This window comes from Nuphar pumila, chromosome 6 (assembly GCF_984573655.1).
Source record: "Nuphar pumila chromosome 6, dmNupPumi1.hap1.1, whole genome shotgun sequence".
Taxonomy (NCBI): Eukaryota; Viridiplantae; Streptophyta; class Magnoliopsida; order Nymphaeales; family Nymphaeaceae; genus Nuphar; species Nuphar pumila.
Genome location: NC_143254.1, coordinates 13,658,909 through 13,730,997, shown reverse-complemented (window position 1 = coordinate 13,730,997; position 72,089 = coordinate 13,658,909). Strand labels below are relative to the sequence as shown.

The following is a 72,089-nucleotide window of genomic DNA, read 5'->3' as shown; positions in this document are numbered from 1 at the left end:
GTACAATATACTTAATGTCTTCCAATCCTATAAATTCTATTAGGTTTTATGATGAAACCTAATAGATCTTATTTTAAACAAATGACAGATTAAGAATTTCAACTAAATTCATCAACTTGAGCGTAAAATGATAATTTTAGATCACATTTAACGACAAACTTAACGGAAGTAAACTTTAGCCCTTCTTAACCACAAAATTTTGTAAGTACGTTTTGTAAAATATCCAAAGCTTAGGTGCTTTTTTTTATTAATGTTAATACTTTAGGTGTGTAATTTCTTTTTTTATTAATGTTAATACTTTATGTCTGTATTTAAAAATTCTCCTAATAAAAAACATCAATTTTAACACAAAACTTAATCCAACCGTTAGATTTGCTTTTGAAACATAGACCATATAAATCAAGTCTGTGTCACCTAAGCTTTGGTGGTAAGTGCTATCATAAAAGTACCCTTATTTAATACTTAGAACTTATTTGGTTCAGCGAATTTTTCTCCACGGTACCTACAGTCAAGCTGGGATATTTTATACTTTATACAACTTGGTTCTCATATATATATATATATATATATATATATATATATATATATATATATATATATATATATATATATATATATATATATATATATATGGGAATGAAAACTTCCCCAATGGAAACCCTTCCAATCCTCCCCCAATAAAAATGTTTTTTTTTTCAAATTTGGAGCTTAAAAAATTTATGAAAATTGTATACGGTTGATTTTGGAACTTATAAAAACTTATCTAGGAATCAAATGCTCCAAGAGCTGATTCCTATAAAAACAAGCATATAGATCATATCCATGCTATCAGAATTTTGAAAAAAATACCATGTAGACACCTAAATTCAAAAGCCCTAGGTCAGGGCACACTGCGTGTCATCCTCCCATCCTTGCCATCGTCCCCAAGTCTTACCCCTGTTTGGGGTCCCGGATGGTGGGTACCCCCTCCCCCCCCCCCCCCCCGAAACAGGGGAGTTAGCTACATCTCATGTTCGGGGGTCCCAAAGAGCACCATGTATGTAAGCATGTGCGTCTCGTATCCCCATGTTTGTCAGCATTAATTAGTGTTGTAGTTTGATGTGATTGCAAAGACTTAAGTACCCTCTCTTCCATTGGTGCAAAAAAAAATGACGATTCTTGAAAAGGAGTGGTTGTAAAGACTTAAGTGCCCCGAAGATGATTATTTAAGACCCAGTCTCTACACTGCAGGATTATCTGAGAAAGAAATCCCCCCTGGAGGAGGCCATGAACATCAACCCTCTCACTCTCACTTCTATTTCTGCTTCTGTGCACATCCAGCAGAAGATCCTACATTGCTCCATCAAGCACCGACTGACCTGCACATTGACTGTTGTGGAGCCTGATTCAGAGTTTTTACCCTTACAGGAGGAGGGTTTGGGGGCTCATCCTAGGGTGGGTAACATCATTCAACTAAATGGGTTGTAGATCCTGATTTAGAGTTTTTACCCTTACAGGAGAGGGGTCTGGGGGCTCCTCCCAGCGTGGGTAGCATCATTCAACTTGAAGAGTTATGGAGTCTGATTCAGAGTTTTTACTCTTACAGAAAGGGGGGTCTGAGGGCTCCTCCCAGCATGGGTAGCATCATTCAACTTGAAGAGTTGTGAAGTCTGATTCAGAGTTTTTACCCTTACAGAAGGGGGGTCTGAGGGATCCTCCCAGCATGGGTAGCATCATTCAACTTGATGAGTTGTGGAACTTGATTTAGAGTTTTTGCCCGTATAGGAGGAGGGTTTGGGGGCTCCTCCCAACGTGGATAGCATCGTTCAACTTGATTCGTTATGGAGCCTGATTCAAAGTTTTTGCCCTTACAGGAGAAGGGTTTGGGGGCTCCTCCCAGCGTGAGTAGCATCGTTCAACTTGATTCGTTGTGGAGCCTGATTTAGAGTTTTTGCCCTTACAGGAGGGGGGTCCGGGGGCTCCCCCCCGGCACGGGTCCCGGGTGTCGTGGTAAAAAAATGCATAATTTTTTCGTTGGAAAATCCAACAAGGCGCATGCCAGAATCAAGATGTGCATTATTCAACTTGATTCGTTGTGGAGCCTGATTCAGAGTTTTTGCCCTTACAGAAGAAAGGTTTGGGGTCTCCTCCCAGCGTGGGTAGCATCGTTCAACTTGATTCGTTGTGGAGCCTGATTTAGAGTTTTTGCCCTTACTGGAGGGAGGCCCGGGGGCTCCCTCCGGCACAGGTCCCGGGTATCATGATCAAAAAATACACAGGGTGTCATGGTGAGAAAGACATATGTTTATTCCAAGCAAGGTTGGAAGAAATCAATGGAAAATCCAACATGGAGCATGCCAGAATCAAGATGTGGATGTCAAGCAAGAATGATGTTGTGCGACTCAAATAGAATAAAATAATAAGGGTATGGTTTTTACTTAAAACAGGGAATGAAATGACAATAAAAATTGCTTAAAATTTACAGGAATAAACTAGACTCAATAACGAAGACACCACTTTTTACGGATTTGGAATATGACCTCCAGTTAGAGAGATATGACCCTGACAAGTTGGTCATAATTCGGGTAGCGATTTACAACAATTTGCTTACTGAATAACACTACAAATCGTTATAGTGATTTGCGGAAGACACTACAAATCGCTATAGTGAAATTCAAAAACACTATAAATTGCTATAGCGATTTGCGGAAGACACTACAAATCGCTATAGCGATTTGCGGAGAACACTACAAATCACTATAGTGAGATCCAAAAACACTATAAATCGCTATAGCGATTTGCGAAAGATACTACAAATCGCTATAGTGAGATCCAAAAACATTATAAATCGCTATAGCGATTTGCGGAAGACACTACAAATCGCTGTTGAAAAGCCGAATAACACTATAAATCGTTGTGGGGCTCGTTGGAGACCTGAAAATACTACAAAATCGTTGTAGGAAAGCTCGATAATACTACAAATCGCTGTTGAAAGATCCCATAGATTTCTACAGAAGTTGGATGCATTCTTTGCTATGAATGCATTTGGCGAATTCTCTCTCGGTCACTGGTCGTCCCTTTAGGAGTGAACTCAGCTAGCTACTCGGGGTATCAAAAATACATGGCATAATAAACCCTCAAATTAGTCTCAGTTGTTTCTATGTGTCGTGCTTTGTGTGTACCAGCAGGCCAACTAATATCAAAACAAAGTTATATTGTTCACTTTACTAGATTTGTTCACATTACTTGTTGGATCTCGATTAGTTCATATTACTTGTCGAATCTAGATTTGTTCAGATGAGTTGTTGAATCTAGATTTGTTCACATTACTTGTTGAATCTCGATTAGTTCATAGTACTTGTCGAATCTCGATTAGTTTATATTACTTGTCAAATATAGATTTGTTCACATTACTTGTTGAATCAGGATTTGTTTATATTACTTGTCAAATCTAGCTCCATTCATATTACTTGTTGAATTGCGTATCGTATATAACTTTAAATGCATATGCTAGAATTGTCTACGTTACTTGTTGAATTGCAGATCATATATTAATTAATTGCTCACGCTAGCCTTGTTGTATTACTTGTTTAATTGCGTATCATATATGAATTAAATGCTTATGCTAGATTTGATCTTTATTGTCTTATTTGTGCACCTACCAGTTTTTCATGAAACTGACCCGTCTTATGGTACAGATGATGTTTAGGTCAGTACGACAAGCGATGACACGACGACGTGATGGCATCAAGATGAGACTCTTTCGCTGACGTTTCGCTTCTGAGGACATTTCTGTTTTATATAAGGGTTTCCTTAAAAAATCATCTTTTGTATAAACTCTAAATTACTAAAACTTCATTTCAGAATCTATTTGGTTTCAACAAATGTACGAAGTTTCAAATCCATTGTGTAAAGGAAAAGGTTTCGCAAGTAATGCGCCCAAAGTCCTTTGACTTGTTGTTTCAAAAAACAATTTACGCTAAATTACTATTTAAAACTCTGATAAATGATCGATTTCAAAGCTTTCAAAATTTTCAAAAAAAGTTAAAGTCCTGGATTTTGGGGTGTTACACTTAGGCTGCAGTCTCTTTCTTCTCCAAAGGCTTCTTTGTTGTGCAAGAATCTCAAGGTACAAAATGTAATCACTAGTTAATCATTGAAAAGGAGAGGACAACTCACTTTAGCAGACGGCATACCATTTCGAAGGTACCACCAATTTTAGGCTGTCATAGAGACTCTCCAACTAGGTGCCACACCCGCGTCGCACCCGCACCCGGGATTCGCGCCGAGGAGGAGCCCCCGGACCCCCTCCTGTAAGGGCAAAAACTCTAAATCAGGCTCCACAACTCATCAAGTTGAACGATGCTACAGTCAGTGTGCAGGTCAGTCGGTGTTTGATGGAGCAATGTAGGATCGTCTGTTGAATGTGCACAAAAGTAGAGAGAGAGTGAGAGGGTTGATGTTCATGGCCTTCTCCAGGGAGAACTCTTTGCCTCCCTTGATTTCTTCTCTAGAGAGAGAGACAGTTTTACACTGTTTTACGGAGAAAGAAGAAGAAGACTTTGAAGAGTCAACATCATCCTCAACTTTCTAGATGGAGGACATGTTTGTCCTTTTTTTGAACTGTTTGTTTTTTCTTTTTTGAATGAAGGGCATTTTTGTCATTTTCTCAAACCATCACTTTATGAGAAGAATAGTAAGAAAGGGTACTGAAGTCTTTGCAACCAAACCAGACTCCAATGCTTACTAATGTCAACATACACGGGAATACGAGCCCCATGTGCTGGTATATGTGGTGCTCATTCAAAGCCCTGAACACAGACGTGAGATTCAGTGAATCATCGGGGGAGGGGGGCATACACCACCCTCCCGTTGCGGACGATAGGAAACCCACCGTCTGACCATCTATGCGGTCCGGGAGAGTAGGTACTCCATGCCATCCAGCCCTCTCTCTCGTTTTGTCGAGCCTTTAATGATGAGTTCCCTGTTGTCTCACCTCGTCTTTTCATTTGGGATTCAGATGGCAGCCCATCCCATCGTTTGGCTCCTTCTCTCTCCTCATTTGTGACACGAATGATGATAGTTCTGCCATCCGGCTTCCTCTCAATCCTGACTTGGGTTCAGACGGCGAGCTTGTCACTGTCTGACCCATCTTCCTTGTTCAGTTAGGCCATGAACGACAACACCACCATTGTTCGATCCTTATTCTCTCTATCTTATCCCGTACTTAGGGACGACGACACCTAATGCCATCCTATCTTGGGATGATAGATTGTTTGATCATCCCACCTATGAGAGACAGTTTGTTTGGTCATCCTTGCTTGGGACAACCAAATAGCTCGACCGTCCTATGCCTCGATTAAAGGATAAGTTATTTAATCTTATCATATTCCAACTTCTCTCTTTTTCCTGCATGATTTTCATAAAGGGAGGACTCTTTTGGATGAGTTTTATCTTTATTTGCGATTGTGATTAGATCTGAAGTTAAAAGAATCTAGTGATTCGTATCTCACTCAAGAAACTATAAATAAGGCCCTTCTCTTAGAGCTTGGTTATCTGGAAATTTCTTGTCCGAGTGTTGAACCTAGAGAGAATGAGTCATGTCATACCTTTCTCTCTCAAGTTGTCATACTTACATAGATGAAAAACCCTCATACCTGTGTGAAGGTACTATCAAACCAGAAAGTTGCCTAAAAGCTTAACGAACCAACAAGTCTGAAAAAAGTAATTTTCTAAATCATTTACTCATATTCATCCTTTTTATTTTGATTGTTATTATTTTAGAACAAATGCTAATACACTTTGATCTTTATTGTAATTCGTGCTAGGAAGATCATAAAACTTGTCTAGGTCTTACCTTTCTGTTAGGTAAAGGATAATCGAGGCTGGTATACGGTGTCCCCACAATTTTGAAAAGCATTTTATCGAATCCGAGTAAGTCTAGTCTTTCCCACATTCAAATTTTTTTGTAAACACATCAAAAATCTAATAAAACGGCGGTTTGGGAGGGTTTTCCATTGACAAGATTTTCCTATTCGTGACTCTTCATTCTTATGAAGTTTTCAGCTGAACCAAATTATACAGAAAATAGTAGATATTCCCATGTTGTTTCTTAAATCTACAGCCTGCCCATTGACAAGATTTCTATTTTTTTTTTCGCTTACACGCCAAGTAGATACTGTGGAGCAGCGACTCGCTGTTATTAAGTATTCTCCAAAATGCCAACTATTTTCATTTTTATCCCTATTAGCATAAAAAAAATTCATAGTCTCGTTATTTTCATAATAATAATTATAATATAGGGTTTCTGTTCTGGCAATGATGCTTCCCACTTGCCCTACAAGTTTTTTCTTATAAGATCCACTTACCTTGTCTGCAAGATTGAAAAAGGAGGGCGTATGGTGAAGTTGGTGGCCCACAAGAAGTTCCCAAGTGTGAAGAGTTGTGAGAATATATTCTATCACCACCCTCAAGGAGATACCACTCCCAAATAATTTTGCATTAAAAACACTTGTTTTTTAGCACTCGCATTTTTTTTAAATTCAACTTTAGTTTTCATTTATGTGTCACGCTAGTTGGTCCACTCCTGCTCCCTTTTCGTTCTTATTGATCTACTTCATCTCTTTAAAATATGGACAGCTGTGGATTTTGACTATTTTGAACAACTTAGATTATACATCAAAAAATAAATTCAACGCTTTGAAAATTATTATATAAGCTGAAATATCTAATTTTAATGAGGTTTGGATCTTAAGCATGTGGTAATGATAAGACCATTAAAATAGGCTGCAGGGTTCCATTGCATGGTGGTATAATCATGGATTCAATTTTTTTTTTTTTTAACAATGAGTTATAAATAATTCAAAAGTTTGAGTCAATATGAGTTTCCTATAGGGATGGAAAATGAAATGAGTTGCTTGACTCATGTTTGGCTTGTAAAAAGCTCGTTAGAATGCATGAAATAGGCTTCATAAGCCTAACATGAACAGTGAGTGTTAGACTCGGCTTAGCTCATATAAGCTCATTAACTAGTAATAAATATATTTCATGTATATTTTATATCATAAAGTATAAATGGTTAAAGCATTTGGCTTACAAGCAATAAGTTTAGAGTTCAAATCCCATTGTTTAGAGTATTGAAACAAAGTATTTATATTGTAAATGATATATTTTGAATCATAGTTACCAAAAGCGCTTCCTTAAAGAGGAGAAGCACGCTTTTGGGAAACATCACGCTTCACCTAAAAGGAAAAAGCATGAGAAAGACTCGCTTCTCATTTATGAGAAGCATGCTTCCCAAATCATTTCTCCCACACATCCTTTTTGTTTTTTCACACGTTTTCCTTTCACTTCCCACTCCTAGTTTGTTTCCTCCTCATTTTTTTGTGTTTTTTATGTTATTGTTATTATTTTTTATTTTCCACTAGCTTTCCTATGGCATCTTCCTTGTTTCTTTCACATTTTCTGTTTTTGCTTCTTATACACTTACATAATCACTTTCAAAACGAATCTCGCTTCACATTTCATGCTAATTTTTAACACTCGCTTCCCCACTTTCACTTCACGCATTACTTTGTGTATCCATTTCACTTCAAGAACTATGGTTTGAGCTTCACTTAGGTTTAGAGTCTAAATTCCATTATTTTACTTTTAAAAGTATATATCCTTTTATAACAAGCCAGCTCAAGAGCAGCTCATTTAACTTGGCTCACCATAAGCTCAAACTCGACTCAGCTGACCATACGAATGAGCCGAGCTTCAACATCCTTTATTCGATCCATTCAGTTCGTTTACCAGCCCTATTTTTTTAGCAGTATCTTGTATATCTGCATCTTGCTACCTTTTGTCCTCAACCTTTTTTGTTTTTGAAGGGGGGGGGGCTTAATGAGAATGAAGTGTTATGTGTTAATGTCTAGTTAATGCTGCTAAAAGTTCAAGTCAAACACATTAGAGTCAAGACTAGATAAAGGGTAAATTAAAGAGGTATGGTCATCTTTGTACTTGACCTGGACTGAATTAGGTTAAACTTAATTATTTTTGCTCATGTACAAAGGCTGCCATGGATGCTTTTATTTTAAAGGGTTACTAATTTATATATTAAATATACTAACACCCCCTGCTAAGGAAAAGGCATGATTCCTCAAAAAGTAGGGATGACAGTGGACTGGGGTGGGGGACAAGGTCTCCACCCCACCTTGTCTCAAAATCCTGCTCTCCATCCTCGTATGGGTTTTGATTTTAACCTCCATCCCCGTTTCATGTCCTCCATCCCTGTTATAAATGGAGCGAAGCGGGACGGGCCCCCATTTCTCCTCGGTCCACTGTCATCCCTAAAGAAAGAGAGGAAGGTTTACTAATGAGGATCGAGAACGGGATGGGGTGGGGCGGGGGCGGGGCAGGGCAGGGAAAAGCGTAAGTCCATCTATGCTTCCATCCCCACAGGGGTTTTGATTTTAACCTTCATCCCCGTCATATCCTCCATCCCCAGTCCAAACGGGGTGAGTCTGCGCCCCCCCCACCCACTGCCATCCCTATCAAAAAGTGCAAACCATACCATTTAAGCGTGTAGTCACATTGTGGCATGCTTGTAGCATAATCACAAATATCGTCAACTTTTTATTTAAATCTCATTAGAAGAACACCATATTTTATAAAAATTAGAAACACCATAAAATTGAGTTGTTTCATATTTTGTAAATATCATGACTTATAGTGAAAATGAAAATTTAGACTTTTGATCCTAACTCGTAATTAAGTTGTTATCAGCAAACAATATAACAAATATCATGATTTATCATTTAAATGAAAATATTATGATTTTATCCAAACACGCAAGTTCTTATCAGAAAGAAACTGTTTTTTTATTTTTTATGAGTTCACATATTCCCTTCTTTTTGTTTGTATTTTTAAACTGTTAAATTTGTTTAATTTTGTAAAGGTTGTCTTCAAAGAAAAAAAAATAAGAATAAACATGACATGCTTGTGGGTGTATGGCTTGCTCAACGCACGTGTGCACACTCACGTGAGAAGGGGTGGGAGCAGGATGGCCCAGCCTGACCTAAACAATTTAGCTTCGTCTCATTTGGTTTTGGATCCTTTTGGAGGAGGCCCAGTTTGAGACGACCCAGCCCTTTTATTAATGGTGTGGGGTTTAGCCTCGTCTTTGACGGGTCTGAATCTCATGAAAAGCCCATGATACGACCCATTGACCCAGCGTGGTAACGCGTCATTCAGGTCAGGTTGAGACTTAACAAGCCCATGTCTTTGTGTGGTTAGCTGTTCCATAGGAACAATGGTCAAGCAAATCCACGTCGTCCAATCAAGCAAATAGATGGTGCACATTCACTTGATGGTTTGTGGATACCACCACGATATATGATTTGCAAGAAAGAGTGTTCTTCAAATAAGCCCCAAAGGATTGGGATAGCAGGCCATTGTCCAAATCCGATCCATCATTAAATGGGCTACGTTTTGTAGACACCACAATTTTTTAACCAAATCATTTTTTGTCAGTCATATGCCAAAATACAGTGTTTTCAGCATCATTTTTTAAGTTATTATAATTTCAACTTCAGTGTTGACCTTCTATCCTTAGAGTTTGTCTAAAAGATTAAACAAACTAAATTCTTTTAATTTTGAAATAGAAAAAAATCAAGTAAGTTGTGATCACCTTATTTAATAAAAATCTTACTTTTCAGGTAGAGCTTATTTTGAGTATAGTTTTTACTATCAAAAAAATTGAAAATGGTTTACACTTAAAAGATGAATTAAAGTAGAAAATGTTAGCTTTTCAACGTATCAAACCGTCCATGGACATCCGAATAAGAAGTTATGATCGAAACAAGTTAAGTTTTCAGGCCTATCTCAGCGCCTAATGACAATCTTTAATTAATGTTATGAACTATTAACAACAACTGAATTGTCCTTAGTAGGTTTTGGTTAGCAATTCTTTAATATATAATTAAGAGTTAAAACATCATGAATTATCGTTAGAAAAGCCTAAAATGTTAGCATTTTATGTATCATTAACACTTTCAATGTGTTGTTAGTAATATGTGTCATTAGAACAATGTATTATTAGTGGTCCATTTGACTCATTTGGTCTAGATTCACGCGTAGGATGTAGATAAACTTCTAGAAACCTCTCATCATTGTCCAAAAAAGTCTAAAAATTGAACTCATTGAACCTAACTCCTATTCTGAGAAACCTCTAGCCAATAAAAAAGAGACATGGTAATCAGCCAATAGGATTTCTCCACATCATCCATAGGTAGATCTAGATTTTTGGATCTTAAATTCATAGGATTGTAATCCATATCTACCTAAAACACTATAAATAAGGATCACCTCTCCCTAATCCAACATCTAAAAGTAGAGTAAAGGAGACCTGTAGCATTGAGAGCCTAGCTTAGCCTAACACCCAACGTGAGTCCATCCTAATTGAGATAACTCGAGACTAATCTAGGTTTAGATTCATTGTCTTACTCAATCCTAAGATTCATTTTGTTGAATCCAAGCCCTCCTAAGCCCATTCCCTATAGAGGTGTTGTCAAAATTGTTGCTCATCAATATCATAAGAAATAACTACCTAAGTGCAACGTGAAATTCAGTTTCTTTATATTTTTTATTTGTATTATTTTATTATTTATTAGTTGTTTTAGATAACTCAATAATGAGTTATCACCTGCATATAAGGATTAATTGGCAAATCCTTACATTTGATAACTCTATACCTAAATAAGTGATAATGGTTAAGCTTTTGTGTTATTCGTTATCTATTGATAACGATAGTTGAGATATTCCCTATTTTTGTGTAACTCGGATAACGAGTTATCAATTCTTGTTACCAGCTCAATAGATAGCATTGCCTACATCCAAGGGATGAGAATCGATCTGGCCGATGGCCTATATATATAAGTTGTACCTTATAACCTGCAGATGAAATATACAAAAAAGGGAACTCCAATAAAGTTATTGTCTTCTTCTTCTTTTCTCGGTTTCCTGCTACACTTCGTTCTTTTATCATGGTATCAAAGCAGAGACTTTGATCCTGTGCCCTTCATCGTGCCAGACTAGAAGTTTGATCATCACACGTTTTCAAGCTACTATCGATGATTTTCATTCCTCCATCATGCATCTTTGTTTTTTTTATGGCATTGGATAGCATCAACAACGGTGTCGATTCATCTGAGAACACTCAAGAATCGACGGTCAATCCTTTTTTTTATCACTCAAATAACCCAAGGATATCCGCAGTGTCGCAATAGCTCATTGGAGACAAGTACCCGATATGGAGTAGAGCTATGGTTATGGCACTAAGTGCCAAGAATAAATTGAGTTTCGTAGACGGATCGATCACGAAACCCAAATCATCATCACCAAATATTGTCATATAGGAGTGATGCAACAATATAGTGTTATCCTGGCTTCTCAACTCCATTAATAAAGATTTATTAGCTAGCGTCATTTATACTCAAATCGCAGTTGAGGTTTGGGCAGAGCTCCGTGAAAGGTTTTTCCAATTGAACGCTCTTAGAATATATCAAATCCAATAGGAGATAATCAATCTCAAGCAAGAACAATATTCAATAACGGTGTATTTTACCAAGCTTAAGGGATTATGGAGCGAAATGTCCACATATATTGAGATTCCACCTTACTCGTGTGGGGCCATGAAGGTCATTCAAGAACCCCAACTACAAGAAAAGCTCATTCAATTTCTGATGAACCTTAATGACCGTTTTAGTGACATCCAAAGTCAATTACTCCTCATGACACCCTTACCAAATATATCCAAGGCCTATTCATTGATCATTCAAGAAGAACGATAATGTGACCTTTGCCTCATGCCATCTCATGAACCAGTTGTTGCGGCAATCGATCGAGGCAATCTACCTATCAAGGTTGACACATCGAAAATAGGCCAAACACGTCCAAGACCAAAACGCGAATATTGTGGGCATTTTGGTCACATCAAGCCAAAATACTATTGTCTTCATGGTTTTCCTAATTGATCAAGGGGTTCTTCTAATGCTCGCTTTACCAGTCAGGCTAATGCATGTTCCTCCACTACCAAACCTGAAAAACCAACTTTCAGTTCTCCTATTCCAAAAACTTACCCAAGAACAATATGATAAGATTATGACGATTGTCAATCTGGGTAACCAAAACACTCCATCTATGGCCAACCTTGCAGGTAATATACCCAAACCATCAGTTTGTCTGTTTGCATCTCAAGGTTGGATTATAGATTCAGGGGTCACAGATGACATCACAAATTCTATATTCAACCTTTCCTCCTCAGTGCCAACCTCCTTTCCAGCCATTGGCCTTTCTGATGGGACATCCGCCCCTGTCACTCATATTGACAATGTCATATTGACTTCCACAATTACTTTACATAATGTCTTATATGTTCCTTATTTCAAATTCAATCTCATTTTTGTTAGTAAATTAATTCATGATTTAAAATATGACGTGTTTAAAGAAAATCATTGTATTTTTCAGGACCCGCACTCGAAGATGATATATGGAATGGGTAGGATACAAGGAAACCTTTACATTATTGAGGGTGGTGGTAACCATGCCTTGAATGCTTCATCTCCTTCTATTTGACACCTTAAACTTGGACATTTACCAAATTCTTGTCTTCAAATTCTTATTAATTCTAATAAAGTTAATGACAAGATCTGTCATGAACATTGTTCCATTTGTTATAAAGCTAAACCAACCAAGCTACCATTTTCTCATGGGACCATATCCACTTTTAAACTATTTGAGTTACTACATTGCGATATATGGGGTGCATATCAAACTCTCTCTATGTCAGGGGCTCACTTTTTCTTGCCCATAGTAGATGACTACAACAGATGCACATGGGTCTATCTCATGAGGTATAAGTCCAAGACATTCAATGTTATCAAAGATTTTATTGTATTAATTTGCAATCAATTTCAAACCAATGTTTTAAGCATTAGATTCGATAATGGAACCGAGTTTTTTTCAAATGACATACAAAATTTTCTTAGAAAAAATGGAATCAACCATCGGCATAGTTGCGTAATAACACCACAATAAAACAATTTTGTTGAATACAAACATATAAATTTATTGAATGTGGCTCAAAATCTCTGATTTCAATCAAATTTACCACTCAAATTTTGGGGGAAATATGTTCTTACTGTCACATACCTTATTAATCGCCTCCCCTCAAAACCCTTGGTGGGTAAAACCCCCTATGAGATGTTATATAACTAAGCGCCTAATTATGCTCATTTACGCATATTTGGATGCTTATATTATGCTTTTAACATCAACTGTACCCACAAATTTGACACACATGTCAAACAATACATCTTTGTAGGATATCCATATAGTCAAGTTTGTGATCTTGAATCTCAAAAGATTTGTGTCAGTCAAGATGTTAAATTTTATGAAAACATTTTTCATTTCAAGATAAAAAAGCCCCTTCTATTTATGCCAATAATGTCATACCCATACTCATTTTTGAATCCCAAGAATTATCACCTTCTTATCTCAAGGATTTCAAGTGTTACTCTGCAGCTCTTGTACTCCCATCAGATGCTTCATATGATGTAACTCTAAGTACTCACCATCCTCTCCACCATTACCTTACATATCAGTGCTTCTCTCCTTCCCATCAAACCTTCTTAGCTGCCATCACTCAAGCTTTTGAGCTAAAGACTTTATCTCAAGTCATGAAACACCAACATTAGTGTGATGTCATGGCTGCTGAAATCCGAGCACTTGAGGCAAACTATACCTAGACGGTGACGACATTACCTGAAGGTAGGCATCATGTTAATTACAAATGAGTCTATAAAGTTAAATTTCGGTCTGATGGTTCCAGTTAACATTATAAAGCTCGCTTGGTTGCCAAAGGGTACACTCAAATCAAAAGTCTCGATTACAATGAGACATTTGCTCTAGTGGCCAAGATGGTCACCGTTCATTGCCTTCTTGCCATTGCTTCTATCTGTCATTGGCATCTTTTTCACATTGATGTCAACAACGCATCCCTTCATGGTGATCTCGATAAAGAGGTATACATGCAACCTTAAAGATCTCAGTGCTCTCAAATATTTTCTGGGCATTGAAGTGACTCGATCCAAATAAGAGATTTTTCTTTCTCAATGCAAGTATACATTAGATATATTAGAAGACATGGGATATCTAGGCTCGAAGCCATGCTTCTTTCTAATGGAGCAACATTCCTAGTTCAATAATGTAGATGGTTTGCTTTTGGAAGACCCGAGTTTTTTTTTTATGGTTGATTGATCTATTAATATAACTCACCATTACGAGCCCAGACATATCATATGTCATCCATATTTTAAGCCAATTCTTCAGCCAACCATGCACTCCTCACATGGACGTGACCCTTCGCATATTGCGCTATCTCAAAGGCACCCTGAGCCAAGGGATTTTAATGAATTCATCTAGTAAGTTAACTGTTCACAACTATTCTGATTCATATTGGGCTTCTTGTGGAATAACTCGCAGGTCTACCTTTGGACGTTGCATTATGATCGGCCTGAGTCTAATTTACTGAAAATAAAAAAAACAGTCCACTGTATCTCGATCGTCTGCATTGATCGAGTATTGTTCTATGGCATTAGCAACTTGTGAGTTTATTTGGGTCAAATATTTATTGACTGACTTTAGGATCTCTCATCCTCAACCCATGACTCTATTTTGTTACAATCAAGAAGCCCTGCATATTGCTGCTAACCTTGTCTACCATGAACGCACCAAACACATCGAAGTTGATTGTCAACTTATTCAGGAGAAAATTTAAAATAGGCTAATCTGTACTCAGTTTATTCGTACCTATTCACAGTGCGTCAACATTTTCACAAAAGCCTTGGGCAGTGCACAACTATCACATATGAAGACCAAGTTAAGCATGCTCGTGTTTTAGATAACTCGATAATGAGTTATCACCTACATATGAGGATTAATTGACAAATCGTTACATTTGATAACGGTATACCTACATATGTGGTAATGGTTAAGCTTTTGTGTTATCCGTTATCTATTGATAATGATAGTTGAAATATTTCCTATTTTCATGTAACTCAAATAACGAGTTATCAATTCTTATTACCAACACAATAGATAACATTACCTACATCCAAAGGATGAGAGTCAATCTGGCGGATGGCCTATGTATATAATTAGTTGTACTTTGTAACCTGAAATATAAGAAAAAGGGAACTCCAATAAAGTTATCGTCTTCTTTTTTCTTCTTGGTTTCTTGCTACACTTTGTTTGTTTATCATTATTCATTAACAAAAATATGGATTTTTCTAACGTAACTCATATTTGTCATGATTTTTTATTTTTTTGAGCTTTGATGGTGGCTCACACGATCAAGCCCACCTTCTTTTAGGACCCACATATATATGAGGCATGAGTCCCTTGCAAGATAAAGCTTGGATAGTAGAGATTTTGAGTTCACATTGTGGTTGATCTCTTCTCAACATAAGAGGAAAGACATGCAATTTGAACAATAAACTCCACATCTTTCACTAATCTCAAATTCGAATTCAACTTTCAAATCCAAGTCTTTTTCGAAGCACCCTCATTTTGATTTTCGAAATTTGGGGATCCATAGGTTTCAACCAAATATTTAATGGGTCAGGCCCTAAGACCTTGACTAAAACCTTGTACGAAACGAAAGACATGCAATTTGAACAGCAAACTTTACAACTTTCACTAATCTCAAATTCGGATTCAACTTTCAAATCCAAGTCTTTTTTCGAAGTACCCTCATTTTGATTTTCAAAATTTGGGGATCCATAGGTTTTAACCAAATATTTAATGAGTCAGGTCCTAAGACCTTGCCTAAAACCTAGTCCGAGAGGCAAATAATTGGCTTGGCCCCCCAACCTGCCCAACTCATTGCTCACCTCTGCTCTGTGCGTGTGCACAAGGGACTCATGCATTCATTCGCAGAGGGTAGGTTAGTCAGGGTGTAAGATCAGGCCAACAAGTGTATTCTTGTACTACCCTTGCTGGTCCTAAGGGGGCAAAAGAGGCTAGGTTAACCAAAAAAATAGTTATTAGTTTATAGGCAAGATGATCTTGTTTTTGTTTTTCAAGGTGAGAAAGGGTAGAGAAAATGCCTCAAGTCAATGTCAGAGTACCAGAAGCAACACATACATGAGGATGTTCGTTTTGGTCATAAGTGGGACGAGTTATCACAATTGAGAAAGTTGGTCACACGGTCTTGCGACCAACTTTAGCAAAGTTTCAAAGGAAGAATATTCTCAAGGGAAAATCATAATCATGACTCACTTTTCCCTGTTGGTAAAAACTTGAGAAAGTACTGTAATTGTGATTTGCATGCGCAGGATCTTGAGAAAAATCTAATTTTCACATAGCATTGTGTGCATTTTTCTGATGCATGCATGTCAAAGTATGTTCGAACTAAGAATGACCTACAAGTGCAAGAATAACGTAAGTTCGTGTCATCTTTTTTTTTTTTTTTGACAGAAAAAGCTGGGGTTAGGCAGACTCCTACCAGTTATACAACCATACCATTGGGGTTCGAACTTGCAACGTTCCAACACAAGGTGACTTGCACTGACTGCTCTTGCCAGACACCCTTTTTTTTGTTTTCTTTTCTTTTGGGCGTGCTTGGTGGCCACCAAACAAATTCAGAAATTCTCTTTTCTTTTTGATTTTTTTCATTTCGTAGCTAAAAATTTAGGAAGACTTGAAATTTTCAACGTCAAGTGTGTCTTAGTAGATGATGAAAAGAACAAGCTTGAGTATTGAATTTCTTAGTGCAATGCAATACCTTAGCTTATCCCATTTTATCCAGATAATCGTTTTCATATTGAAAACAGAGTAAGAGCTTCAAAGTTCTTGTTATAAACATAGTCCGTAATACGTGATATGGAAGAATATAATTAAAAAGATTTTGCATATAAAAAGCAGATGAAGAAAACAACATACAAAAACAAGCTAGTTAAAAAAACAAAAAAAAAATGGCAAATAGTATATGAGGGTTTAATTTGGTTTACTTTTATAAGAGGAGGTCCAAAAAAGAAGGGACACGTATATGACATTTACGTTAAAAAATCAGGGTAAGGTATAGTAACTATTATTCAAATTCGAGGTCCTATGAATTGGGTATATACTTGAGGTTTTTTAAAAGGATGTTTCTAAATATAATTTTGGATGCTCTATTTTCTCTCAAGAGAACGAGCTATTTTTCCGATAATTTTGAAAAAGAAAGGAGAAATTTCATTTATCCTCTTGGTTTTCAAAGTTCTACTAGAAAAGGTGTGTTCTAAATGGAGTTTTTCTAATATGGTAATAAATTGCTTGAATTTAAAGCATTTCCAAAATTCCTTAAATTTTTTAGAAGTATCCTTTTTTTTATGACGAGGAACCCTGGCCCAAGCACGGAAAATCCCGGGTGCGGTCCCACGACCACCCTGCCTTAAGTGGCCCACCTCTATTTTTTTTTATAAGTATCAATAAAACAAAAAAGAATACTGAAATTGATATGCTGTGAATTTTGGTAGAAAAAGGACTTTTCCTAATTCAAGGGTATTAAATTGTTTAATCAAGGGAAAATTTTGGCTACCCTCGACTGCACCGTTCTTTCTAATAGAAATATCCTATCTCATCAATTTTTCTTTATCTTTTTGTGGATCAAGCCCTATGGATATGATCTTATATTGTTTGTTTAGTTAGGAACATATCCAATCGCATGGTATAAGCATGGCTTTATAATGGCTTCAAATTCAATGGTGTAAAATGTGTCAAATTTTCATGACCGAGAAAATCATGCTTTTACGTTGCAACCACTTCATCAAAAGTGTGTTCGTTAGTAAATGGACCTTGCAGAATGCATCTGATGGACACATTTATCAAATAAAACTTTCATCTATGAATTTTAGCAAGAGTGTAGCCTATATTTTTCCTTTTAACACCCTCCACTTCACAAAATACTCTCTCTCTCTCTCTCTCTCTCTCTCTCTCTCTCTCTCTCTCTCTCTCTCTCTCTCTCTCTCATCAGTACCTCTTATCTCGAAAGGAAAAATTATCATGGATGATTTAGTGTTTAAAAAAGATGGGAAACATTAGTTTTAATAGTAAAAAGCATTTACAGTAAGAACTTGATTCTTTTCTTTACAGTAATCTAAACAAGGTAGATAATCCTTTCTCAGATAGAAAGACGTCGTTCGCATTTGATTGCACAATCCCTTTGTGCATTTTATCTCTGAAATGCCTTTCAAGTTTTGAAGCATGGGATCAACAGATAATTAATATTTGCTACCCTTTCTGAGTTCCAAACCTCCTAATGGAAAACTTTAAATTTTTTATTTATTTTTGTTTGTTACGTCTGACCCAGTAGATGTAAACTACGTTTGGTTTAGCAGAAACTGACCATTGGATTGTGTTTATTCCAATGAAAATACAATATACTGAAGTTTTAACCCTCAAAAAATATATTTTTATAAAGAAGAAATTCTATTTTCATACTATTTTGACCATGCTAAACACATTCATGAGGACAGATTTGGTCAGAACAACTAGAGGGTTCCTTACCCACAAAGGTAGCAAATATTGTTCCTCGGATCAATGGGATCGTCTTCTTTCTGTTTTACTTTTTGATTTCTTCTCCCCAAAAGTAAGAAAACCAAAGAGGATGCTGGGGGTTAAAATAATATAAGATTGGTGAAGTCCAGCAGGTAACATGTCTATGCACATGACCGTCACCAAGCAAACTCTTAGATAAAGGTGGAGTTGTCCCAAATAATGGAACCTAAGAATGCTCAATTACTTAGGTTGATAGAGCTCATTCAAATATATGTTATACCAACGGTGAAAATTGGATTTCTGAAAAGAGATTTCAAGCCTAGAGGCACGTTCTTAAGATCGCTATCTTTAGAACTTCAATCACCCCACTCCGAAAATTCCGAAGATGCGAAAAAGGGTTTTGTTACGACTGAGTTCCCAGGATACAACTAAGCTTGAATTTTCAAGAGAGTCACTGCTTCGAAAGAACAGATGACCTCTCCTACACATGAACTCTGCAAGCCAAACCGAGAAGAAAGAAAGGAGAAAACTGGAGAGTCAGAGATTCTGATAATCTTCAAAAGACGAAAATAGAAGAATTTATAGACTTTTAGAGAGGCCAAAATGTTTTGCGATAAATGAGATTAATGGTCATAAATATAGTTTGAAAATACGACGAAAAGGTACCTGAACGGTCACCCACCTTTGACAGTTAATCAAAGGCCTTCAAAACCATCCAACAGTCACAAAGCGCCTTAAACTCAATATAAATGATATTAAAACTTTTCAAACGGCCAAATATCTCAAAACCGAAAAATCAAAACGGATATTTGTGCCTCATATGCACCTCGCACCGCTGCGAGCGTGCAAAGTGCAAAGTGCCACATTGCGCCTCAAGCACCCTTGCGCACACACGCGCGTGCACGCGAACGGCGCGTCCGTTGCTGCACGATGAGCAACAAAGTCCGCAAGCCACCCATGGACACAAGGCTTACTTAAGTAAAGAATAGAGAACAAAGTCTGTATTTAAACCACTAGAAAAACTGATTTCTCTTAGATATGGGACTAAACTTTTTAAAACACTTTTGGTGGAAAGAAATCATCAATTTTAAAACTTTCCTAACAATATACAAAGTCACTTTTTTCAGGGCATAAATTTTTTTTTCAAAGTCAAGCTGGGTTAGGCAGACCGTTCATTTAATTAGGGGTGTCAACGGGTCGGATTTGGTTCTGACCCAGGTAGAACCAGACTTGTACTCGGTTTTCGGATATGGTATCGAGTCCAGACCCGGGTTTAATTAGGTCCACTATAAAAAAAAATCATACTCGGACACGATAAGAACTACATGAACCAGACCCGGACCATACCTGGTAAAACCATATTTTTTTATCATTTTTACATTGAAAATTGAGGGTCTTAAACAGAACTCAGATTGGGTCTGGGTCTGGTATAATATTTCACAAATTATACCCAGGTCCATGTATTAATCGGACCTTTGGGTCCAGACCCGGGTCTTAATCGGGTCTTATTATTTATCACCATACTCGGACCCTATAAGGTTTGGTTCTGGTCTGGTCCGGGTAAACCAGACCCGTTGACACCCCTACATTTAACCAATACTAGTTGTGATTTGTACACCAAAAATTCACCCTTCTGTCAATGGGTGCGCGTCTGGGGTGATCCTCTTGGTCATTTTATGTATCTACAATGTTGATTGGCGAACATCTCAAGTATCATAACAGTCCAAAATAGCAGGGGGCCTGCCAAAATGTTTGGCCAGCAACAGTATTGACTGCTGAAGTACTAGGAAACTTGCACATCAAAACATAACCTTCCTGCCTGCCTCCTTTAGAATAGCCCTTGGATGTTACCTGGACTCAGTGTATCAGATGGTGTATGCATGGGTCAAGGTTCAATGGTGATGTCACATTTGAATATCTAAGATGGACGATAGCTCTTTGTCTTTTCAGTTAGATGGTAAGGTCATAATAGAAGATTTACATGGATGCCTAGGTCTGTTTAATTTCTTTCATGGTTAGGTCCATGTAAATTATATTAATTAGTTCCTTGTTTCAACTAATTTGGGGAGTGATATGCTTTGGCAATATTGTTTCCTTGAAGCTAAACACCAAGTATAGCAATATTTTTCATTTTTCTTACATGAAATTTTTTAGGGTTGGGTCTCTCTCTCTCTCTCTCTCTCTCTCTCTCTCTCTCTCTCTCTCTCTCTCTCTACTGCGTGTGTGTGTGTGTTTCTTCTTTAGAAAGCATGTCTGATCCTTGTCCCGTGCAGTGGTCCTTGCTGAAAGAGTGGTAAGGGGGTTAGTTCTTATGCTGTCTCTGCAAGGCCACATCAACCACACTGTTTTCATAGGACACATTATCTCTCGGCTCACTTTTTAGTTCATACAGTAATATGACTATTTCATGAACTCTAACGTTTATATTATTTAATTTCACGAACTTGGTCACCTTTCATGTGGCACCCAGGTATAAGCTTATTTTTTTGAGTAATTTTTCTTGTTCTAGCTTTGATAAACGGTTTGCAAGCATACGAACCATTGAGCCCTCTGTTGTAATTGAATCTCGCCACTTTTTCTTAAATTTATAATGAGCTCAATTTCCCATCACCTTTTTTTTTTTTGTTGGTACCACACATCTCATTTTAGAATAGTGAAAATAAGTATTACAAACATATATTAATTGCATGGTACTAAGCTAAATTGCTACAGTTAATGAATACATTTTCTAATTCAAATGGAAATGCAGTACAATTTGTGAACTTGGTTAGTCTTTCAGTTGATGATTTAAAAACTGTTGTGGGTGTCTTGAATTTTGGAACAACAAAAATATTTTGATGATCATACAGTGGGGAATTTCAATGAGGTTTGTGGTGGTAGCTGAGAAATCAAGTCGTTAGGCCTGAGACTGGAATCAGTTAAGGTTTATGCTATCACATACATCTATAGTTCTCCTTAGAGTTGGGCCTGAGTGTACAGTTAATGGTTTTGAGAGCTTTGTATCTGGTCTTTGTATTTTTTGCTCTTCCTTTAACCACATAAATCTTGTGTCTTCTCTTGCTTTTTTCTTCTCTCTATTTTGTGGTGTACTTGGGCTTTTGTTGTAGTTTGCATGACAGAACCCCCTATCAACACAAGCAAATACAGAAACAGGATTGGGGTCTTTTCATGCCAATGGGGGGCTCAGCTTGTTTGGTAGGAGCTGTTAGTGCACGTCACCATGTGTTGGGACGTTGCAAGTTCAAAACCCAATGGTATGTTGTGTAACTGGTGGGGGAGTCTGCCTAACTCCAGCTTGCCTTACACACAAAAAAAAAGATTGGGGTATTTTCTTGTATTTACGATTTCCCATTTATTACAAAAAGATAATTCAACTTTTGCCAAAACAAACCAAAATTCTTAGTGGGCTGAGAAAAACCCATGTTGATTGTGTAACAGAAAGTCTTGAGTGGCACACCTAGATCACTACACTTGTGGGAGTAGAGGGTCTTGACAGAGAATGTTGAGGCACTAGCACCAAGAAACTGCTAATAATGCACCCACTTATAGGGGTGGCAATCGGGTCCGGTTGGCGGGTTGGCGTGTCAGCATACCTCAACCCGAACCCGACCCGTTTATTAAACGGGTCGGCTGTGTCAAACACGAACCTGACCCGTTTAATAAACGGGTAACCCGACACGACCCGCCAACCCATTTAATAAATGGGTTGGGTCGGGTAAACGGGTTTTCAGGTTTGCGGGTCGGGTTGGCGGGTTGGCAGGTAGGCAGGTTGGCGGGTCGGGTTGATGGGTTGGCAGACGAGTTGGCGGGTCGACCCACCCGCCTAACCCGTTTATTAAACGGGTCAGGCGGGTTGGTGGGTTGGCATACCCCTAACACGAACCCGACCCGTTTAATAAACGGGTTAGGCGGGTCAACCCGTTTATTAAACGGGTTCATTTTTTTCAAACCCGAACCCGCCTAAGAGGCGGGTTGGCGGGTCGGGTCAGGTTTTGCCACCCCTACCCACTTAAGCCATCATGTATTGTGTGATCTGTGGAACCCTAATTCAAGTGGTGGGGTGGGCTCGGAAGAGATTGACTCCCTGTCGTATGACCCACCTCCAAGCAATTAAAAGCCGTTGGCTCCCCCTGGCTCAATAGAAAGCCTTCTGCTTTGGACTCAAGGCAAAGGGCATGCACCTCGGATATCAAACTCTTGATCAATGTTGTCTGTATCGTCGGCCAAAAAATCGATACCCATCACCCATGAATCGTTTATTTTAATAAATGTAAAAAATATCAAAAATTATTTTTATTACTTTTTAATATTATTTTAATGGTTTTGACATGTGTCGCGTTCCGATTGGCATGTAATGTTTTTTATTTTTTATTTTTTTGGCTGATACAGAACAATCCACTTGAGTATCAGTATAGAACGTACAGCTGAATAGTTGGCCAAACGATTCAGGGCCGATACCAATACTAACAATATTAATTGCTGTTGATGTCGTTCAACTTGAACACCTTCAGCTGATTAGGGGTGTCAACTGGCTTGGTTTACCCCCCAAACCAAAACCCTATAGGGTCCAAGATATGGTATAAATAAGAAGGACCCAATTAACACCTGGGTCCGGTCCCCAAAGGTACGATTAATACATATACCTGGGTATAGTTTGTAAAATTTTACCAGACCTGAACCTGACCCGAGTTCCAATTAAGATCCACAATTTTCAATATAAAAATGATAAAAATATAGTTTTACAGGGTATGATCCGGGTTTGGTTCATGTAATTCTTATTGGGACCGGGTATGGTTTTTCTTATAATGAACTCAATTAGACCTGGGTTCAGACCCAATCCCATAAGTGAAAATATGGTCAAATTCCGGTTCTACCTGGGTCCGAACTAAACCTGAACCGTTGACACCCCCTACAGCCGAACCATCTAGTCAACTCACAACCGTAACAAAAGAAACCCTGAGATCTTCTTTAGGCTACATAATTGGAGGGGTTTGTGTGCCACAGAAAAAGCACCCTTTCCGTGGTGTGAAAAGATCAGGTGCAATATGATTGCACAAATATTTGTGCATTAAGCACCTGATCACCCTCCATCTTGGGGAGGGTGATCAGGTGCTTAATGCACAAAATTTGTGCAATACGATCATATTGCACCCGATCCGGACTCTTCCGCCGTAAAGGGGTGCTTTTTCTGTGGGGGCCCACACAAAATGAAGTTTGATGTACACAGACATGGGAGTTACATTCTGCGTGGAAAACCCCTCACCGGACAAAGGTTTCCACGCTCCACCCCTTTTTACAACGGAAACAAAGTCCCATGGGGGTCGGACTTTGTTTCTGCTCAAACACTCTCCATGCAGTTTTATGCACGGTGAGTGTTACCATGACACACAAGCACACCCTAAGAGTGTGTTTGATACCCTCGGATCTGAAATCGGAGGAATCACCTCATGAGACCAAAGATCCGAGGGTTTCAGGTCCAACCCTTCCCCATCGGATCTTAAATCCGGATTTCAGATCACAGCGAGCATCGAATCTGAAATCCAGTGTTTGCAGAATCCGGGATCTTAGTGCCACACCAGCACCACATCAACATAACTGTGCCTCCTCAGATCCAAGGATCTGAAGTCTGTGGTATTCAAACGCACCCTAAATGTTTCTTCAAAAGTTAGCTTTTGTGCCAAAAGCACAAAGTTGTCAGCAGTTCACATCCTGATCCAGGCCGGACCAGGTAAGCCCAGAAGACATGGTCTTGTCAAACTTGATAGGTATCTCACTTCGGTTCCAGTGGGATCCAAAGTCCAGTCCAAAACAAGGACATGGGTTGCAGTAGTTGTCCTTCCAAAGTGTAATCCGTTCACGTCTATGCCCTTCAAGAACTAGAACTGGTGCCCACCATTAGAAGGTCAAGTTGGTATAAAGCCTGCTGCCTGCCCACTGGACTCTCATCCATGATCACATTATGGCCATTTAAACACTAATTTTGCCAAAAAAATCCAGTCATTCAAGTGTTTAGATTCCCTAGGTTTTAAGGAAAATTTAACAAAATAAAAAATCTCATATCCAGAAACCAAGAATAGAACACTCCAAGAAACTTGACTAAAACAGCACTAAAGCAGAACTTGAAAAGGATAAAAGAGCAAAAAAAGAACTTCCTTGCAGGACAGTTTATTGGAAAGGAAGAATATTTGAACACTTTTAGGAGTGAGTGGTGGGATACCACATTATCAACATTCCAAAATTGAGAACTCGAGGTTGCTTTCTCCGCTTAAAAGAAAAAAAAGGAAAAGAAAATCTCTCTCTCTCTCTCTCTCTCTCTCTCTCTCTCTCTCTCTGTCTGTCTGTCTTGTGTGTGTGTGTGTCTACCGGGTTTGGGCAGACATGTACTGTTCAAGCCCAAATATGCATTTGGTAGATACATGATGAAATTAAGAATCTTGTGGTGTATGTTTGAAAATGGTAGCTGGGATGGGAGTTTATGCGTTTAGGAGAACAAGTGAGACTGTCTCTCCTTTATATTTGTCCGGCTCGACCCCAAGTGGTAAAGAAGCCCACCAAGGTAGAACCAAAATAAAATATCAAAAGAGCTCAGCCTGACCATATTTACCAGCTGGGCGGGCTTAAAGGACCAGGCCTGACACACAGAGATCTGGCTTGATTACAATCGGGCCCAACGCTGACTTGTAAACAGGAGCACGGCCCTACCAGGCAGGCTTAAAGGGCCTGGCCGACACACCTAGAGCTGGCCAGACAATAATTATGTCTGTTCCAAACTCAAGAGGACCTGGCCAGAGTTCAAGCCTTAATGGTTTAGGTTCGCAATGGGTTGGAGTGCACAGAATTGGTAAGGCAGGGTCCCTGCTGCATGACATCCGCTAACTTCTCTCTTATTTTCTATTTGTATTTGATACTCTGCTGTGTAGTTTTTTTTGTGATGGAATCTTAGTGATCCCTCGTCACCATGCTCCTTATATGTTCTGCTGAATGAAATTATATTTCTTTCAAAAAAAAATCTTTATAATTTACCTGAGAAAAATCCTAGGGTACCAAAGTTCGAGTAGAAGAAGAACCCTCATTCCTACAAAGATTATGCTCTTGTTAGTAGGGCTGGTAAACAAGGTAAACAGACTGAGCTTGAAGTGTTCAAGCTTGGCTCATTCTTGTGGCGAGCCAAGCCAAGTTCGAGCTCATAATGAGCCTGAGTTAAACGAGATGAGTTTGAGTTGGCGTGTTCATAAAAAAAATACATTATTTTAGAGCAGGAGGAAATAGGATTATAGAAAATTGCATATAAAAAATGTGCAAAATACATCTAAAATATATTTTTTACTACCTTACGAGCTTCTATGAGTCAAGCGGAGCCAAGTATCTATTGTTTTATATTCAGCTTGCCAATTACAAGTTTGAACAAGCTCCTTACAAATCGAATAATAGCCGATCCAGCGGTTCAGCTTGTTCCCAGACCTACTTGTTAGGGAAGTAGAGTGGCCAAAGTCCCTGGAAACACAGAGAAAATGTCCATAATGCTAAAGGGTTTTAGCTACTGTACCTGACGTGCACAGTGAAAGGTGCTTGTGTTTGAAACGCTTTATCTTCTTTTGGCCAGCCAGTTATCATTGTAATAACAAATATCAGTTTTTGGTCATCATGATGTAGACGAGAGGGTCACTTTGCTATTCTGAAGTAGTTATTTTATTCGTTCTTTGTACAAGATTTGGCATCATATCACCAAGCTTCATAAGAAATTTGAGGTATGAATGAATAAAATCCAAATGGGAGAGATACCGAAGCAGTCCATGTACTTCAGTTTGAGGAAGATCTTTTGTTAAAACTAGAGAGTTCTTACAAGGTCTAAATGACATTGATGGTATTGAGAAGATTGAAGAGTTTGGCAAGACAGTGGATTGGTTTTTGACTACTGTAAGAAAAGGTTTTGTTCCGCAAATGATTATGCCACCAGGACTTGTGCAAACTAAAAATCATGTTGCTGAAAGTTTGGTCACCTTATTTCATGCGTGAATTTTGTTCTATAAAGCAAACACAAATGTTTGTGTGCGTGTGTGTGTATATATATATATATATATATATATATATATATATATATATATATATATATATATATATATATATATATATTAGGGGTGGCAATGGGGTCGGGTTGGAGGGTCAGCATACCTCAACCCGAACCCGACCCGTTTATTAAATGGGTAACCCGACACGACCCGCCAACCCGTTTAATAAACGGGTTGGGTCGGGTAAACGGGTTGGCGGGTCGGGTTGGTGGGTCAGGTTGGCGAGTTGGCGGACGGGTTGGCGAGTTGGTGGACGGGTTGGCGTGTTGGCTGGTTGACCCGCCCGCCTAACCCGTTTATTAAATGGGTCAGCCGGGTTGGCATACCCCTAACATGAACCCGACCCGTTTAATAAACGGGTTAAGCCGGTCGACCCGTTTATTAAACGGGTTTGTTTAAGCCCAACCCGAACCCGCCTAAGAGGCGGGTTGGCCGGTCGTGTCAGGTTTTGCCAACCTCTAATATATATATATATATATATATATATATATATATATATATATATATATATATATATATATATATATATATATAGAGAGAGAGAGAGAGAGAGAGCACGTGGAAGGAAAAGTTTCAAAGAGACTTGTGAACTGATAGTCCCATCTTGGATTATAGATGCAGAATACAAGAAATTCCTATAGCCTTTATATCAAAAAAGAGAAAATAGGGTTAGGGGAAATACAGCAATATCATGTTGAAATATCAAAACTACTTCCAAACAAGAAAATTGTGAGCTTTAGATTCAAAGGTCCTAAGGTGCTTTTTGAAAGTGAGGATGTGAACTCATCCTCTTCCGGGCCCATGTCAACTTCGAGAAGTGTGAGCACTCATTATACTGGTGCATAAATTTAGTCTAATAAATTAGAAAGCCTGCATTGATCCCAAAGAGGTTTGTTAAAGTGAACTCACCTATTGCTTTCCTGGATAAAGGTCTTCTTTGTATGATTTCACAGAAGTACAATCATCTCAACCAACGGAAGATGCGGGGAATTAGTAGTAATGAATCTCAAATTTTAAACGAATTGAATCAACCGGCTTCATCAGCCATGGCCAATAATAGGGATAACCAACCGAATCCGAGTTCTTTTAGGTTCTGTTTGGGAGCGGTGTTGAAAAGCAAAGATGAGAGGGATGAGGGGAGTGGAGCTGTCTCAAATAGATTCTTTGTGAGGATGTAAGATGAAAATATTTTTTTTTATGAGAGACCACTCACAGGATCAGAGACCTAGCCGTGCTAGCATTGTTGGTCATACTTATAATCGTTGTCCTAGCAGCGTAAAACTCCATGAGCTTACCCCTTGCATCCATAGAGTTGCCACACTTTGGCTTGCCCAAGGAGTGACGTCCATGAGATTTGAACCTAGACCACCTGCCAAATGGCCTAGTTGAAATGAGAATACGATATGTCATCTCCACTCACATCTCCCAAACTCAATCTCCCAAAGAGCAGTGCCCCTCAAATAGGACTCCCAAACAAAGACTTGTACAAATTAGATCAAGGAAAATACAACCAGTTAAATCGGATTTAGATTTGGTTTCTGAGTTCTACATCTGAATCTGAATTTGGCTGACATGCAACTTTTAGATGTAAAAATGCATATCCCATTAGCAGAGCCGGACCTGTAAAGAGGCCAATGAGGCTTGGGCCTCAGGGCCCAAAAAAATTTTAGGGGCCCATTTTTAAGGCCCGAGCTCCCCTATTTTTATTTAATATAATATAAATATTTGGAATATTATATTTGTTTAATGTGAATGCAAATTTTATTGTTATTTTGATTCTTTAAAAAAAAACGGAGGCGCTGACCCCGAACTCCTACTATTAATAGGGGGTCCATTTTTTCCCTCCGCCTCAGGCCCCATAAAACACAGGTACGGCTCTGCCCATTAGCTTAAATAAGCCCCTGTTTGGAAACTGGCAGTCAACTGTAGTTAAGGAGGAAAGTATGAAGTCCACAAATTCTATGGATTTGGTACTTCCCACCAGCTTGTTTGGGAGCACCATCAAAATTCGAGCAAGGATATTTAGCAAATACATTTTGAAGTTGTTTGGGACGATATGTGAGTTTCATAGTTGCCTCTCCAACTATTGGCCTCCAAACACACAAAATGTCGCAAATGTGGTACTTCTGCTGGGTTTCGGGTTGCAAATGGATTGGATATTTGATATGGATCAAACACTATTATTATTGGATTCAAAACCTTACAATAGGATATGCTTGAATTCTGACTTCAAAATGAAAAACTGGCATTTTTTGTATTCATATTGGTATTTTTAGTCAGATCTGGATCAAAATATGATCTGGATTCATTTCCACACGTAAAAAGGCTTAGTTTTTGTTGTTTTTGCTCTATCCAGTACTACCGTATAATTTTGGTATCCAAATTCAACACTAATAATCCGTTTTGATTCATATTTGATTCTATATCCTATGTTTGACATTTAGGACAGATAATATAGCAATATGAGAATATTTAGGTGTCACCCCAAATACTTCATCCAAAAATGTTGATTGCTGGTATATTTGAAAGTATAACTTTTTTGGCATAAAAAGGGTCGATGACAATTCACTGTAATATGACCTAATATTGCTAATTATAATATTATTCTCCCCTAACAAAATTGTAATATCCAAGGAAAATATTATTTGTAAGAAGCAAATATTATATTTATCAATAATATTAATAAATGCGTGAAAAGTGAAAACCACAGAAAATTTCACTCCCTTGGTGAAAACCCTAGATTTGTGCTTTAATTGGTGAAAACCCTATACTTGGTTCTCAACGAGGGTTTCTCATCATTTGAAAAAAAAAAAACTCTTTGGGTAGGTCTATGTCACAAATATCTTTGATTTTAAAAATATCACAATTTTATTGTGATATTTTCAAAGGTTGATGTAATACTGGAAAATATGATTTTTGAAATATCGACTAGTTAAAAATATGTCAAGTTTATATGATATAACACAATAAAATAGTATTTTTAGGGTATGTTTATTATTTATATTTTGAATATATTTTTTACATATCCTTTATGGGATTTTTATATTTATGTATACCAATATTTTTTTTAAAAAAATTCCAAAAAAGAAATTTTAAACTATCACGATACCTTTTTTGACCGAGATTTTCTCGAGAACAAGATTTGCAAACATTGGGGTAGACTTACCCGGTTACTCTCATCAACTGCATGAATCCTACTCGAGCGGAATGAGTAGACTCACATGAGCCATACCTGTATTTGGTCTCAAACTATGATGAGAACCAAATGCAGCATCTCATGCCTAGCACCAAAATTTGCATTGTTGGTGTCATCAGAAAAGAGTCTCTCTCTCTCTCTCTCTCTCTCTCTCTCTCTCTCTCTCTCTCTCTCTCTCTCATAGGTCTGGACTATAATGGTGTCAAGGAGCCATAGCCAACTAATGAAACAGATATAATTCAAGTGTATCCCATCTAGAATGCAGCAACCCTAAATTAATGACAGTCAGCTGGGCTAAGGATTTGAGAACATCCCCAGCTGACTCCAGTCGATTGACTAAAAAACTTGGTTAACTGCCCCAACTGGCAGCAATCAACTGAGCAAATTTTCTTTTTCAGAACTACCCAGCTAATAATAGTTGGATGGGCTATTACTTTTTGAGAAACTACCCAGCTGACTGCAGTCAGCTGGGGTATCGGCTGGACTAAATCCTTTTAAGAAAGCTGCCCAACTGACAACAGTCGGCTGGGCTATTTTTTTTTTTAAGAAAGTTGCCCAGCAGACAGCAGTTGGCTGTGATAGATTTTTTTTTTTTTGAGAAACTGCTCAGCTGACAGCAGTCGGCTGGGCTAACATTTTTTTGAGAATATGCTCAGCTGACAACAGTTGGCTTGGCTAAAATTTTATGAGAAACTGTCCAGCTAACAACAGTCGGTTGGGCTAAAATTTTATGAGAAACTGCCCAGCTGACAGCAGTCGGCTGGGTTAGATTTTTTTTTTATATCAGCCAACCTCTCTCTCTCTCTCTCTCTCTCTCTCTCTCTATATATATATATATATATATATATATATATATATATATATATATATATATATATATATATATATATATATATATATATATATATATATATATATATACACGTGTGTGTAGAGCCATGCGACAGACATGGCTTGTGTCAAATCTGACCCCAAATCGTGGTTGCAATCTAGGTACCCGATTCTTCTATACATATACATATACATATATATGTATTCACATGCATATGTATATGCACATTAAGCATGCCATTGATGACATAAAAACAGTTACAACTATAAGCATGGGAAAGATGAATGTTTTGAGCATACTCATATTGTAACTTAAATCAGCAGATCTGGACTAGATCTGTGCATCTATGGTGATCGACAGATCTGTCCACAATTTCAATTGGCAGATCTATTCACACGCATAGTGGGACAAATCTATCCAGATCTATCTTTATGAACAGTGGGATAAACTCAACTATATGCACAGAAATCAAAATAATGTGTACATGCCAAAATGAAATTAATTGACTAATTTAACATTACATGTATATATATACATATATACGCATATAGGAGTATATGTATATATGTATATATATATACATAATCAATGTAACGTTATGTATATACAAAAATAGACATATTCTTATATTTTAAATCAGGTTTTTTCCCTTTCTTTCATTTTTCTTTCTACCAAAAATATTACATAAACTTGACTTATGCTATTTCTCCCCGTTTAAATCAAGAGAGGGATTCATACCTTAGTTTGAAAGTGGAAATGACTGAAAAAATCATCGGATGATCTATGAAGGAGATGGATTTTCTCCTTCCTCTTCTTCTTTCCTTTCCCTTTTTCCTTTTTCTCTCCTCTCCCATGAGTTTCTCTCTCCCTTTCTGCCTCTCTCTCTCTCTCTTTTCCTCTCTTTCTTTCTTTCTCTTTTTTTTTGAGTTTAAATAGAGGATGGGCTCCTCTAGAGGGTGACGCCCCTCTAGAGTGCATATTTGAGCTGGGAGATAGAGTTCTTCTCATGTGGAACTCTATCTTCAACTCTTTCCTAAGTTTTCTCAACTAATCAGTTACCTCTCTTTATTATCTTCTTTTTTTTTTAATTATCATTTGGGTTCTTCTAGAGGGTGACGCCCCTCTCTAAAAACCTTAATTCTTGGTAGAGTTTCATAAATGTAGAACTTTGTCATATCATAAATAAAATTTTGAATTTAATTAATATTTAATATTTAATTAATTAATTATTAATTAATAAATTTTTAAAGGGTGTCTCATCCCTCTGGGAGTTGTTTTAACTTCAAAGTTCATTCAATTTAACTTATTTATTGAATTTAAAACTTTAAATTGGTTGGAATTGGATTTTGGATCTAGATTTGAATCTAAGATCCAAATCCATACCCAATACCCGTATGGATCTCAGTTTGGACCAGATCCTAATTAATATTGGTCTTAGACTGAGTCCAAATCCATATTAACTTGGATCAAATGGTTGGATTAGATCCAATCCAATCTAGAACCGATCACATCGAAGCGGGCTTTTTTGAAAAAAATATGATTTTTGGGCCAACCGTAGCCTGAATTCAGAAAAATAAAATATCGATGAATTCAGAATTTTGAGGTGCATATAAAGGTATATAACCTGAGTTTTGCTTAAATTTCACTTGATTTTAAAGGTCAAAATAAAAGGTTTTACCACATCTTATTGGCTCATTTAGGTCTTCTCAATGGGACCTGGGCCAAACCCAAACTTGATTAACGCTACCTAAAATTAAGGATTTTTCAATTTTTTATTACAACACTTAGCTAATTTTTCAGAAACCTCAAGATTAAATATAGTAGAAAAATACACGATATTATATCCTTACCCCCTTACAAAAAAATCTTCCATAAAATTAAAATGTACTGAATAAATGTGGGTAGTGTTTATGCATATCGACCTCGGGCTCCCAGGTACACTCATCCAGTCTGTAATGTTGCCAACGCACCTTCACGAATGGAATTGTCCTACTACGTAGTGTCCTCTCCTGACGATCCAGAATCTCTACCAGTGTCTCCTCTGTCGTCAAGTCAGATTGTACCTCGACCGTCTCGTAGTGGATTACATGTGAGGAGTCAGGCAATACTTTCTTAACATCGAGACGTGGAAGACTAAAGATTAAAAGGAATGATAGTAGTTTTTTGCTTACTGACAACAAGCCCAGATTTGGCCTCAAAATTCTTAGTAAGATGAAAAAAGTCTTTTAAGTGATGTACCTTTATCCTTAATAAAAAAAAGTGCATCATCTACAAATACATTATGACTCCACATGGAATGATTGCTTTCTATGCTTCTACCTCTTCCAATTTTCTGCTCAACCTCTCTATCACCAATAAAAACAAGGAGTAAAGGGGTCTCATTGTCAAATGCTACATTTTCTAAAGAACATCTCACCTAGCTAACCATTGATGATGACAGAAAACTGGGCAAACAAACACATATCATAATTTTATGATCCAACAAATGTCAAAGCCTAAAAATTAATATGAGAGTCTGCCTCAAGAATTCACAGTCTATTCGGTCATTACCCTTAACCAGATCAATTTTAAACATAAAACTAGCTTTCTTACTTTTAGAGAGGAGTTGATCATCACATGAGGTTACGGCAGATGGAAGGGCTAGGCTTTGGTTGTTCATGAATTTTATAACTTCTCCAAGATAGTGGTGGGGAATGGATCCAAAGCCCTATTCTGGCATGACATGTGGTTGTATAAACTGCTTCTTAAATTTATTTTTCTCGACCTCTATCATCTTGTTAGAAGGAAATATTGTCGGGTAAATGAGTGTTCGTCGATGGCCTTGAAGGTGTGGAAGATTGTGTTGAAGCGTGATCCCAAAGTTAAAACACTTCAACAATGGTCTACACTAATGGTCAAATTAGAGTGCATTCCATTGTCACAAAAACATGATTGCTTGGTATGAAAATTAACTAGTGATGGTGTTTTTTTCCATTTTCTCAATGTATATAACAATATCTCCTCCTTCCATAGATTGGCTGCCTTGCAAAACTCTTTGAGGAGAGGGTTTACCTTTAAGGGTCATACTTCAAGGGAAACTAAAAACAAAATGTAGACTAAAAAGATTGGGTTTCCATCTATGCAATAAATGTCATTTATGTCTCTGCAACAAGGAATCGAGCCAACATCAGTTTTTGGAGTGTGCATTCTTCAGATCTTTGTTGATGCAAGCTTGGGGCGACTTCCACTATAGCTGAGATATCGTATTTCCTAGGTAGGTCCTTATTGTAGCACACTTGCAAACTAAAGGAAAGAAATGACTCTTATTGTGGCGGGTTTGGGTATTGTTTGCATGGAATTTAGTATGACAAGAGTGCAACAACCATATTTTCAAAAATAAGCGCAGAGAATCAGACCATTTGCTTCACCTACTGCGATGGGAACTAACATATCGAGCGTGCAGAAAATGGCAAGGGAGCTCTCTTTCTTGGATCCAAAACAACCAGTATACTGTTGATTGTGGAGAGGCAGGTTTCACATGTTTCTCTGTGATTATGTCTTTTGTTGTTTTCTAGCTTAGGTATGTGAAGTGTGTGTGTGTGTGTTCATATATATATATATATGTGTGTGTGTGTGTGTGTGTGTGTGTGTGTGTGTGTGTGTGTGTGTGTGTGTGTGTGTGTGTGTGTGTGTGTTCATATATGAATGTGCATGGTGTGTGCATTGCGGGTGTGTGTGTGTAACGTCGCAGCCCTCCTGGGGCGGTTACGAGAAGAGGAGAAATCGTCGTCCCCTCCCTCTCCCATGTAAATGGAAAGTGGGAGAGGGAGAGGGGGGAAACGAACCCCATTAAGGATGGTCGGGGTGAGGGGGGGTAACTGACGTCCCCACTCATGGCTATAAAAGCCATGGGGGGCTCCTCCCTTCCCCCATTCGATCAACCAGAGTGAGGGAGAGAAGCAGAGAGAACGAGAGAAGGAGAAGAGGAAGTGTTGCAACTGCCAGCCACCAAGTAAGTTCCTCTCTCTCTCTCTCATTTTTTGTTCAGAGCAGAGGTTGTTGACAACCTCTTGGTTGTCGACGAGTTACAGAGATGCAGGGACAGAAAGAACCATGTCCTTGGCTCAATAAGAGGGGGTAGCTAAGGGTTTTTCCCTCTGCTATTGCCATTGACCTTTGACGAAAAATGGGGAGGGACAAACCACCTGCCGCAAGGAGGTCCGACCATTGCCCTCATCATCGGCTGGCATCGATTGAAAAAAAAAATAGTGGAAGAAAGAAGAAAAAAAAATGGGGTCGACAGCCGTCGCCAGCGGCACCGCCCCATGTGCAGAAACTGCAACAGTTTAACAACAATGGTGTTGCCAAAACTATTGCAGAAATGGTGTAAGGAAGACTCAGTCTGCGTTTTCTACAGACCAAGTCGGCCACGTTGCTTGGTTTGGGCATGGCCAGACCATGCAAGGTATGGACAACTGAGCCAGGCCTATGCATTTTGGATAGAGTGAATCGGTCTCGTTAGACCAAGTCAGGCCGTAGTTTGGACAAACTAGTTAGGATGATCGAGCCAGGTCTGCATTGTGTGGACAGACCGGTTCAGTCTGGACAGACCGAGCCAAGTCTATGTAGTTTAATAAAATCGAGTTGGGATCTAGCAGATAGATCGAGTTAATCTTATCAGATCGAGTCAAGTTTTGTTAAGGATGAATCAGTTGGAGTACAATAAGTCAGATCCTTTTTTATTAATGGGCTTAATTAGACCAACTTGATCAGGATAGAGACAAACCATTGCGAGCGGGTTTGGATCAAGAATATCGAATCTGAGATTCAAATTGAAATTTAGTTACAAACCTAAATGATTCGTTTTGAAATTATGGTGGATTTGAATCTAGAATTTAATATGAAGTTGACATAGTGTAAAGAGGCGGTGTAGAGGCGACATAGAGGTCGCTATAAAAGGTTGAAAGAGCAAAAAGACCATTTTACCCTTGGTTTGCTTACATAGTAAACAATGCATAACTTGGTGCCCCGAAGTCAGATTCAGATGATTCTTGAATCCTTGGATTTTACTGCTTGAGTAGAATTTATTAGTAGGGGATGTGAGAAAAAACTCTGAAAGAATAGAGTCGGAGTTTGACATTTAAGTTTAAGGTTATTTTGGTAATTTTGATGATGATATGAAGTATTTATTGATTTCAGATCAAAGGTTGTGTGAGACTAAGAATTAAAATTTAAGCATTTCAGGTAAGTAAATATTTGTAAATTCCTCCTTAATTGATTAAAACACATGTTAGCTAATTTAGGCATCTTTCTATGTGATTCTAAGTACTTTAAGTATGTCAATCTTGTTTATTATGAATAGACATTGTTTTGCATGCTTAGAAATCTATAAAGTTCAAGTGTGATGCTTAAACCTGATCATACATATTTTATGATTTATTATATAAATATGGCATGACATGATTACATATAAGAGATTGATGGTAGAGTTTCAAAGTCTCAAGTTGGGTATTATGCTAGGAAACGTCACGCTTATGCCTTGGGATGTGCATTGTAAGTGTCATGAATTAATTTATGGTGGGTTGTCATCCTTAATGGTTCAGACATGTGAACATGTGTTAAAAAGTAGTTAGTGGATATACATTAATGATTGTATAACGCACTAACTTCAAGATGTGAATATTGAGATAAAGTTGTGTATAGAATGACCACACATAATATGATAGGGAAGTTTACTAGGAGGCATGGTCTAGGGCAATGTTGAGGTGTGTACATCTTGAATAACTTGAGAATACCTCATATGTTCCTAGGTGACTCTTAAGGGTTAAAACGTTGCCTACTAGACACATGTATGATATAGCATAAACCACAAAACCTTAAGGGTAGGTATAGCTTCTTAAGACACCTTGGGGGTATGTATAGGTCATTGAGACACCTTGGGGGCAGATATAGCCACCTTGGCTCTTTGGCTAGCTACCAATTGAACTCCTTTGCTTTCGGCTTGCAACCGATGAGCAGTTGCAACACTTGTATCCGTAGTCTGGGCTGGTTTGAACTACGTTATTGTGAGTGGTTCATATGTTCGACCAACATTGTAGACTCTGAGTTGTTTACATGGGTCATTACGCTCGAGGAGGCTATGCCCGAAATAGCTAACTAGAATAGAAGATGTGTTTGAGAATAATGTTAGAAATACTGAAAATGGGGTAAAACTTATAAATAACATGTGTGTAAATTAAATAATAAACTAAACTACGACTTGGAGCTTAGAGTTCACTACAATTGCAATGGTCGTGTCTATTTGTGAATAGAATCTTACTAGATTGTAGACTCACCCCCCTTCTTTTGGTTGCAACTGTAGGTTCAGGGACTGCTGCCGTTACTCACAGGACTTAATGCGACTTTGCCACATTAGAGGTATGGTTCACATTTACTTTTTATTCTGCTTTTGTCTTTGGATGGTTATGATATTGTAAATGGATGTATGGACCTTCAGTTATTAAATGAAAAAAAAATAACATAGTTTGAAATTATTTTTGAGATTATTGAGTGATTTTCTTCTAAAAACTAACGTCCACGAACTCGGGCTCGAGAGGCCTCGGATCGGGTCGTTACACTATGTGTTCCCTAAGGATGAACATGGATCCTTTTGGTTGTAACTTAGATTATCACAACTTTGCACCATCAAGCATGGCAACTACAACAGCAACTGGGTTGAGGCGGCTGTGATCTGGGACCAAGCAGACTGCAACTTCATGGAACAAAGGCGGTTAACTCAGAAGCACGCACAATCTGCTCTTCACTGCTCTCTTCGAAACAGATTGTCGGACATCTATTTTTTTTATGTTTTCTTATTTTTTAAAGTTTTAATTTATAGAGTGATTATCCTTTGCCAAGAAAATCTTGATAACACGATTGGTGACCACGGTTGTCCTTTTTTGAGGATTGAAGGACATCAAATTTCAGCTTTAAATGAGACGAGCTCGAGCTGACGCGTTTAGAATTCAAAAAACGAAAAGTGATAGAAAATTCTACAAAATTCAAAAAAAAATTGTTCTAATTAATTGTAGGTAAATTATTAGCTCCATGAAAAACACAAAACTATGCCAATTGCCAAACAAGATTCAAGCGTGAAGGCCACGACCTGATAAGAACTTGAGCTCTCCAATTAAGTTGAACAAAAAGATGTGATGAAACCCACAATGCATAGACCGTCGGATTTCAAGATGAATGGTGAATACAACATAGTGACGTGCAAAACACTTGAGCACATTGTGCAGTACCCACGCAACACAACTGAGAGAGAGAGAGAGAGATGGCGTTCGCATCACGTGCGTCTCTTCCTCTGGCTCAGGGCTTCTCTCTCCCACGTCCCAGAAGGATGATTCCCATACTCCGCAAATCGACCCTCGACAAGAATCTCTCCACATCATCATCCCTTGATGAACAGAAGGTAAGGTACTCTCTCTCTCTCTCTCTCTCTCTCTCTCTCTCTCTCTCTTGCCGAAAGTTTAATTTATATGAGTTATAGATTTCCTATTGTAAGTGCGTTCTTAAATCTATGTGGTGCTGTTTCAGTGTTAAAATATGAGTTTTCTTAGGGCAACTTTACCAGAACACTGTGGGCACATTACGTTTCTGAATTGCAGTTGGGGTCCAGAATGGGTGACATTAACTTGAGCCCTCTTGCTTATCGGAGTTCGATTGGGCATTTGATTTGTGAGTTTGGTTTGATTGCGTTACAAATATGGAGGAATGAGGGATTTTTTTTGTGTTTGTGTTATGATACTGGTCTAAAATGTAGGTTTTCTTTAATGTATTTGATGGCTGTATGTGTTGGAAGTGAAAATTTGGGGTTTTAAATGCTACCAAGCTACCTCTCCGTCGATTTATATGCATTTTTTTGGTATCCTTTTGTTCAGTTTCTTCTTTTTTATCTTTAGAATATGATGCATAGTGAAATAGGTTCTGTTCTATCAATATCAATGGCATTTTTCTTTTCTTTTCTTTTCTTTTCTTTTTACAATTGGCGCTGCATAAGTGATGTTGCTGCATGAATTTAGCAAAAACTGGTCGAATTTCCAGATACGGTGTGGTGCTTTAGTGTTTTATTAAAAAATTTATTATTATTCTGCAAAACAAAGTTTAATATTTTCCAGTTCATTTCTGAAACTTGTTGCGTTCAAATTTGGATTTCTGTAGGATAGTATGTCGAGTAAACAGGGATATGTTTGTCGAGTGCATAGTAGTAGCTAATATTATTTGCAAAACTTGTAGGTTAATTTCATCATTCAGTAATCAGTGGAATACATGCTGTGTCAATGTAAGGAAGTGTTTTGTTTGGATATGAGGGCACTTTAAGCCTACCACCCAAAATCATAAGATTTTTTCTGAACTTCCGGTATCCATGAATAAGAATTGGCAGTAGCATGTCTTTCTTTTGGTAGTGGATCTGATGGGTGTTTTCCAATTCAGCATTGACCCAATAGGAGCCATGTGAGGATGGGAACATATGTGCTATAGAAGAGGCAGAACTGGGAATCCCCCATGATGTGGGAATCCTTTTTATAAGCAGAGAAAGGATGCCTTCATCCTAAATTTCAGAAATTGATGAAAGTTTCATTCGGCTTAAAACAATGTATTAATGTTTGAAATTTTGAAACAATGTGCATACAGTGAAACTAGAGAGACCTAGAACTCTGTTCATTGTGAACACCTTTACACCCTTGTCCTAGCCACCAAATTCCTTAATGTTTCCTCTGGAACTGAAGTCACGTCCAACATTAGCTGGTGACATTGGATGGCTGACCTTCAAGTGATGCACTATTAATGTTATTGAATGCTATGTTTCTTGGTTGCCTTGTTATTAGGAAATTGGATTCATGCAACGTTATAATCCATGTCCTTGACACCTCTAAGATTTTTCAAGTTGATAAAAGCTTCTAATTCCTTTTTTGACGTGTTTGAAAAAGTGAAATGCACTGAACCTTTTAGCTCTCACTAGATGCCTAACCACTAGCAAGTTACTAGAGAAATGGTTCTTCATTGTTTCATTACTTAGGCAGTTACGCCTTATTTTGCTGCTGATTCTTTTCTGCACATGCTTCTCTTTGATTTTTTCTGGTATCTGTATGATGATGTAGATTCTCATGTGTCTTTTGTTTTGTACTCTTTAATTGGTGTTGTTTGAATTGTGCAGCTCATACTAGAAGTAAAGAACAAGCTTCAGAGAGGGTACCCCATGCTTCCACTAGGCAGATATGGGAGGGATGATGATGAAATGATTCTGTGGTTTCTGAAGGATCGAAAATTTCATGTTGAAGATGCCATTGCAAAGCTTACCAAAGCTATCGTATCCATAACAAAACATTTATCATTGTGTTAGAGGATATCTGGAATTAATCTCAATTTACAGAGCAGACTACCGTATTTCATTCAGTGTTTTATTTTTATTTTTTAGTATTTCCTTTTAATAGTAAGCAAAGGGATATTTATTTGTGGTTGGAAATAATGATTGCCATAGATTGAATAAGTCTCAATGGTAGTGATTCCGTGGCTTTAGTTATCTATGACTTTCAACAATGTAAAAGATATTGCTTTTATCTATTAAGAAAGAAAAGATGTTGCTCTCTGAGCCGGCTACTTTAATTTGCTTTCACTATTAGAAATTATAGGAGTTTTACTGACAAGGTGAACATCTATTGCACTTTCTGAAGATTTACTGCCGCAGCATGTGATTTTGTTGACTGACTTTGGCCATTTGACTAGTCAGGTCTAAGTGGAGGTCAAGTTGCTAGAATATAGGAATACATACCAATTGTCACCAACTCTGGATTTGACTGGCTTGAGTGATTGAAGGCTGACTTCCTAAGTTCTAACTCATGGGAGTTGCTTGATACTGATCTTGCTCTAAGTGCACACTGACCTAAGCTGGAAAGGGCCAAGGCAGCCAGCTGAGACCTTAGGCCTAGAGATCGTTATCCAGGCTAACCCATCTAGTTAAACCATGCACTCAGGTCATCCTGTTTCAACTAACTGGCATATCAGGTGCAAGTTAGTTAGGTGCATGGACTGACCTGGATTGAAGGATATTCCACTTGGTCTTGGAAACTAGACTTTTGAAGTTGATTCTTCAGGGTCTGACTCTGCAATCATGCCCAAACAACAGAGTTGAAATGGATGCAATATATGTTGAAAAAATTAAATAGTTCTTAACTTTATCTTGCAGGAGGGATGGAAGAAAATGTTTAGGTTGGTCCCTTGTGCCTCGTTACTACTTGAGGCTTCTCCAATATAAGCAAGCACAGCCTTGTGATAATGATAGACTGCTGGTGTGTACATTTTTAAATATCTCAACACAGCCATTTTTTAGATTGTACCATCTGCTAAGTTGCAGAACAATTTTTTTAAACTACTTCTGAATTTTGAAAATGTTCTGTAGCAAATTCTGGACATTAATGATATCTATTCATATAATTTTTCTAGAAAATGTTATAGTGGTCTTCTTTCTTTGAGAGGGCTGTCTATGCACTTTAGAATTCATGGGCTATTTACCTACTTTTCCTACATGTGCTTCTTTATCTTCCTTTCAACTCTATAGACATGGCGTAGAGAATTTGGTGTGTCAGATCTATCAGAAGATGCTGTCAGTGGCATTGCTAAGACTGGAAAGGCCTATGTCCATGAATTCCCTGATGTTTATGGTAGGCCAGTTCTTGTGGTGGTTGCCTCTAAACACTTCCCAGCAGTGAGTGTTATTGATAGAAAAAGAGCATTCTATTTATGATCATGAACTTCATAACAGCTGTGGCACTTTATTGGTTTCTTTGCTTTTCAGCTATTTTTACAAAGTCCATGAATGCTCTGCTGCCCTTTTATTTCCAACTATACCATGACAGTCCCTCTTTCTCCTAAATGTAAAAGATCATGTATATTGTAACAAATGATTTGGTTCTAGAGTAATCGCTATGTCCATTACCTGCTTGATGTTTATGTTGCACCTCTTGGATCCTTTAGTTTTACTTTCAGTTTCAGCTATGCAGAAGTAACTTTGCTGGCAGCCTGGCACTCAAGTGCACTTTGGAAGCTTTGTTGTGTAGTTCATGTGACATTTTCAATGCTTTTCTTTGTTTCCTCTAGTATGACCTTGTAATTCCTTTTCTTTTTTCCAGAAGCATGATCCTTTGCAGAGTGAGAAGCTCTGTGTCTTCCTCATTGAGAAAGCCATCAGTAGACTGCCTCCTGGAAAAGAAGAAATACTGGGAATATTTGATCTCCATGGATTTGGCCCTGAAAATGGAGATATTTCATTTTTGAAATTCTTGGTAAGTTTTACTTATCAAGAAGCTTTCTTCAGATATTTTCTTCATTTTTTCGTACATAAGATATTACATAACTTGTGACTTTCTTTTTCAAGAGAGATGTTTTTCTAGCTGAATTCTGGTCATTTTTGTGAAATAAAGTGGGTGGATAGTGGATACTAATGGCTAGGATTTCTCTAGGCAGTGGTTGCGATGGTGGTGTCCATTGGTATGAAAAAAATTTGTTTTCATGGATGTTTTTTTATTCCAAGAATTTTTTCTTAATATGGAAAGGAGGAAATCAGGAACTGAACTTACCTGAGCTTCACATATAGAAGGACCTGTATTTCCTGCCAAGCCATTATCTAGATCTTAAAACTTCAGACATGTATTCCATAATCTTAAATTTGCTCTGTATGTGTTTATAGGTGCATATGTATTCATTGATTTCACCTTATAAGTTATATTTTCTTTTCCAATGATGCAGATTGATGTCTTCTATTATTATTATCCTAAGCGATTGGGCCAGGTCCTTTTTGTAGATGCCCCTTTTATTTTCCAGCCAATTTGGCAGCTGGTGAAGCCCTTGTTGAGATCCTATGCAAGTTTGGTATGCTTATATATAGTTTCTTGTCAATTATGTCACATGGATTCTTTATTGTCAATAAATATGCATTGTATGGTTAAGCATTGGTCTATGTCTGCTTTCTTTGCTTGATACATTTTATATTTACCAAAACTGGGTATCATAAGAAGTGTAAAATGGATACCTCTTATTTTATTGGTGATATATGAAGAAATACCAGCAATGGTGACAACAAGAACAACTGTATCATCAACAATGACATTGTTGATGGTTATAAAAAGTTCCTTGGTTTATATTTTCATATACATTCCGGCCATATTGATTACATATGACTGGTCAGATTACCACAGATGTGTGCGCTTAAAAATGTTGGACGATTCTCATCTATCTTTGAAAATGCAAAATTGATGAGCCTTCTTGGTCTATTAAAGATCTATCCAACCACAATAAACAGAGCCAATTTATGTATTCATCTTTGTGGCATCACATTAACTTTTTACATGGTTCATACCAAAATACATTTGGGCACGTTTAAATGGGCATGTGATTAATATCCATGCATGAGCTTTTTGTTCACATTTTGATAATTTGACCCTTAAGGTTTTTTTTTTCCTTTTCATTGATGACCTTTTCTTCATTATTTAAGTGGGTAGTTACTTTCTCAGATTAGGATACTTGACTATTTTCAACATTTTGTAGTGGTATATATGCACGTGCACACATGCACATGTGCATACATGCAATGCTATTAAAATGAACAGCTTATAGTGTATGTTACAAGTTCAGCTCATTTTTTCCTGATAATAAATCATCTTTGATGCATAACCTACACTAGAGAAACTGTGTAAGGGCACATTGGAACCACCTAGTCAATATCACAAGGTGGAAACCTTAGGATGAGATGTAGTAAGCCAACGTCTCAAGCTGATGTTCAACTTGGAGGAGGAGCAGCAAGCAGACAAAAATCAATATAACAAGGCATGCTAAATGAAATAATGACTAGGAAAATTTAGCAGCCTCAAACATAATGACTTAAACTATTCATCTCAAACTCTTGAGAATTCTATCTAAAACTTTCATATATATAGTTAAGTGATAATTGACCAACCTTCCAGTGTTCTAATTTATGGCAAGAACAATTGCATTATAAAATGTTTTCCTGTGCAAAAGAACAAGCAAGGACCTGAGGCTATGTTTTAAATGGTGAAGCAAAAAAGCTCAAAAAGGCTACTCGTAAGGTTCATTGGATTTTTGTTCCGGGATCATGGGGCTGTCTCATGCATCAGTATCTTTGCTGCAACTTTAGATAATTGGCTAAGAATGGACCTTAGTTACAGGAAGCGGAGCAGTTGATGAAATATTGGATTGAACCAAATGTGGTCCCTGTTGATGTTCATGTCCATTTTTTCTGTTTAACTTGCATAGTTTAACTAGAAGAAGGCACAGCGCCACCGTTGCAGTAAACTTTTTATTCATAGAAAGTAGATACCACATTATGATTGCAATAAAATTTCTATTCATAGAAAATAGAGATATAGATAAATAATAAATATGATAAAAATGATCATAAATGAATTTTATAGATAAGACCAAATTATTCAATTTCATGAATGGGATATATGCTTTCAAAGAGTTCATCAATCTATGCTGCAGCGAAGAAGATACTGAATGGATGTTGATGTGTCTTGAGACCATATTCATTCAATATATCAGTTTTAGTTTTAGTACTTTATTTATTTATTTAATCATGTATTTTGCTGATGGTTTTTATCTGCACTTTATTGAAGGTAAGATTTTGCTCAGCAGACACTGTCCGCAAGGAATACTTCACGGAGGCAACAGCACCCCTGAACTTCAGAGACTGAGTGGGTGCTGTTAATACCATTTCCTTTTCACACTTATATTTGAACATGAAAATGTTGTATTGGTGAGCAATACCCTGTTCAAATGGCCTACTACCTATTTGTCCGACGTTTCTGACACTAAATATAAAAATGCCCGTTCTGTTATTCTAGAAAAAGTTCTGAAGACTTCTGAAGGGAAGAGATTGATCACCGCCATCATGTTTTTCCATAGTGACATTAACAAAATCTATGTCGGATAGTACTCCTATGACACAGGATATCAGGGAATTGCTAGATTTTTCTGCATTAAAACTAGTTTTAACATGTAAGAAAACTCTTGAAACCTCTTTCTTGGTTATATGAGATCATCAATCTGCATGACGTGGTTCTGTAAATTTGAGATGCACCCAGTTGCTCAGAAAAATGTCTCAATATCTGTTCGCTGGATTTTCGCCACATGAGAAGCGAATCTTCCCAAAATCTTTGCCACGTTTTCTATTAGTGATACTAAGACAAATCATCTTAGTTCAGCCATGCATGTACCTTCAAGCTCTGTCACAAGCAGTGCATAGGCAACTTATAGTTTGCTATCAATATCAGTTATCGGTTATATATGGCCACATATTGGTAAATTTACATTACTAATTATAATATAGTTTATAGTTAAAGTATGAAAAGATACTTGTTTCAAACAAGAATGCTACTATGTTAATAGCTTTTCCTACTTTTGATCTTATAAATAGTATGCAAAATGGTTCCCTACTAAGATGTAGACCTATATCTATTCGGATCAGAACCCAAAATTAGAAAAAATCCAGTATGTTATAAAGCCGAGCTAAAATATCTGAACCTAAAACATAAGATCCAAACAAAATCCAGTATGTCCCATGTTAACTCATTTGATAAATAGATGCATTTAGTCATTAAATCAAGGTTTTATTATGTGATCGGCATGACCTAATACTTGATCTACACAACCCAGTAGTACTGAGATCTATGTGCAAAAATAAAATAGTTAACGAAGAATCTTGGCAACCCAAAAATTAAGAAAGAAAATAAAATCAAAAGAAATAAAATGTTAGACAAATGAGGGTTTCTAAGAATCCTATATATTTTCAGTCATTCGAATCAAAATCCCTGAAAAGAAATCAAACAAATGAGGGTTTCTAAGAATCCTATATATTTTCAGTCATTCGAATCAAAATCCCTGAAAAGAAATCAAACTGTTGTTTATATAAATTAAAAAGAAACTCTCTTTTTTAGGTACAGTTTCTTTTATTAACCATGAAAAAAGTTTATATGCATTTGTGAACAAATTTAAAGCATACGTGCAATTTTGAACCATGCTGAGAACTTAGGTTCCAGTTTGAGAATTACTACTTTTTTAATAATCAAGCTGGGGATACCTTCAGCTGGATTCGAACCCAAGACCCCTCAATTATGACAGTGAGATTTACCATCCAGCTATGTCATTCAATCCGGATCCCAAGGAAAAACATATTGCAGTTTTATAGTTTTTTTTTACTCGGAAAACCGCTCCAGGCGCAGAGACCTAGCTGTGCTGGCTCTGCCTGCCGTACTTAGGTCTCTGTCCATGTCAGCATAAAACTCCGAGGGCTTACCCCTCAACCTCAGGGAGTCGCCAAGCTTCGGCTTACACAGGGGGGGTGACGCCCATGAGATTGAAACCTAGACTGCCCGTCAAATGGTCTAGGCCCCATTCCACTTAAGCACATCGATTATGCTCTGCTTAATTTGAGAGAGAGAGAGAGAGGTGCGCTTGTGCCCATCTAAATAGTGTGTGCCAACAAAAAAACTATGAAAAAGAGAGTGATGTTGTGAAAATTGAGTTACCTGAGTCCAGTTTACAAAATCTGGGAAGGAAAAGATCTTGTTTTGATGCAGTTTCAAGTTTCAAAACAAGGTCTAGCAGATGTTTGGTGCAACCTGCATAGTTTTCAAAGTTTTTTCCGAAATCTGTCTTCTGCCTTCGCTCCGAGTATACTCTGTGCAACTGAGCATGATGATGGAAGTCGACGTTATGAATTTGATTGTAGATGAGCATATCACTTGTTAACTTCAGTGATATCGTCATAGAACTCAACTCTCAATTCGTATCATGTCCCTTAGCTTTGATATCTGAATAAAACTAAAAAAAAAAATACTTTAATTTAGCTGTGTTGCCAAATTTACAAAATAACTGGGTGCTTTTGACCGTCCCACTGGCAATTGGTTTGGAAAAACAAATGGAGTGATATGAACTATATAGAATACGCATTTAAAAATACGCTTGATCAACTTCCGCTAGGCAGCTCTGCGCATAAGGTGGTGTGTAGGGCTAATAAAATTATTCAACACATGGAAATGTGTTGGTATGCAGCCTTTGGCCGTTAGGCTGGCCAGATCGAGCAGTTTGGCGCGTCGTGGGTTTTCAACAAATTAGTTGCGAGTGAGCGACCGGAAGGCTTGCGGCGGTAAGGAATAACCATCGTGCCACTAGCTTATTGAAGAAATAGGCTTGTGACAAATTGACATCAGAGTAGAAAGATTCACCGAGACTTTGTTGTTCATTATGTGCAACACTGAAGAAGACAGAAATAGTTTATCTTGGTTATGCAAATTTGCGCAGCTGAAGTATTGTTGACTGAGCACAAAAGCAAGATGTTGGCAGGATGGTACGAGACATCTTGATCATGGTAAGCAGAAGTGCAAGGTTGCTATATAGTTGGCTAAGGGAACATAGATAAGCCAAAGATTCTTACCAGTTGTGTGTTAGGCTCGCAGGTGGAGTGTAACGTTTGCCTTGTGCATGCAAATAATACATGTTGGATTCAGGTGGATGGATTTGCACCTTTGGGTATGAGAGACTCAACTAAACTTCTATATTCTCTCCCTAGATAGTGGGTTAGCGGAGTGCCCATCTTGAGTAGAATGCTCATTGTTTTAGTCTCTTGACTTGGCAGTTCTTCTGTAGATTGCGTGTGAAGAAAAAGTTGTTCATGGCTCATCGGTTTGGTTCTTGCGAAAATATTTTGCTGACTCCAAGAGATAGTTATAGCATGCTGGCTCTGGATGAGAGTTGCAGCGTTGGACTAAAGTGCCTATATGAGGATGAGTGCTCAGGAAGACACTTTAAATGACCGCTTTGGGGTGATACGCGAGTAGGTGTCCCCCACTTGAGAACTAGTTTGGACCGTTGAAAAATCGCAAGTTGGTGCCCAAAAGAGTTGATATTCCTGTGACACGCATTGGTGGTCATATTTCTCTGTGAGGACCACGAAGGGCTTAGAATTACCCATGCTAGGGTTAAAAGGCACCTCAACCATGAGCTTGAAGATGATACGTTTGTCGTGTGGGTGAGGATGACTCGCTTCTATATGGGACTGTGTTGGGGTCCCTCAAGCAAAGAATGTTTGATGTTGGTAAAGCAAAAGACCATTGTCTAAGTGATCGAAGACGGGTTAAGGAATGGGACTTGACGTGTTAAAGGTTGCGGTAATGGTGGATAGAAACCAAAATAAGTTGAGTAAGGTGAAGAAAAGAAGTAGACCAAAGATAAGTACAAAGGAGAACTAACATATCAGTTAAGACTGTGTTCTTATATACACCGGTATTGTCGCGGACGATAATGGTTTAGGTGGGGGAGAATGTTCCAGACCGAGCTTTCAGAATAGGGCATGTGCAGTGCGGAGCTCTACTGAGTGGAAAATGCATCGAGTGTAGGAATACACAATGTGCATGCGTTGACTTGATCGGTGACGTGCGGTGGTAGCATTACACGTGATAGGCAATGGTATCATCGTTAGTGTATCGCTATATGACGACACAGACGTGGAGCATTATTTGGTTAAGCAATGCCAATGGATCAGAGGATGTTGCCTTTGGAGATTTGGTCAAGGAGCTCTCAGCTTGCAGGAGAGTCTCACGCATAGCGGTTGGATGCATAAGGGTGCCTGTGGGTTAGAGCTAATTCTCCCAAGAATCACATTAGGTGATTTCAACTGAGTATGATGACTCGAGGCAAGGTGAGTGAATGCCTAGGCAGTGGCGAATGACTCTGTGTGGTGCTATTTGCTATGGTGTTCAATTATTAACTGGTCTTTGGGCTGGAGGCCACAAGGTCTTGTTCCTTCAGTAGCGAGGTTTTGCTCTGACGTGCTTATGGAGTCGCAATACGCTTCATGGCACGTAAGGTTAAAACAAAGTTTGTACCCTTTTTCGAAAGTGATAGCTGGTATGAGACAACTATGCACTAAGTGGCATAGATTATATAGAATATGCATTTGAAAATGCGCTTGATCAGCTTCCGTTAGGCAGCTGCGCATGAGGTGATGTGTAGGGTCAATGAAATACTTTATCACATGAAAAGGTGTTGGTACACGACCTTTGGCCGTTACGCTGGCTAGATTGGGCAGTTTGGTGCATCGCACATTTGCAAAACATTCTATGCCTGTGACAAATTATTTGTGAGTGAGCAATCAAAAGGCTTGCAGCGATAAGAAAGTACCATCATACTGCATTGGCTTATTGAAAAAATAAGCCCGTAACAATTGCAGTTGTAACGCTCACTCGATAAACCTCCATCAGGTCTTGGGCTCACACCTAACAGCCCCGTCCTGTCTTCTCAGATGGAGGGTAATAAGGTGCCTAATGCACAAACATCTCTGCAATCATATTGCACCTGATCTTTTCACTTTCTTCTCTGGATAAAGAGAGCAGTGATAAATGAAACAGCTCACAAGGGGCGGAGCCAAGAATGTAAACTGGGGTGCACAAATACACAGTAATGTTTGTAGCAAATGTGTGTAAGCTTATGAATCCAAATATGATAAAGTGAAGCCTCGTATTAATAATTAATACCATTCATATTCAATTTGAAGTTTCACATCGGAATACAAATATATGTCCTTGATGCTTTTGAAAAAAACATAAGTGAAAAAAATGCCCACCATCACCATCATCTAGGGGTGTTGACCCATAACCCATACTAAACCCTATAGGGTTAGGGTTTGGCAATAAATAAGAAGGCCATTTTACAATCCACGTTGGACCCGAAAGGTCCCATTGATATATGAAGACGGGTATGGTTTGTGAAATTTCATACCAGACCTGGGCCTGACCCGAGTTCCCATTAAGATCCACAATTTTTCAACCTAAATATGATAAAAAAAAAATATTACTTTACCGGGTATGGTCTGGGTCTGGTTCATGTAATACTTATATGATCCGAGTATGATTTCTCTTAGTCTGGTTCCACATAAGTCCGAACCAAACCGGACCCGTTAGCACCCCTACCATCATCCTTATTCAGGGCTGTTTAGGAAGAGAAGAGGACAGGACATGGTGTCCTTGTTCATGCCTGTCTGCAAATCAAACGCCACCCTGTTCATAAACGGAAATGATAGTTGTGCAAACCCCATTCCATTAGCCCTTCGTACGTGTGGTCTGTGACAGAAAGGGATACGAAGAAACAATGATGAGGGAAAGAGATACAGATTGGCAGCCATCCGCTGTATCCTCGTCATCCTCATCATTGCGGCCAGAGGGTGGTGGTGTTGATCGATTCGAGTTCGACGTCTTCCTCAGCTTCAGATGGGAAGATACCCTGCTCCATAGTTTCACTGCGAACCTGTACGAGGCCCTCAAGCAGCGTGGCGTTCGGACCCTTTCCATGGACAACAAGAATTTGAACAGGGAGGATATGATTGACAAGGCATTGGGGGCCATCGAGAGGTCGGAGATCTTCATACCCATCTTCTCCAAACACTACGCAGAGTGCACATTCTGCCTTGAAGAAATGGTCAAGATAGTCAAATGCGAAAGATTGATACTTCCTGTGTTTTATGATGTTGAGCCCCGGGAAGTCAGGAATCAAAGGGGACCGTTTGAAGCGTCCTTCAAGAAATATGAAGAGGAAGAGCGCTTTGGTGAGACGAGGGTGAAGTCGTGGAGGGATGCTTTCAAAGAAGCAGGGAATATCAAGGGATACGATATCCAGAACGAGTCTGATGGGTATGCTCTCTCTCTCTCTCTCTCTCTCTCTCTCTCTCTCTCTCTCTCTCTCTCTCTCTCTCTCTCTCTCTGATTATACAAAAGGTGGTGAAACTCCATGATTTGAACTTCTCTTGGGAATGTAAACTAAACCCTTCATAGTGAACATGCTTGTAATTAGCTTGTTGAGAAATTCTTTTGCTGTAATTCACTATACTTATTTCATTGCAGCTCACCTTTTTAAGTTTCTGGGGTTGTCTACTTTTAACAGGCAAGAGGAAAAACTTATACCGTTGATTGTTAAGAGGGTTTTGGATGGAATAAACAAGATTCCCGTTGGCGTGGCAAAGTACCCAGTTGGACTTGATTCACGAGCGAACCATGTGATGAAGTTGTTGGATCTAAAAGATTATGGTGTTCGAATGGTTGGTATCTATGGCATCGGTGGAGTTGGAAAGACTACCCTTGCCAAGGCTATTTACCATAGAATCTCTTCCAGATTTGAATCAAGCTGTTTCCTTTTGGATGTTAAGAAAGTATCAGAAAAAATCGATGGACTTATTTCCTTGCAAAAGCAGCTTATTCTTGATGTTCTAAAAGATAAACACACATCTATAACTAGTGTCAGTCAAGGGATAAACGTGATTGAAAGAAGAATACACTGCAAGCGCGTTCTAATTGTACTTGATGGTGTCGATCATGATGATCATATTAAAGCATTGGCTGGCAGTAGAAATTGGTTTTGCCCTGAAAGTAGGATAATTATCACAACAAGGTATAGACATGTTTTGAATTTGCAAGGAATGAAAGAAGATGAAATTTACCAACTTGAACAATTGAATCATGAAGAATCACTTCAACTGTTCAGCTATCATGCTTTTGGGAGAGCCAAACCGATGGAAAAATACGTCAAGTTATCTGAGCAAGCTGTACAGAGTACCAGTGGGCTACCATTAACTCTTGAAGTATTAGGCTCACTGTTTTTTGATAAGAACAGTACGGAAGAATGGGAAAATATATTGGAGACCTTAAAGGAGAATCAACATAAAGATGTTTATCAGAGTCTAAAAATAAGCTATGATGGACTTGATGAAACAGAGAAGCAAATATTTTTGGATATTGCATGTTTTTTTATTGGAAGTGGCAAGGAAAATGCAATCTTCATGTGGAAGGATTGTGATTTTTTTCCAATTATAGGAATTAAAGTCTTATTGCACAAATCTCTTATTAAAATTGCTGACAGCAAGGATGAGTTTGAAATGCATGATCAGATTCGAGAAATGGGTAGACAAATTGTTCTACAAGAAAAATGCCCTGGGCTGTGTACGAGGTTGTGGAATGATGATAAAATTTTGGACGTCTTGCAAAGCCTCAAGGTAAGATATGTCAATAAATTTCTTTTGTGTGGCCGTTTTTACCATCTTATTTTTTTGGTGTTGGTCCTTTGTCAAAGGTTCATTCTCATTTGAAACTGCCTTAGGTTTGAATAATAAATTATTTTGACTTGGTGGTTACTGGTTAGTATCATTCTCATAAGAATCAAGATAGAGGCTGCTTTATTAAATTGGATTGACATGGAGAGACTCTTTTAAGTATTAAAGACTTATTCAAGAGGCTGCTAGCCAACATTGAGCTCCTATACTTTTAATTAGAACTCTTGTTATGGCTAGATTGACTCTTGTAGGTTTTTGAAATAGGCTTGAAAAGCTCATCTTTTTAGGTTACAAAATCTTATTATGTTAACTTGTGATCAATTCAGGTAAGTCAAAAGTTATGCCTTTTATTTCCTAAAACAAAAGGTGAACTTGCATCCCTTACAGTGATCTGAATGACCCTCACAAAGATAACAAGAAAAAAAGACACATCCGACCAAAAATAGAAGAAGTTAATCATGTCATTCTAGAATTTTTAAAGACAAGCTAAATTTGTAACAAACTACCTCGTCAACAACTAAAGTATTAGAAATATGCTATAGCTTTATGGGTTTCAGTTTGACTCAGCAGTGCATTTGTAGAGTGAATGAATCCTGGTCCTTTTTCAAGGCCAAAATCTTGGCCAGAATTCATGCAGTCTTCGTGTCATGGTTGATTTCTTTTTTACCTTAGGGAACGAGGAATATTGAAGGCATTGTTCTCCACCTAGAAGTGCACAACAGTACGTCTTTGACCAGAGAAGCTCTCACAACAATGTCTGAAATTAGACTAATTCATGTGGTTTACACTCATTTCCAAGTTGAATATCAACATTTACTCAAGTCGAGACATTAAAATGGTTATAATTGACAGGATGTCTCTTGGGGTCATTGCCTTATAACTTTCACCCTAAGAAAATTGTTGTCATTGACTTATCCTATAGCATGATAACTCAAGTTTGTAACCAACAAGGACCAAAAATCATGATTAGTGTGTGACATCATGTCCTTGTTTTTCTTTTTTTCTTTTTCTTGTTAAGTTCTCATGAACTTTTTTAATAATTTTGGCATATCTTTGATTCATTGAAAGTACTTGATCGCATTTGGTGTTAAAATCTCATTAGCTTTCCTAATTTTACTAGCATTCCGTCTATAGTGAAACTGGTACTGGCGATGTGTTATGAGTTGACTGAAGTTCATGAATCTATTGGGCATCTTAAAGAGTTTGATTCACTTGAGCATGAGAGATTGCTTTGCATTGAAAAAACTGCCAAACAATGTTTGCCAATTGTGTTCTCTAGAAATACTTGATGTTTCTCGTCATTTTATAATTTCTACTTTCTCAGAACAATTGGAAAATTTGGAATGATTGAAAAGGCTCATCCTTGTTCACAATAGAAAATGCCTCTTCCTGACTCCATGTCAGGCATGAAGAACCTCATTTTGAGTTCTTTAGAAGGGTGCCAATCATTCACATAGCTCCCCAAATGGTTTGGAAGAGTGGAACCTTTGAGAGAGCTCAAGTTACAGGAGTGTACAATAAAGGGAATACTTGAATTCATCAGATCTTTGACTGGCCTTTTATCATTGGATGCTATAGTTTGCAAGTCATTTGAGGCTTTACCTGGTATAGTTGGCAATGCAAAGAATTTGAGGCAGTTTTATTTAAATTTTCCAGCAATGGAAGAGGTGTCTGATTCCACTGTGTCACAGGAAAAGCTTGGGATGTCGCCAATAGATGGTTATGATAATCTTGAGGTTCTAACTTGCTCCATTTGTTATTGAAATTTTTTGAGACATCATCAGTATGCGGCTTAAATTGAGGAAAAACTGGCATTAGAGAATCCCTGAAAGCAATGGAAGCTTAGCAAACTTGAGACTTGGATATAGGTCTTAATCATTAGCTAACATTGGTTCCTTCATCTTTATCATCTCAGCTCCTTGGAGAGATTGAATGCTGTTGAACGTAACTGGTTAGAGCGGTGGTAGATGGTAATGATTTTTGTAAACTGTCTTCACCGAAAGAAACAGTAACAGTTTCTGTAGCACACCTTCAAGTTTGCATAGCATTTCTCAACTCACGGAGCTCATATTTTATGACTGCAAAAGACTTCAGTTTCTCCTTAAAAATTCCTGCATCTCTCATAAATCTTTCTGCAACTGACTGCATTGCTTTGGGAATGATCGCAGATATTTCAAACTTGAGTTCCTTATGAATGTCAGATTTAGATGGATGCAAGGTGCTAATTGATGTTTTACTCTTTGAAAACTTGAAATGCTTAGAAAATTTAACTCTTAAACATTGTGGCAGACTTTCTGATGCTCTAAGAAATAAACTCAAGGTAATACCTAGGTGGGAAGAACACATCTGCTCTTATTTTATTTGAGAGTATCTGCACTTCTTTTACTTAAAACTGTTGTAGGTTTACCATAAAGTTGCTTCCTGATTGAATTCATGTTAATCTTGTTTAGGAGGAAAACTTTGGATGCCTATCCTACTTCTCAATTTCTTGATGTTTTGAGGCTTTGCCAGTCTATGGATACACTGCTATTTTGTTCTTCCCAGAATGTTCAAAAGCAGAAAAGTTCAATTGGATTTGAGCTCAAATTAGAAGTTGTGAAATTCACCATCTTTCATGTATTAGAAAAACATGTATACCGATTCTGAGGATCTGTGAGAACACTGAGAAGCTATTTTCTAAGCATCAATATCTCAGTAACATTGTCTGTGTAAACATACACAGTTGCCTAAAGCAAATCCTATTAGGTCCATCTAGAAGGCTATGCTAGCAAGGCCTATATTCTGATAGCATCACTACAGAGGCATTTTGTTTAATGCAATGGCCCCAATGTTTATGCATGGACTAGATCATGGGCCCTTAGCATTAGTTATTGGCTTTCCTCTTGCTCGAGGTCCTGGTTAAGAGTTGACCTGAATTAGTAAATTGGAGGGAGATATTATTAGACTTGACCAACTCCTATCTCGTGAAAGAGATTTGGATCTAACTTCTTGGATTTGATCAATTCTTTTATCTTACAAGTTGTAAACTAAGGAGATGACAGGTATTCAACTTGTTCTTGTAGATTTCAGTTAGTAATTATAACAAATGTCTGTTGAGCAGTTTCAAAACTTGACTGCTTTCAAATTCTCGTCTAAACTATGAAATATTCCAAGCTCCTCATGGACCTACAATCTAAAACTGTTAACGATGGTCTAGCGAATTTTTTTACTACACAAATGCATTGTCATATGATGGTGAAGCCTCTATATTTTTTTTAACTAAGATGACGATGGTCTATATTAGCGTTCCTCCTCCCTCTCTCTCTCTCTCTCTCTATATATATATATATATATATATATATATATATATATATATGTATGTATTTTTTTAAGTACATGGATCATTTTTTGGGATAAAAAAGTGACTTTCACTTTTAAATTCAAAGTTGTAAAGCACACCAATTTACTTTTTTGTAAGAGCTGTTTGATTTTTTATTTTCCTCTGAATAAAAAAGATGAATTTTGCCCATATTCTAAGAAATGTCATTGCTTTTAAGGGTGTTTTGATCATTTTAATCAATTGAATGGGGCTAATGTTAAATAAACTCATATCTATGTCACACACGGGTGCGGCTTCGGACACGGGCCGGACTCGGTCAACGCATCAAGGCCGAGTCCGTCCTTTTTTGGACTCGGTCAACGTTGACTGAGTCCAAAAACTGTCCATTTTTAGGGTAAAAAACAAAAAAATTGATCTTTTATATATTTTTTTTAAAATATATATAGCATGAGTCTCAAACATAAGCCCCAGAAAAAAAAATCAGGGGGGCGCTGCCCCCCTACGGACCCCCGCTGACCGCGCAGCGGGGCCCGCGCCGGGGTGGAGCCCCCGGACCCCCCTTTCTGCAAGGGCAAAAGAACAATTTGCAAAGTTTATAAAAACACTCATGCTGGTGCCAAACTTTAGAAGACAATATCCACATATATGCACACAGGATATATTATATATATATATATATATATATAGCAGAGTCCCCGTGTCCAAAATTTTTAAAATTGCGCCGCACCCGTGTCGCACCCGCACCCATGTGACATAGACTCATATATATGTGCACATATATTTGTATGTATGCATGTATGTGTGTATGTAATTTCTTTCTCAAAGCCAACCAAGTCACCCAAATCGACTTTGGTCCTATTTGTGTCATATTGAGTTGATTTGCTGTTTCTTAATGTTAGGGAACAAAGAACATTGAAGGCATCATTTTCCATCGTGCTGTGAAACAATTGGACACAGAGCATTTTGAAGAAATGTGTAAACTTAGACTACTTCATATGAGTTATGCTAAATTCCATGGTCAATATCATCTGTTGCCTAAGATGCTAAAATGGTTGCAATGGAAGGGATGTCCCTTGGAGTCATTGCCAACAGACTTTCATCTTGGGAATGTTGTTGTCCTGGACCTATCTTTTGGCATGATAACCCAAGTTTGGAATCAACAAGGACCAAGGATCTTGAGAAAGGTGCCCTTTAACTTTTTTATGAATTGGTTTCCTGAGATCAATTATCCGTATAAGTTTGACAGATTGAGAGTCCTCAATCTCAAATTATGCAAGAATCTCATTAGCACTCCAGATTTTACTAGCATGCCGAATGTATTCAAGTTGATTTTTGATCAATGTGTTAAGTTGGCTGAAGTTCATGAATCGATTGGCCAACTTAAGAGCTTGTATTTCTTGAGTATGCAAGGTTGCAGTGCTTTGAAGAAGCTACCTGCTAGCGTTTGTCATTTGAGTTCTCTCAAAACACTTAATCTTTATGGATGTTCCAAGATTTCAACTTTGCCAGAGCAGTTGGGAGATTTGATATCATTGAAAGATCTTATCCTTGTTGAAACTAAAATAACAGCTCTGCCTGAATCCATGACACACATGAAGAAACTTGTTTTGCTATCTTTAGATCGATGCACATCATTGAAAGAACTCCCTGAACAGATTGGAAAATTGGAATCATTGAGAGAGCTCAAATTAAAAGACTAATAAAAAGAATTCCAGAATCCATTGGGCATTTGACCAACCTTCAAATACTCGATGCTGCATGGTGCATGTCACTTGTGGCTTTGCCTAATTCGATTGGTGATGCAAAAAATTTAAGGCAGCTTTTTTTAGATGGTACAGCCATACAAGATGTGCCTGATGCTATTGGATTATTGAAAAATCTTGAGGAATTATCAATACTTCGCTGCACAGGCATTACAGGACTCCCTGATGTATTCGGAGGCCTTACAAATTTGAAGGTTTTAAGCATGAGTAATATCTATCTCAAAGTGCTTCCTTCTAGTTTTTTTCATCTACACTCACTGGAGAGATTGTATGATAACGTTTGTAACTGGTTAGGGAGGACAGATGAGATTGATTTTAGCAATCTGTCTTCATTAACTAAGTTAGACATCGGCAGGAGCAATGTCTACTCCCTGCCATCAAGTTTTGATAGCTTTTCTCAACTTCAGATACTCGTTTTAAATCATTGCAAAAATCTCGGGTCTGTCCCTCAACTTCCACCATCACTGATAAGTCTTTCTGCAACGGACTGCACTGCTTTGGAAATGATCTCAGATGTTTCAAATCTGAATGCCTTGCGAAGCTTAGCTTTATCTGATTGCGAGAACCTTGTCGATGTTCCTGGGCTTGAAAATTTGAAATGCTTGCAAGGATTGCATCTTGGAGGATGTAGCAGCCTTTCTGATGCTCTAAGGGACAGAGTTAAGGTAATGTCTTCCTTAGCATTCAGAAACACCTTATATTGGTTTTTCTTGAACCTTCAATGTGGGTTTAGCACTTAGAACATTTTGTTACTAACTGATTGTTTTAATTTTGTTCAGGTGGCAAACTTTGAGTGTTTGACAAAGTTTGAAATTCCTGGACATCCATGTTTTCATCAGTCCACACATGGACGGGTATCTTTTGTTATTCCCAAAGTGCTGAGCATAAGGAGAGTTCACATTGGAATAGAGGGACACTTTGATCACACACAGAGATTAACTGGCCATATTGAAGTCGTGAAGGATGGTGATTTGATCTTTGAGACCAGAAAGGAATGTTTTGATATATGCTGCAGGTTCACATTTGGAGGGGATGATGCGATATGCAGGCAAATAGGGAATGGAAATGGATACAGGATGGTGTATGTATCAGTCAACAGTGGCCTCGTGACAGGAGGTGATATCTTTGTTGGCAATGATTCAGGTTCATAATTTTGGGTTGGAGAGTTAACATTTGATCAGCTTCTGTACTTCTGGATATCTGAATAGTGTTCCCAGACGACAAATCCAAGGTTACCTCTGGTTCTTCAGTAACGCTCAAAAGTGGTAGTCTTTAGTTGAAATTAAGCAGAGGATTAAGAGATGGGCAGAAAGATCCTATGGGTATTCAATTTGTGATGCATGGTTGTTGAGACTCTTGAGACCACAAGGCCGAGAATCAGTCACATCCATTTGAAGAAGGTGATGAGATGCAAACATGCTGATCCATATAAGAAATCGATGTAGAATGATAGTGATGAATTCTGTATCGAAGACGACCAAATGGTAACAAACATGAAAAGGATAAGCAGGTTTGATGAATTGGATCTCCCAGGGGGTTCCTTGCTTTTGTGGGTTCTTCGGTCAAGCTTCCAGCATTATCCTCGTGCTGCCTTCACGCTGATAGACTGCAAACTCTTGATTGTATTCAGAGAAGGGGATTGGCCAACAGATGTTATTTTATGTATGCAGGCAGAGGAGAATGTGCAGCACCTATTGATTTCACTGTAAAGTTGTCATGACCATATGGAGGAAGGCATTGTCTTTATTTGGCTGATTGAAAATTTCCGAGACATCTGTTATGGAGGTTCTTCAGATATGGGGTAAGCCGATTTTTTATTCTAAGTTCATTTATAGTGCTTGGCTTGTAGTTTTCCAAGTTTTGTTTTTTTTTTGAACGGCAAGCTGGGGTTAGGCAGACCCCTACCAGTTATACAACTATATCATTGGGTTTTGAACCTGCAAAGTCCCTACACAAGGTGACATGCACTAGCTGTTCCTACCAGACAAGTGTAGTCCGCGATGGTAGTTTTTCAAGTTGTGGTGAGACGGGGTAGCGAAATTAAGAATTTTATTGTATTTGAAACATATTGTGGTCCCTGGTAATTTTGATCTGTAATATGTTAAATGAAGTACGAAGCCATGTGCTTTGGATAGGGAAAGGACATGATCACCAAATTTTATCAAATTGTATTTGAGAACATATTGTGGTCCCTAGTAATTTTGATCTGTAATATGTTAAATGAAGTACGAAGCCATGTGCTTCGGATAGGGAAAGGACATGATCATCAAATTTTATCAAGATGGTTATTTGCCGACTGATGGAGGCCTCCCCAAGAAGGTTTGATTCAAAGTGAATATATTCAGTCTATGCATGGATAGACGGAGGGTGAGATTTACAGTGAGGAATATGCAGAGCGAACTCTGGTCCTTGAGTTGGAAGTCGAGGGTAAAAAATCGATGTATGAGTGGAATTTTTGGGCTGAGATTTGTCAGTCTTACCAATTGAAGCTCAAGTTATTGTCGAATCATCGCGTAGAGATATTGTGACAGCAGTTAATAACAGATTGAAGCGACCTTCTCATCACAGAGATGAGAACCTCTTAGATACGGTGAATCGGTTCAATCAATTCAGGTGTTGCTGAATTGATAAGGATAATTATCTGATGGTGCGTGGTCTGGCGTAGTTGAGCTTTTGGCGAGAAGATCATATCTGAAAGGACAAAACTCGCGATTGGATCCCAGATTTGAACCATTTCTAATGTAATAAATTCTACTTGTAACTCTGGTGGGGTTCTGCTTACCCCATCTTGGTAATAAAAAAACCTACTATTTTTTCCCCGCGATAACAAGGAGAAACCCCATTATGGTTCTGACATCTTGGGATGAGCCGAGAGGTGTCACGCTTGTTTCAATGTCTGCAGTGTAAAACTCTATTTGTACTCTCCCCACGTCCACCGAGGGTATTTTCTTGTGTCTTCAACCTTGCAGCAAGAGATAAATACTCCAGGTATCAAACTTGTGATGTCTTTCAAGTTGATGACCTTATTCAGGTGTGCACAGCCCTTGTGGACGAGGAGCCACTTTTGCTAAAAAACTAAATAAAGGTTTAAGAGCATTATAGACTTTTTTTTTCATGTATAATGTTGGGTAAGGGCCCAACATTATTCATTGAACTGAATCTGGATGTAGATACATCAAAAGATAAAGTTCTTAATTTATCAACGAAAAATGTCTAATCTATGGCAAAAATGATGTGTTCTTTGAAATGCCTTACAATTTTTTAAATATGGCTGACGTTCAAATTCACAAATTTTTTGGCTTTAAAAGGACTTTTTTATCCTTCGTGCAAGCGAATTTTCTCAATTTCGCATGATATATCGGTATGCTTTATGGGTATCGCAACCTCTCCTTAAAAGGTAGATTTACACATTTTCTTTTGTGGACTTTACGATGTTCGCATGACCAAACTTGCAAACTTTTGGTATCTGAAACATGTCGTAGTTTCACAAATATTTTACAAAATTTGCATATATTGTACGAAGTTTGCATGACCAAATCTGCAAACTTGTTGTAACTGAAACCTCTTGAAACATACAAACTAACTTTCTAAAACCTAGAAACTTTACAAAAAATTCAATAAATTTGCATATATGGTACAAAGTTCGCATAACCATATCTTCAAATTTTCTGTAACTGAAACCTGTGGTAACTTCGCAAATATGCCACTAAATTCACATATACAGTACAAAGTTCACATAATTGAATCTGCGAACTTCTTGTAACTAACACATATCGAAACTTCATAAATATGTCACTAAATTTGTACGAAGTTCACATAGAATTGTATGAATCTTCTTTAAGTAACTAATCATCAAAGAGATCTGCAAATGTGAGTCGATCTATGCAAATTTTTTATATGCAAATTTTCTTACATTTGCATGCTTGTTGAATCATATATGTAGTTATTTTTTTTTTGTTTCTTTTTCTCGTTTGTTTTTGGAAAGAACCCTAACCCTTTTAACTCTAGAACCCTTAACATCTTTCCTCTCTCCTTACGATGATTGCGGTATCCTTCGCATTGACTTCCCAGGTTAGGTCGAAAGGTGAGTTCCATACAAAATATAGTTTTATTTCATTCTAAACTTTTTTCTTTGTTTGTAGATATGAGCATTTATGATGCCCCATGCATATTTATAGGTAATGTTAATTGAGTGTATGAAGTGTATATGAGTGGTCTTTTCTCACATACTATTTTCATTAGATATATGTTGTGTGGTTGGTGTAGACAATTAATGATGACTTCTAAAAGAGTTAAAGTACACTACCGTAACGCTTATTGTACTAATTAAAGATTTATATTGGTCTCCAAAAATAATAATTTTAACAAATTTGTAGCTCTAGTGGCTCTAATGTCTCATAAAATCAGTTATATAGAAGAGTTATTAAGTGTCTAATGTAGTTATTCTTCAAGCATAAATAGCCAACAAATATGGATAAATATTTTGGACGATGATATAAAATCAATATCATTTAATAATGATATTTACTTAGTAGCTTGCAAAGTTGAATAAGAAGTCGTCGGTCGCAAAGTTAAACAAGCAACTGAAAGTGATGTACAAGAAGCAATTGATGAATGCAATTATGAGAATCCTATGAAGAATGTACATCTAAGTAAGGTCCAAAGGCCAAACAAAAGGCGGAAGATGAGAAGACATCAGACACTGAGGTGTTGAATAACAAGATATCGAAGGCTAAATTGTGGACAATGCTGGAATGTATAAGTTGGTTACTATTGTAAAACATTGAATATAAATTGATAGAATTTTAATGAAATTTTGCTGTAAATGTATTTTAAATATTTATTTTAGGTTTAATGTTCTATATATTTTGTATGTTTAATTTCATTCTGCGAAAGATGTGTATGTATGTTTTGTTTCTTTCTAGGTTTAATATTATGTAACAAGAACATGAGCAAAACACAGGAAATCAACATATTTTAGAGGAAGTTCGCATATATTCAAGATCGAACGAAACTCTCCTAAAAAAATCATATTTTATTCATCGTCAATATTTGTAATATTTATGAAAATCTACATATAAAGAGCATATTTGCAATGACCTTATATACGAAGTTAGTACCTTATTTGATCTCAAATATGCAAATTTCCTCCCAAATATGTGAATATGCAAAATTTTGTCCAAAATATGACAATTTTCTCCAAAATATGTGATTTTTCTTCTAAATATATATGCAAATTTAGTGGTAAATATGTGATTTTTTTTTCAAGTTTTGCGCAATACGTCCATTCTCTTTTCTAGATCCTGTAATCTTTCGTTAAAAACTATATTTGCATAATTGTTTCATAGAAATCCTGAATTTTGCATAAACTAATATGCGGATATGGTTGGTTTTCATTCCAACAAAGTAGATTTGCACATCAAACATGTGCATCTTCTCTATTTCGCAACCCCATGCGAAATTGCTCTACTTGAATTGTTGTACCTTGCTCTATTTTGCAACACCCATGCAGAATACACAAATTTCACATATTACAATACAAACTTTGTGAATATAACTTGTAAACCTCTATTAAGTAAATACTTCTCGATGAGATCCACAAATATATGCTTACATTTGCAAATTTTTGTATATATAGATCTTGTGCTTCATTTGCAGACTTTCCGAACATTCACACAGTAAACATGAGATTAACAAATTTTTTGAAAACTTAAATGTAAACCTCCCTTTTTTTTATGAATGTTTGTACTAGTATTAAATGCAGTGCTCTAATATTTATTTAAAAAGCAATGGTTCGCATATTAGGGTTTTGTTTGTGGTCTTCAACCCCTTTCGATGCACTGTGTTTTCCTTGACAATTTTTTCAACATGTTTTTTTCACTATTTTTTGACAAGTATTTTCGTCGGCACTTTATTAGTGACTTTTTGAACATCTGGGACATCATCAGTAGCTAGATATTCTGGTAAGCACAACATTAACAACTGAAACAGTTACTTTTTAAATTTTTTGGCATGGATATGTTTTTTTAACTAACGTTGGCATGAATCAGTTATTTTGTCATTATCTTTTCCTATTAAATGAATAGATAAATATGCAAATCTAAAAATTGCTTCATATTTTATCGATTATATTAATGTGACACTTTTTTCTAGTAAGCACATATTTTTGGCATTCTCTCTTTCTAAATATTGATTTACTTTTAGGCTTGCTTGTTTATCCAATGCATTGCATTTTATTTCTTGGATATACTTTATTCTACTCTTAATTATAAATCTAATACATTTTGTAGATCTTAATTTGTTTTCCATCTTCTCATATTTCTTCTTAATTTTTTCTAAAGATAATAACTGTCAATCACTAGTTTGTCCATTTTTTTATAGAAATTTTTTAATTATTGATATGATGATTGAAGAGACTGTCATGGAGGCAACAATACCTACACCAACACCTACGGATAAAATAGAGCAAAGATAACAATAGATATCTTATCCACTTACTGATCCATTCTAATATGAAGTATGATTAAGGCTTGACCGACATATACCACGGTAAATGCAACATGAGTAAGAGGAGGCTCAAAAAGTTGGGTTCAATAAACAACCGACACCTTCTGTGGTCAAAAGTATTTAAAAGAAAATGTTGAGAAGCTTGTGGCCAAAATCATGTCTCTCATCTCAGAAGCATTTAAGGGGGGATATTCTTGTGTGCATTCTGTGGTGAAGAAGTTGAAGGAACCATTGATTGAGTCTGAGGTTGTTGCTAACCTCAATGCCCGGCTAGAAGTAGGAGACGTGGCTACCTACAATGGTAGTGGTGAGGATGTTATGGCTGAGATGAAGAAGATTTTGGAGAAGATGGGAGGCGGAGATGCTGATGTGGTGAATGATATTAATGGCCCTTAGCCAAAAGAGAAGGAGAGTGAGGGTCCCCCTGCAGATGAGATATCTCAGCAAAAGGAGAAGACCTTGATTGTGGAGAGTGTGCATTAGAATGTTGAGGAGTCTATGGAGGTGGAAGGTGAGTCATTGGAGGAGCAAGTGCATGCTTCGAGGAAAAGTCACAACAATAAAGAAGGTCCAGTTCTTATGGACATGTACTTTGTTCAGAAGTTATTATATGCAATATGTTTGTAAGATGTTTGCGATCAATTTCAATGTTATATTTTGATTTCATTAAATTATCATATATATATATGTGTGTATTGATTCTAAATTACACAATCATTCATTAAATTTATCATATATTGATTAGTTTGTATTTTAATTACATTGTGAATTTTAAACTTCAAACATGCTTTGAATGGCGAGTTTAGATTTGAATGTAGATTTGAAATATGATATTATATTAAAATTTGAATTTTAAGTTATATGTTTTCCTATGAATTGTGATATTTGATTGATTGCATGAAAATTTTATTTTAATTGCAGAATTCACAGGCTCAAGAGTCAGAGGATTCAACACCCTTTATGTATCAGTTCTACTGGTTCCAAGCACATTCTTGGTTCTTAAAACTATTAGAGGAAGCGAATGACTGACAAGATCGAATGCATTTTCAAAAATTCTCAATTAATGACCCTATGTGATGTAGTCTGCAAAACCCAAGTAGAGCTCTTCAGAATTCATGATGCATATCTTCCAATTGCATAAAGAGTCCATGCATGAACAAATATATGCCTCCATTGGCAGTGACAGTGAGCATGTGCAATATTTTAACATTTCGCCTCTGCAAACTCCAAAACCTAAGCTAGTTGATGATGATTTTCATGAAGTTTGTATTGAAGTTCTTATTGCTATGATGCAACCTCTAAGTCCATTGCTATATAGTGAATGTTTGTAATAGGTTCATTTTTTAATGAATGAAATGAATATATGTATGAGAAGATTCATTTTCGAATGACTGAAATGGATATATATGTATGAACAAGAGGTCCAAATTTTTAATGAATGAATGTAATAAATGATTGTATGAATGAGTTTATTTTTTAATGAATGAAATGAATATATGATTGTATAAGCAAGTTTACTTTTTACTGAATGAAATGAATATATGTATGAGCATGTTTATTTTTTATTGAATAAAATAAATTATTGTATGAATATGTTATTTTCATGTGGATCTCACATGTCTTGAAGATGAACATCCACAAATATTTGACCAGGTTCGCACAATATGATGTGCGAATATGGTTCAATTGATAAGGTTAACTCCTCATGTGTAAATGTGATCTAATTATGGTGAAGTTCACAACTTTAATGTGTATTTACATTCATATTTTCATACATTCAATATGAGAATGTAAGAAAATTTGCACTCCAAAAATTACATAGATAGCCCTATATTTGTGTATCTCTGTGAGGATCGATTACAAAGCAGATCCACACGATTATATGCAAACTTTGTACTATATATGCAAACTTAGTGAAATATATGCAAAGTTTTGATAAGTTTTAGTTACAAGAAGTTCACCGATTTTGTTATATCGATTTCGCGAGATACATAAAAAAAATTTTAGTGAGAGTTTGTGATGCTCAGAGAGTATACCGATATAGTTTATGCAAAATTTAGGATTTTTGCACAAACATCTTGCAAATACAATTTTTAGTGAGAGGTTGTGAGATCTGGAGAGCATAGCAACATATTACACGAAACTCAGGAGAAAAATCATATATTTATGAGAAAATCACATGTTTAAGAGGACATTAGTATATTCACATATTTGAGAAAAAAATTGATTATTTAAGAAAAAATTCATATATTTGCATATTTGAGAGAAAATTCACATATATGGAGGAAATTCACGTGTAAAGGGTAAAAAGGTATTTTAAAAGCAAAAAATTTGTGAAGTTTTTAGGTTTTAGTTACATAAAGTTATAGATTTGGTTATGTGAATTTTATACTATGTATGCAAAGTTTTGAGAGGTATCAATTATAGGAAGTTCACAAATTTGGTCATGAGAACTTTGTACAATATATGTGAATTTAGTAGAATATTTATGAAGTTATGACATGTTTCAGTTACAGGAAGTTCCCAAGTTTGGAGAGAATTAACTCACCGTTATAGTTGATAACGACGAGAAGTAAGTCATCGTTATAGGCTATGATGGCGATAATTAAGTCACTATTATAGGTTGTAACAGCGACATAGAGTTAAGGTCGATAACGATGACATGGGAATGTCATCATTATAGGCTTTAAACCTATAAAAATATTTTTTATATTATATTAAACAAAATGGTAAATATAATTCAAATATATACTTCAAACATACATTTATTCAAATAGAAACATACACTTCTCTAACCTCCTCAAACATTCAGCCTCTCCAATCTCCTCAAAAATACATTTATTCAAATATAAATATACACTTCAAACATTAATTTAAATATAAACATACACTAGTGTTTATGCATCTTGAACCATACATTCAAATATAAACACACTTTTTCTGCCTCCTCAAACATCCATCATCTCCAACCCTTTCAAATATACATGTATTCAAATATAAACATACACTTCAAACATCAATTCAAATATAAACATACACTAGTATTTATACTCTTGAAACATATATTCAAATATAAACATACACTTCTCCAACCTCCTCAAACATTCATTCTCTCCAACCCCTTGAAACATTTAACTTCAAACATACATTCAAATATAAAAATACAATTCAAAAAACAAACTTACATAATCTCCAACCCCTTCCCCTACATCCTCTCCAAACTTGTAACAAACACACTTCAAGAATGAGTACAGTTTGACACTTAAAAAAAAATTGTAAAAAGAAACAATTATGATAATGTTAATGATGATGATATATCATAGTATGAGAATTCAGTCTGATAACTTACATATATTTTAATCACATTATGAGTGAAAGTTTGATAATGCTTTCGCCTTTTCCTGCACTTTCATGAGAATCTGAAAAAATATAAAAATAACATTAAACAAAATATCTTATTATAATATAAAGGCAGAAGACAGAGCAATAACACATGCACTTACAATACATTTATAAAAATACTATATTATTAATTTTTTTTCTTTTACCTTATATTCAACAAAATGACAAATACAATTTAAATATACACTTAAAACATCCTCAAACATCCATTCAAACATATACTTCAAACGTACATGCTCAAACATAAAGAGATCAACATCATAAAAATGACTTTGAAGAATGGACTTGTTATGACATTGAAACCCACTTTTCTTCATTCCATCGTGAGAAAGACATAATCATAACATAAACAAAAGCAATTAACTCCATGTGAAGTTTTAGACTTGTATTTAAGACAAAGCCATGATTGTTCTAAAAGAAAAACATATTAAACTTTAACTATAATCCCACATTTATGCATCTTGTGAGATCGCCAACCTAACCCTCCTAGCACCTATTAAGTGTAAGAGGATAGATAAATCAATAATCTCCTCGTATATAGAGCATCTGGAAAACAAAGGATACCACAACTACCACCTCTGCACAACTGGCCATTAAGCATCATGTGTACACATCCAGTTTAATGGCCACAAAACATTATCTCCTACAATCAACCATTAGCCCATGATGTTTTTGAAAAAAAATGGTGTTAACATTGCAGATTCACTAGACATGAAATCTCAAGGTTGACCAACAAGTCCTGACACATTCAGCAGCTTTGCTGGTTGCAGGTTGGAAGGTCGAGCATGTGTATTTGCCTTATTTGCTTATATTTGGCCTATGTTTCTGTTTTCACACACTTTCTGTTCATGAAATTTTACAATTTTGTAATACTTTTACAAGTTTTACAAAGCACGAGAACATGCCAATCTGACATTTTCAGTCAATTCAATCTCAAATTGTGAATGCATGGTAACAAGATACCCCTAATCATAGCCATACAAGACTCATGCCCAAGAATAGATAGGCGGGCATGCAAATTTAGATGCTAGGCTAATTATGTTACCAATCAGGCTATCTTCATGAGGAATGTCGACCCTCATTCATGACAAGAATGATAATGCCACAAGAAACAAAAAAAAGTATAGTGACTAGTATGCTATTGGCACAACACAAATTTAACAATCTAATAGTATGCTCTCAAGCATATATCATAAATTCATTAAAACAATAGCACATTAAGGGCTCATAGGCAAGAACAAATTGCAATCTTTATAGCAATGATTTCCAATTTGAGCTCTACTTAAAATTCCCTTTCATTTTGGGTTTTGTAATCTATTTCATACAAGTATCAGATGTAAAAGATGCACCCCTTTATGTACATATTTCTAGATATGCGAGGTTTTCAAGACACCACAAGGATGCTAGTATAAATCCTCAATATCTAGTAACCAACCACTTTGGCATAAAGATGTTGAGTTTCGATACAAACTAATTGATACAACACGAAAGAACAAACTGTTGTTGTTGTAGTTTATTCACTTAGGCACAACACGAGGAACTATGAGTGGCATGCAATCAGAGAAGTTGAGGCCCTAAGCATGTTTCATTGGAAGCTCATATTTCTTCATATAAGTGTTATATATTTTTTTTCATTTGAAGCCCTAGGCTGTGGCCTCAAATATCAAAAGAGGCCAGCTGGCCCTGCATGCAATAACGTCAAAAGGTCAGTGATTGAATCATATGTCATACATAAATTTTCACTCATTAAGACACATAATCCATAGTACAAGAAGGAAAACAAACAAACAAACAATTAAAGCAGTAACATCGATTATTGTGCAATTTAGAAACCCACATATGTGATCAGTGTTGTGAGAGGCGTACGCCTCAGAGGCGAGGCGCACGCTCAAGGTACTGAGGTGTTGCTGTGATGCGCTTAAAGTAAATATAAAAAAAATACCACGGATACTTGAGAAGTAAGATCACTTGAGAGTGTGATACGAAGCCCTCCAAGAGAAGTAAGATCACTAGTGCAAGGCGTTGAGTGTGATGCCACATATTTTTACGATATTTTAGATAATACCACAGATACTTGAGAGTCTTATGTTGTGAGAGCCGTACGCCTCAAAGGTGAAGCGCAGGCTCAACACCTCATTTCGCCTCATCGCATTTAACAACCTTGTACGTGATGTTCAATGTTACTAAGCATATAAATGTCAATCATCAAAAAGTTGTAATCATGTAGATCCTTACCGTGGTTGAACCCTTACATGCTCTTGGAAATATAACAACAAATTCTCCAGCATTCTCTACTAATCTGATAGAGCGAGAAGGGAGAAATTTAACAACAAATTCTCCAGCATTATGTATAAATTCTCCAACATTTTGTGCTAATCTAATCAGGCATGAATTGCCGCAAGGAACCCCTGACCCTCGACACCGCCCGCATGTTTGAAAAGGACCATCCGACTACTTCGTCCTACAATCCAGTGGTGCTCACCTCTGCGAAGGCAGAGCTGGGGAGGTAGTTGGCATACCTGACAGAGAAGGGCTTGTTGGTGGTGGCCTTCCACTCTTGGGGGTCTTGTCGTTGGCGTAGAGGAACCTCATGTTGGCGTATGATTTAAAATAAGATCCAGAATGCAAATTAACACATACCAATAGACGTCATGGACAAAGCGACGTGTGGGTGCTCGGCGTTCTCCTCATCCTATCGATGCCCACGATGAGCTCAGGCCTTCAAGACAATGATAAGCATAACCTTAAACCCAAATAAGAATTGTGAGGACACGAGCAATAAGCTTCCAATAGGCTACCTTCATCATATAGCCAAGCCCTTTATTTATAGTGGAGGATAAGGGAGGTGGTTACAGAATGTGAACCCCTTCACGTTCTTTTAACTCCTACCCCACTAACAGCCCACTAACGACCCACTAACCCCTCATTAGTGTTAAATCGGGTCACACTATAGGTTGAACCCAAACCCAAATATTCAACATTCTTTCACTTGACCCATTGACACTAAAAGGATACTAAATCGAGGTTTATATAGTTATCTCGACTTAATTTTTCATGTGGGTTTACATGCTATCTTGTATTACAAGAATGAATCATATGAGTCATGGAGATGATCACCTCTTTATGAAATGTCATAGTTTCATGTACTATAATATAATTCATTTTTAGTGCTTTAGCATATGTTGAGATTTACCTTTATTAATAGGTTGGTCTCTAACCCATTATATTGGTCCTTTTAATATTGTTATTCTGCTATTCTTTCTAACCACAATGAGATATCCTTTATGCAATATCAACAATACATAAAGTCATAGAGAATCAATTCATTTTCACAAATGTGATTACATAATGTATTGTCATACATCAGAAGGAATCAAACAAACCCATCTCCTTTACATGTTGGAAATACAATCATGGTAATAGCTCTTTCGTAAGGAGATTTACAGTCATTTTCTTCATACCAATTGTATCAATACATACTAGATGATTCTTAGTTATTTCTTTAACAACAAAATATTTTAACTCCATATGTCGACACGAGGTTGAGCTCTTGTTATTATTTAAGGACATGCCTGCTTCATTATCACAAAAAATCTTTAGTGGTCTCTCAATAGATTTCACAATCTCAAGGCCTATAATAAAGTTTCTTATCCAGATGGCCTGAGATGAAGTCTCGTATAAAGCAATAAATTCTGCTTTCATGGTATAAGCAGCAGTTGTAGACTGTTTTTCACTTTTCTATGAGACGACACCATCTTCTAGTAGGAAAATGTATTCAATAGTAGACTTTCTACTATCGAGATATCCTCTAAAGTTTGCATTAGAGTATCCAATGACCTCTAAGTAGTCAACTTTTCTTTATGTCAACATGTCTTTTGTTCCTTACAAATAGTGCATGACCTTCTTTGTTGCCTTTCAGTATGCAATATATATACCTAGATTTGACTGATATCTACCAAGCATTCCCACAGCAAATGATATACAAGGTCGTGTGCAGGTCTGTGCGTACTGCAAACTCTCAACCATTAAAGCGTATGAGATAGTTGCCATATGAGCATTTTCATTATCATCATGAGGATAGTCCTTTAGGCTCAATTTATTCTCTTTTACTATGGGTGTCAAACCAAGAGAACAATTCTCCATCTCATATCTTTTAAGAACCTTAAGAATATATAATTTCTGTGAAAGGTCAATAATACCCTTAGTTCTGTCACGATGAATCTCGATTTCAAGGACATATGTGGCCTCACCCATGTCCTTCATATCGAAATGAGAGGAAAAAAAATCTTTTGTCTCATGTATTAAGCTCAAATTATTAGTTACAAGAAGAATGCCATTAACATATAAAACCAAAATTATGAACTTACTCTCACTAGTCTTAAGGTATATGCACTGATCAATAATGTTTTCAGTGAATCCAAAGTTCATAATTACCTAATTGAACTTTTTATACCACTGTCAGGAGGCTTGTTTAAGTCCATAAATTGACTTCTTCAATTTGCAAAGTAAATGATTTGAGTCATCTACACTGAAACTAGGAGATTGTTGCATATATACCTCCACTTCCAAAATTCTATTTAGAAAACCAAATTTCACATCCATTTGATGTAGCTCTAAATCAAAATGAGCTACGAGGGTCATGAATATTCTCAACGATTCCTTAGTTGAAACAAGAGAAAAAATCTCATTATAATCAATGCCCTCTATCTGTGTGAAACCTTTTGCAATAAGCCTAGCTCTGTACCTCTTCACTTGACCTTTAAAGTCTGTCTTAGTCTTAATGACCCACTTACAACCAACAGATCTAACTCCATCAGAATGAGGTACAAGATCCTACACTTAGTTCTTTGCAATAGAGTCAAGCTCTTACTTCATGGCATTGATCCAATGTGTTAATCTTTTACTTTCAATGGCTTCAGTAAAGGTGAAGGGATCATCATCAATATCTATGAAATTATTATACTATTGCAAATACACTACATAGTTTGGATAGATAGTAGATTTCTTGGTCCAAGTAGACCTCCATACAGGTGCTACAGGTGATTCAAAATAAACTTTTGTATCATGTTGTTGTTTTATATCCTCATCAACAACTTGCTTTATTTGGGATTGATGTTCATTGACCAGATTTTCTCTAACATTATCTAAAAGGACAAGGATAAGAAAAATTGGGTCTTTATCCTTCGCAGGTATGGAACTTGAATCCTGCATTTTCTCAAAATCAATACTTTAAGATGTATATCCCAATTGAATCAATTTCAAGAAATCTTGTTTTATCTGTTTTCACTATTTGTGGTGTATGAGATGGAC

General features: G+C 37.1%; 3 protein-coding genes across 3 annotated transcripts; all 3 read left to right on the top strand.

Moving 5' to 3' along the window:
• The first annotated feature begins 37,908 nt into the window (after positions 1-37,908).
• On the top strand, positions 37,909-44,757 carry LOC149834030 (Sec14p-like phosphatidylinositol transfer family protein). The gene is made up of 6 exons (XM_090009934.1): positions 37,909-38,087; positions 39,834-39,986; positions 41,235-41,381; positions 41,806-41,958; positions 42,422-42,544; positions 44,308-44,757. Exons 1-6 carry the CDS (start codon positions 37,950-37,952, stop codon positions 44,383-44,385), a joined length of 792 nt encoding a protein of 263 aa, XP_089866060.1. The 5' UTR covers positions 37,909-37,949; the 3' UTR covers positions 44,386-44,757.
• A 5,083-nt stretch (positions 44,758-49,840) lies between these two features.
• On the top strand, positions 49,841-56,807 carry LOC149834029 (disease resistance protein Roq1-like). Its single transcript, XM_090009265.1, has 3 exons — positions 49,841-50,376; positions 50,627-51,731; positions 56,007-56,807. Exons 1-3 carry the CDS (start codon positions 49,841-49,843, stop codon positions 56,805-56,807), a joined length of 2,442 nt encoding a protein of 813 aa, XP_089865391.1.
• Positions 56,007-59,048, top strand: LOC149834028 (uncharacterized). Its single transcript, XM_090009933.1, has 2 exons — positions 56,007-57,535; positions 57,650-59,048. The coding sequence occupies exons 1-2, from the start codon at positions 56,873-56,875 to the stop codon at positions 58,019-58,021; spliced, it is 1,035 nt and encodes a 344-aa protein (XP_089866059.1). The 5' UTR covers positions 56,007-56,872; the 3' UTR covers positions 58,022-59,048.
• The last annotated feature ends 13,041 nt before the right edge of the window (positions 59,049-72,089 follow it).

Coding starts and splice junctions, on each gene's coding strand:
- LOC149834030 (XM_090009934.1), top strand. CDS start 37,950: ATGGCGTTCGCATCACGTGCGTCTCTTCCTCTGGCTCAGGGCTTCTCT. Junction 39,987..41,234: donor CAAAGCTTACCAAAGCTATC/GTATCCATAACA, acceptor TCAACTCTATAG/ACATGGCGTAGAGAATTTGG. Junction 41,959..42,421: donor TTTCATTTTTGAAATTCTTG/GTAAGTTTTACT, acceptor CCAATGATGCAG/ATTGATGTCTTCTATTATTA.
- LOC149834029 (XM_090009265.1), top strand. CDS start 49,841: ATGAGGGAAAGAGATACAGATTGGCAGCCATCCGCTGTATCCTCGTCA. Junction 50,377..50,626: donor ATCCAGAACGAGTCTGATGG/GTATGCTCTCTC, acceptor TACTTTTAACAG/GCAAGAGGAAAAACTTATAC. Junction 51,732..56,006: donor ACGTCTTGCAAAGCCTCAAG/GTAAGATATGTC, acceptor TCTTAATGTTAG/GGAACAAAGAACATTGAAGG.
- LOC149834028 (XM_090009933.1), top strand. CDS start 56,873: ATGTCACTTGTGGCTTTGCCTAATTCGATTGGTGATGCAAAAAATTTA. Junction 57,536..57,649: donor CTCTAAGGGACAGAGTTAAG/GTAATGTCTTCC, acceptor AATTTTGTTCAG/GTGGCAAACTTTGAGTGTTT.